General features: G+C 42.4%; 1 protein-coding gene across 2 annotated transcripts; it reads left to right on the top strand.

Moving 5' to 3' along the window:
* The first annotated feature begins 11315 nt into the window (after positions 1–11315).
* On the top strand, positions 11316–20536 carry LOC149305497 (tumor protein D52-like). 2 transcript variants are annotated; one of them, XM_089477257.1, is made up of 7 exons: positions 11316–11454; positions 14763–14869; positions 15559–15707; positions 16011–16112; positions 17559–17600; positions 18862–18910; positions 20423–20536. In XM_089477257.1, the coding sequence occupies exons 1-7, from the start codon at positions 11316–11318 to the stop codon at positions 20534–20536; spliced, it is 702 nt and encodes a 233-aa protein (XP_089333383.1). The 2 variants fall into 2 exon arrangements, with proteins under 2 accessions (XP_089333383.1, XP_089333384.1); XM_089477258.1 differs by lacking the exon at positions 17559–17600.
* The last annotated feature ends 48440 nt before the right edge of the window (positions 20537–68976 follow it).

The raw sequence follows: 68976 nt of genomic DNA, 5'->3' as shown, positions 1-68976 counted from the left end.
CAAATACATGGAGGGATTCTACAAACACATCTTCCGCCATGTCATCTACTTACAGCCCGTGTGCTCGAGGGACTGCTCAGCAAGTATTCTGATGGTGGTCTAACAAGACCTCCCTGTGCAAAAATAAAGCGCCCCCATTGATTTCAGCAGGAGAGGGATGTTGGACATTGGAGCTGCATCTTTTCTTAAAGATGAAGAAAGCAATGGTTTTGCTTTTTTTGCAGCTGTACAGAGCAGTAGCATCCATACGGCTCCGGCTCAACCTCCCGTGATGGTTTAGATTGTTTAGACTGCGGCATATATTCCGTGTCCCAACAATGTTCTTTAACCTAAGATGCTTTCCAGGCATGAGACTTCCAGTAGACCCTTCGCTTCTCTGAAATATCCAAGATATATCTAAATGATAGAACGTGTATTTTGGATAGGAGCTCTTAAGTATAATGAACCACGTCATTACGGAAGTGCTCTACATGGGTCGTCCTTAGTGCAGTAAAGTGCGCGGTGCTACATACGGGACAGAAGCTGCGGCGGCGGCTGCTCTACATATAGGATTTTACCCCAGAGCTGCGTTTTACAAGCATGACCCATTCTTTCTCTGGAACAATCTGGCGTTGGGTAAAAGGAACAAATGAACTGTATACGTCTTTTATTAATATAAACATCTCTAGCTTGACACTGGAGATTTGTGCAAAAGAATAATAAATGTATGCATGTCAAAGTAATTGTGTACTCGAGGCCGTTATCTTGTGTAGTGGAGCCTGCCCAGCTTCTACATAAAATAACTGAAATCATAAATAAACAGCATGAAGTTTATCTGCGTAGAGCCAACCAAGGCAGTCAAAGGAGGTCCACGGGAAATGTGGTCAGCTGTTTTAATGGATATAGAGCGAGTCCCCGAAAAAGAAAATGAGTGCAATTGAATCTGCAAGGGAACATTAGGTCAGGCGGTTCTTTTATGCATTGGTGTTTTGTTAAAGGAGCCTTTAGATAGAAGTGCAGAAGGATTCTAACCGTTCAAACTTTCGGCGCAGATGAGAGGCAGGCACCCTGTGATTCCAACTCCCATCACTCGAAGTTCCTCCTGGGGTGCTGCTGATTCCCCCCCCCCCGTCAGTCCATTTACCCGCACCGCATTTCTAGACGGCATTACAGGGCCATGGGCACCTTTACCTTGGGAGACCTTGCCAATGATGCTCCTATTCTTAAATACACCGCTGCTTAAAAAATATGAATAAAGAAATTTAAATGTAAAAGGTTGGGCAAGTATTTGTATTAGAAATGTTTAATGCAGCTTTAAGTTGTGTCAGTGTTACATTCAACAGAGTAGTTGGAACAGCACCTTTAATCATGTTATAGTAAAAGCAGCAGTGTGGCAGCCTGTGTTTGAAAATAGGAAAGTCTCCTACTTATTTTCCTTTAGCAAGCTCAAGACCCCTGTTTAATGTGGCATAAAGGATTACGATAAAATAACGTGACCCAGAACGGTGCCCAGCCTTGCATTAAGAAATGCTCTGGGCAGAAGGGGTTAATATCGCTGCTTCTGAAGTCACTGATCAGGCCTTGAGCGGGGAAATGGCATCATACGACTCTAATGTTTTATTCATGGAACTTGCAGTCTAATAAAATCATTGTCTCGTACCCACATTTTCCCCCTTAATGCATTGTGTCCTAAGCTGCCTTTAATTTTTAATAAGCTGGCTTCCCCGCTGGACGGCGATTGTTTTAATTTTGAAAAATGTCTGTAATACTGAATTGCTTGCATGCTGTGGTTTGGAGGAGTATTAGGGGCAGTCATGCCTCAAAATGAGGGGGATTTCTAAGCGATGACTGCTTCTTGTTAATAGCATCAGTTCTAATGCGCATGCACAGATATTAACGAGCATGCTGTTGCAATCCTCTTTTGGCGCAAGAGGTTGATCCCGGGTGCCATCTTGATTATTGGCGAGCCAGCCTTAGGCTGAAAAGCCATCACGCTACAAACAATACAAATTCAATATCAAAACCACACTACAAACAATACAAATTCAATATCCTTTATAGAATTTTGCGAGGGTTTCAGATTTTGTTAAAACAAAAGGGCATCAGAAGACTATATTTAATGTGAATATATACCGTATTTGCTCGATTATAAGACGACCCTGATTATAAGACGACCCCCCAAAATCTGAATATTAACTTAGGAAAAAAAGAAAAAGCCTGAATATAAGACGACCCTAAAGGAAAAAAGTTTTACCAGTAAATGTTAATTCATGTAAACTATTTTTTTAAATAAAAGCTATGATTGAGAAAAATATTTTTTTTGTTTTTATTTCCTTGTATTTTCCAGCCTGTCCCCCAGTTACGCACATCTGCCCCCAGGCTTGCCACACCAATATGGCACTGTGGCCCATGATATGCCTTTTAACCCTCTATATGCCACTGTGCCCCATGGTATGCCTTTTGACCCCCTATGTGCCACTCTGCCTCCAGAAATGCCTTATACCCCTATATCCCATTCTGGCATTTAGGGGGTTAAAATGCATATTATGGGGCAGAGTGGCATATAGGGAGGTATAAGGCATTCCAGGAGGCAGTGGCATTAAGGGAGTTAAAAGGCATTGTATAGAGCACTCTATAAGGCATTTCAGGAGGCAGAGTGCTCTATTAAATGCCCCCTTAACGCCACTCTGCTTCCTGAAATGCCTTATAACTCCCTATATGCCACTCTGCCCCATAATATGCCTTTTAACCCCCTAAGTGCCAGAGTGGCATATAGGGGTATAAGGCATTCCAGAAATGCCCTATGTCCCCCATTTAACACACACACGCACACACACTTACCGGTGCTTCCAAATTCCTGCTGTATTGCCGGGGCAGCGGGTTGACGTCTCCTTCCGCTGCAGCCGGAAGGAGGTGGAGTTGGCAGCGGGGGTTGTCTGCGTCCGTCGCGGATACCTTTCCCGGCTGTCAGAGATCAGAGTTCCGGCACCTGTGCGGGGAACTCTGATTTCTGACAGTCGGGGAAGGTATCCGCGACGGACGCAGACAACCCCCGCTGCTAGCCACACCTCCTTCCGGCTGCAGCGGACGTTGTCTACGCGGATCGCGTAGACGTCAACCCGCTGCCCCGGCAATACAGCAGGAAGCACCGGTAAGTGTGTATGATGGGGGGGGGGGGTGAGACAGGAGGATCCAGGTCCCCTGCAGCGGTGCGGGGGATCTGGATCTTAGTCTCCTAATCAGACCTCTATTTGAGGTCTGATTAGAAGACGACCCCGATTAGAAGACGAGGGGTATTTTTCAGAGCATTTGCTCTGAAAAAAACCTCGTCTTATAATCGAGCAAATACGGTATTTTATGATGGTGATGATGACTTCATGCAGACTTATTTCATTATTTATATTATTAGTGGGCATATATGGCTGGCTTATTATTGAAAGTGCACCCCAGCCGCTGCGCGCCACGACGATCCCCGCAGCTTATCTCCTGCTTTGTCGAGGATGTACTCGCGTCACCGTCTTCTCCTTCCTCCAATCAGAATCAGGATTGATAACAAAGCTGAGTCAGGAAACATATGAAAGGCAATGACTTTTACAACATGTTTTTAAATATGTCATGGAATTACTCCAGCAGATCTTCCAAATAACTAAAAATAAATCTTGGGACGGCTAGACAAATCCCTGGAGCCAGCATACCTCCCAAGTGTCCCAGTTTGGACACAGTCCCTCCCCCTTTTTATAAAAGCCTTACATGTTTACATAAATGGTGGCGCCGTAAAAAGTCTACATAGAGCCCTGTCCCCCGGCCACATCCCATAGAACGGAATCCTCCTTCGTTAGCCGGGTAGCTATGGATTCTAACGTGTTGCTGATGGTATTTATGTTTCGTCATATTGGTCTCCGTAGATCTATCCGACCCGGTTTCCTAAAATATTTTGTGCAGCTGCAGAGATGTGCCTTGGAGGCACAACCTGTATGAGGAGCGAGTGATAACGCGATAAGATTTGGAGGAATGTAACCTACCGTACCTTGAAATGTAGTATCTGCTCTATTGCGCTGCTTTAAGCCAAAGCCGTGAATGTTGTCAGACCCCACCGTACGAGGTGTATATAGAGACTATTAGTTGCCGTGTTACTACGTTCTGCTTTCAGCGCGTTGCTCTGTTTTATATGCCCGTCTTGGTTTCGGATCATTCCAGCAGGGGTTAAAAGGGGGTATCTTGTTTTCAATTATTTTGCTGCCTGAAGCTAAACTCCAAAGATCTCTGCAGCGCTGGAACAAACAGGGAAACTGCTCCCTGCGGCCTCGACGTGTAGTAGGTCAGATCTGTTTTCCTTGGCCGACTGTCAGGCGATGAGTTTGTCACATCGTATTGTTAGCAGCAGCAGCCCAACACGGTTGTTAAATAACAGACTTCAAGCAGCAGGACAGAGAGACGAAGCGGCCAGTGATGTATAGTTATTGCTTTGATATCCCATCACAGGGTTAATATGTGGCATACGCCATACAAATATGCGTACGTTTTAAAGCGGCACTTGTCCAGCTTGTAAATGAAAAATAAAACCCACAGGGTGCGTTGTAATGCCCCAGGAAGATGGGTGATGTATGGAAGCTGCAGCTTCTTAAGAGAGCCAAGAAGGGATGCTTCCTTTGCAGTCCATAAAACTTGGGTGCCATTGGTAAGCTTTTAGGAGCCGTGGCTCTGGGATTAGTCCAGCCATGGCTTTCTATATCTCTACTCTTCGCTTTAAACGCGTGTTTAAATCTATTTCTCGGCTTCCTATGATACAAAAACACAACAAAGATTGGGGATTTTGGGAAGATAAGATCATGGTTTTTGTTCCTGCCAAATTTGTTCCATAACAGGTTGGTTCTGGTAACCTCCCCGACACTCAGGAGGAAATATTTTGCTTGTAGGAAATCTGTTTCAAGTTACTGCTGAATATAATCGTAATGTCGCCGTTGTGATTATGTCTGCTGGATGACATTGTCTGGAGACAATGTAGGAGTGCTTTGTTTTTCTTTGTGAATCTTTTACTTTTTGTGTAGCTTTTACTCTGCGTTAGTATTGTGTGCTGTCACTAGAGGAGAATCTCTCTAACAAGCAAAAGACCGGTGGCACACAACTGTTTTCACATCACACATGTGCATGTTACGGCTTCATGAGTTTCTTCACCTGGAACATCTCTACTTTATTACCAGATGGTGATTTCCCAACTTCAACCAGGGGACCTTCTGCTTCCGAAGCATCTTCTGGGTTGCAGACTGAACTATGGACTAGTCAGTCTGTGCCATTGGCACAAGAGCCTGCTGTGCACATTTTCATTGCCCTTAAATTTATTGGCTGACTCGGCCTATAAAGAGCCCTCAAACTCTTGATTCCCAGGTATCGAATAACTACCCGTCCTCATGGTGTTGGGTGATGGCCTCCTTGTCCTCTATAAACTGGCTATGTCAACTTAAATAACTATCCAAGCATAAGGAACAGCAGCATGTTTTCCAACGTGTATTTCTTCCTTCCAGAACTTGTTGCCAGTATCCCGTTTTTAAGCTTTAGCTGCTTCAGAGAAATGCATGAAGTCGCCCAATGCTTAAGCTCACCGGCCAAGCATGATGGAGTTTTTAAAGGACATTTTTTGATGGTTGAAAATAATACAGCTCTCATCTTCACATGCAACCATTATTAGTTTGCTAGCATTTGGGCAGGAGGGATGTTCTATGGTGCATATTGTTTCTTTTATTGACAAGAATACACAGCTAGACGGTTGGATACATTAAAGGGGAACAGCCACGGTCTGAGCCTTTATCATAAAGCGTTTTTTCAAGCTGCTTAAAGTTTGGAATTGTTTTTAGTTATGTGGAAGCACAGATTCGTGGCAAAGGTTGACATGACCAACATATCTCCCCTTCTCGTCTCCTCACCCTTACAGAGGCTACCACTGGAGCTATCATTAACGCAACGAGGAGCAGAGATGCATCTTGGCTGGAAACTGCCCTAGGTCTGACCCAGTGCAGCACTCCAGCCTACCCTTGCCAATGGCCTCCACTGCCGCTACATGTGAGCAGGTTACAAGAGAGATCTCTGATCTACCCAACCGGCCGAAAGAAAAAGAGCCTTGTTGCCTGTTCACCCCATTAGGGGTTATGCCGCAGGGGGCTTCTGCGCCTTGGAAGCTATTTGGTTTAGGTGAGAATGGGCCACTTATGGATGGGTGTATTCCTGAGAAGATGAAGTTAAGATAGCTGATCAACCTGGGTTTGTTTTAAGTCTGTAAACACCATGATGTGGGTTTATTCAGCGTGCTGAACTGAAAAATGTAAGGTTGGGAAAAGTGACGTTGTATACAGGTGTGCCCTGTCATTGTGCAGGTGCAAGCCAAGAAAGTAATGTGTGCTCTTGTAACTCAAACAAGATCCAGGAGCTGCCCACATCCTGCATTATAACTAAACACATCCTGTCATTTTCCAGCAGGACAATGAAAGCTGTGGTTGGCAGATGTTGGTAGGTCTTCAAGTTCAGCCTGATGCTTTTAACATCCAGATCGAACAAAGCAAGATACTTGCTCTCGGACAGAAATAACCAACGTCTAGAGGAGCGCCTGCTTGGTCGTTGTTGTTATACAGCCAAAGGCAACTTTAGACATATTGTTTGTGGTGACCTTATATGCCCAAGCCCTTTCCAGAAATGATTCTTTAATCAAAAATCAATTCATATTTTTGGATGGGAACATGAAAAAAAAAGCAGTTTTAATAGACTGTGACTGTAAAGATTGAAACAGCTTAAAAGTATTTTATGTAAGAAAACTATCATGAAAGAGACTATAAGGGCATATTTGCTAATTATTAGTTTAACAAGTTAGAAGGTGCTGCCGATATCTTCTCAAGTGGAAGAGCACGTCTAAGGTTGTCTTCCTGTACTGATCTTGCTTTTTGGAGACATCATCTATTCTTTGGCCGGTTTCTGCTTTGCGTTGGAATAAAACGTCAAGCTGCTCAGTAAATACAGCCTAGCAAATTTACAGTTTGTTTTTCTGGTGCAAAAAGCCCCTGTCACGGCTTCTTTACTGACATGTAACCAGGAGTTTGTTTCATTTGAACTTTTCTGGAACGTAACACCAGGTATCAGGACTGCAAATTCTACCAGTCAAACCCCAGCAGGTCTTCATGGACAGTGTGGTGACTGTGATAAGACCTAAGATCTTTATTTTTGCCTTTTAGCCCTTGCCCTGGAGAAACTGACAGTGTACCCAATGCTTTGGAGAAGTTTTCCCTTGATGTGCTACAGAGCGTATCATCTCCATATGGTATTTCATATTGTTTAGTTATCTGTCTGTCCAGTTAGATGGGTAGCCTTTTCTTATTTTGTTTCTCTCCAGTGCAAATCTTAGGTTTAGATCTGATTCATATTTGCGGGTAACAAGGAGTAGAGCGAACTGCTTACATTTGAACATTGATTCCAGGAAAACATCTACTTAATTTATAGATTTCTTTAGACTTCTTTCTCCTATGCTTAGGGGGTTAACGGCATTTTGCCTCTCTTTACAAGTGCTTATCTCCTGTGCTGAGGTTGAGTTACCTGGTGTCAGGAGCAGACTTCTCCATGTGTCTCCTGTGGTCTGTTTGGCACATTGTTGTAATGCTTTTCTTACTTAGTTTGCCAAAATTGAAATGAGTTACGTCGTGTTGGAACCTAAGCTTGTGCCAGGATCAAGGTGACTTTATCCTTATATAACAACATCTCAGAGAGAGTACATAGACTGGAATATCTTCATTTGTATGAGTAGAGTAGGTTTGATCATGCTACAAATAACATTCTATTATATACAGGCCTCAAAAATATCCCTCAGAATTACCCGTAGGGGGGGGGGGGAATCATTTTCATATTTTATGCACCATTCAAACGATTTTGTGTGCAACTCAAACTTGTGTATTCCACTGCCTCCACCACAAGAGCCCAAAATCCTCAACATGTACCTTCAACTTTAATGAGCCAAACTGATGCACAAACCCACAGACCACTCTCAGCCAAAATGACACATGCCATGCATAAGGTAAGTCTGTATGTTATTTCGGCATGTATTTATTATACTTATTACCCCTTCGATCTCTTTACATACAGACAAATTATCCCATCCCCTAAAGACTCCAAACATTGCCGTCATTCGTATATAATTGAAATAAAAGGCTTATTAATAAGAGGTGAATCCAAATAGAAAGGTGCTTGCTGTTTAATGTCAGTGGCAGCCCAGGAGCTCTAAAATGCAAAAGTTCTCAAAAAGTTGCCAATTTAGTTACATTGAATCAGTTCCCCAGGCACTCAGCTAATTACCGTATTTGCTCGATTATAAGACGAGGTTTTTTTCAGAGCAAATGCTCTGAAAAATACCCCTCGTCTTCTAATCGGGGTCGTCTTCTAATCAGACCTCAAATAGAGGTCTGATTAGGAGACTAAGATCCAGATCCCCCGCACCGCTGCAGGGGACCTGGATCCTCCTGTCTCACCCGACTCCCCCCCCCCCCCATCATACACACACTTACCGGTGCTTCCTGCTGTGTTGCCGGGGCAGCGGGTTGACGTCTACGCGATTCGCGTAGACAACGTCCGCTGCAGCCGGAAGGAGGTGTGGCTAGCAGCGGGGGTTGTCTGCGTCCGTCGCATAGACCTTCCCCGACTGTCAGAGATCAGAGTTCCCCGCACCGGTGCGGGGAACTCTGATCTCTGACAGCCGGGGAAAGTATACGCGACGGACGCATACAAACCCCCGCTGCCAACTCCACCTCCTTCCGGCTGCAGCAGAAGGCGACGTCAACCCGCTGCCCCGGCTGGAAGCACCGGTAAGAGATGGGGGAGAGCGGGGGAAGGGGGGGGAGAGAGTGTGTGTGTGTGTGTTAGTTAGTTAAATGGGGGTATAGGGTGTGTGTGTGTGTTAAATGGGGGCATAGGGCATTTCTGGAGTGGCGTTAAGGGGGCATTTAATAGAGCACTCTGCCTCCTGAAATGCCTTATACCTCCCTATATGCCACTCTGCCCCATAATATGCCTTTTAACCCCCTAAATGGCAGAGTGGCATATAGTGGTATAAGGCATTTCTGGAGGCAGAGTGCTCTGTACAATGCCTTTTAACTCCCTTAATGCCACTCTGCCTCCTGAAATGCCTTATACCTCCCTATATGCCACTCTGCCCCATAATATGCATTTTAACCCCCTAAATGCCAGAATGGGATATAGGGATATAAGGCATTTCTGGACGCAGAGTGGCACATAGGAGGTCAAAAGGCATACCATGGGGCACAGTGGCATATAGAGGGTTAAAAGGCATATCATGGGCCACAGTGCCATATTGGAGTGGCAAGCCTGGGGGCAGATGTGCGTAACTGGGGGACAGGTTGGAAAATACAAGAAATAAAAACAAAAAAAATCTTTTTCTCAATCATAGCTTTTATTAAAAAAAATAGTTTACATGAATTAACATTTACTGGTAAAACTTTTTTCCTTTGGGGTCGTCTTATATTTAGGCTTTTCCTTTGTTTCCTAAGTTAATATTCAGATTTTGGGGGGTCGTCTTATAATCAGGGTCGTCTTATAATCGAGCAAATACGGTATGTTGGAAATCTGGCCAGAGCACAGCAGTAACAGTGAAACAATTAATTAGTAACTGCTTTACAGACTATTCAAAAGCAGCTCCAAAAAGAGATGTTTATTATAGTGTGTGTGATGTGGTATTTGGCACCAAGGTGTTAGCAGCAGAGCCTTTAAGTCCTGAAAGTTGCGAGGTGCGGCCTCCATGGATGCATGCTGGTGCCATGTGTTCTCCAGGTAAGCGACGCACCCGACCATCCAAGTGATGTAAAAGAAAACGTGATTCATCAGACCAGGCCACCTTCTTCCATTGCATCCTGGTCCAGTTCTTATGCTCACGTGCCCATTGTAGGCAGTGAACAGGGGTCAGCATGGGCACCCTGACTGGTCTGTGGCTACACAGCCCCATATGCAACAAACTGCAATGCCCTGTTCGATCAGAAACAGCATGGACTTATCAGAGCAGTTGCATCTGTTGCATTTGACCACACAGGCCTTCACCCCCACCTGTATCAATGAGCTTTGTCTCCCCATGACCCATATCACCAGTTCAACGCTTTTCCTTCCTTGGACCACTTTTGAGGAACACCCCACAAGAGATGCGGTTTTGGAGATGCTCTGATCCAGCTGTCTAGCCATCACAATTCGGCCCTTATCAAAGTTGCTCAGATCCTTACGCTTGCCCATTTTTCCAGCTTCTAACACGTCAACTTTGGGCTGCACCGTGATATCCCAGTATCCCAACAATAAATAGGTAAATGCAGAACCCAGTCTGTTAATCAGGGAGATACTGTTAGAACTGTTATATTATTAATTGCCAATATATCTTAATATTTGCCACTGAAGTCAGATGAGGTTCAGAACTGATTTGGTACGTAGGGTTTATTTGTGTGTCCAGAATGTACTCGGTGTATAGCCTGTCGCCCATTCTGCACACCGATCATAGTCTAGGCTGCAGTGCCCCCCAGTGGTCAGAAAATGGGGTCAATCCGTGTCACCTAACACTGCAGAGTACTGTCTTTGTAAACGAGATTATTCCCAAGGCTCGGAGGTTTGGAGCCCAGGATGCATTAAGCAATTGATTGAAATGCACTCTCCTGCAGGGAGTACTCGTCCTTGCAAGAGATGATGTATACTTGGATGGTTATTTATACTAGGCTTGTAACGCTTAAAGCAGACGACTGACTAAACGCAGTCTCTCTCTCCAACCAGAAGAGTACAAGCTCCTAGCATGCGCTGCACAGATGGTGTGCGCCACTCAGTACTCATCGCTAATCTGTCTGTGTCCTAGAAGATTAACAAGGCCCTGGTTTTGCATGTGAAATCATCTCATATTTTTCAAAGTAAGCTAAAACCTGCAGCGTCGGACGCGCGTTGAAGAACATACCTTAGGATTGTCGTTTTCTATACGGTGGCTGCGTTTTCAATAACCGTAAAGCCACAATAGCCGAACACGTTTTTGTTGGTTTGGAGACGTAAGCCTAGCCCTGTCTAAGGAGGACGATTGTGTTTATAGGACAGGGAGGTAAATTATTAAACGTCTGGGTGCTTGTGGTCATGTGAGCTCTGGAGGATCTTTTCAGCGGAGGGGAGTATGTATTGCGGCCTTGTCACACGGACAAACCCCATTCTGGACTTTCTTTGTTTCAATAACCGAAAAAGATGAAAACGTTGATTATTCAAGAAGTATAGGAAGTAGGGAGAGTGCGGATTGTGTTGAGGTTAACTAAATGATCTGCTGGGACACTTCTTCTGCAATGGATTCTAGAGAGTATGATCTGCAGGACGACTACAAGTCTCCCTTTAATTTTGATTCTGGTGTCAATAGAAATTATCTGTTCTTGTCGCCGCGACTAAGCAACACCCCGCCGGATTCGCCGACTCCGCTGAATTCAGGTAACTCCATCGTGTTAACTTTCTCTTTGTATTTTAATATGTGGCTTTCGTGCTTAGATATAGTTCTCTGCCCTGTGTTAGCAGAATGTGGTGAAAGTCTCTGTGGGAACGCGGAGCTCTGACATTTTGTTGTGATATGCTGACTGCCCTTACAATAGATCAGCAGACGAATCTGGTGTCTATAACGACTTCACGGGACTTTCATGGGGTGAAAATGTGTTTCCTGAGATAACAGGGTAGCTCCTGTGGTGTGCGTCCATACCATACCTGCCGGGTATTCATGTGTTAAATTTACTTCTAGAAAACACAAGTATCCCTAGGTATTTAAGAGTGTCACTCCTATTATCCTCCACAGCTGCAAGGATGCTGGTTGCCCGCTCTAGCCCCAGAGGTCTTCCATTGCCCAGGGAGGAGAATTTAATGTGTAATTTGGTTCCACGTATTTAGATGTTTGTGCCAACCAAGGTCATTATGGGGGTCACTGCATTAGAATTTTGAGATGAAGCTGTTGACAGTCTTAAGCATGTCTGGTGAATGATTGGAACAGAACCAAGGCCACGTAAGCAAGTAGAGCAAGGTTTTTGATGATTTATCCGCAGCATCTAAAAGGTCTGACTTCTCTGTGACCTCGGAGATCCGCACCTGTGAAGAAATCTCTTGGAGGATCTTTTTTTTTTTGGGGGGGGGGGAGGTTTTCTTCTTCTCTTGGAAGGGGGTAGAGAACGAGTACTTTCTATGAGAATATACTTATATCTAGTACCTTATTATATATATATATATATATATATATATATATATATATATATATATATATATATAGTAATATATTCTTAAATATGCATTAACACAAATGCACACACGCATGTTTTTATGTTGTGTATATGTGTGTCATGTTGTCTTTAATGCTTTTATCTCCCACTATAACTGGATGCATGTGTAGGATTACGTCATATATGTGCATAAAATTATATTGGATCGTTTTAACAATGAAACGCTTAAGGATCTCTGAATTCACTCCGACAGGCTGCCTTCGGCGGTTTATATTTGCTGTAAAATCCATGACAGTCTGCATCCACCACTAATGGGATCTCCCCTTCATTTGCTTCCATAACATTATGCTTCAGTACATTTAATGGCTAGTTTTCTTGTATTATGTCATACGTTCTCATTTCTCTCGTGTGTATATGTGTATATTTTGCTTATTACATTCCCCGTATCATTTCATGTAGCCAAAGGACATTTGTGTTTCAGTAATGGGGCTAGATGGCAGTGCTTTCCAGAGACGTTTTTAGATTACTGCATCCTATTGCTGCTCTGCCGTAGAATAAGTCATTTAAAAGAAAAATGTGTATCATTTCTAAAATGTAATTAATAAGTGCATGCAATGTGGCTTCCACACACATCATGGTGGATTGTAGTTCCATAGAACACTGCGATACACCCTTACACCCGCAGCCTTCTAAGCTCCTAGATATGAGGGACGTAGTCTGTTTGTCTCTAAGATGACTTCTTCTGATATTATTTGTGCTTATACACAAGTGATCATCTGGTATGTTATATGGAAATTATACTCCACTGAAGGATTAAATGGTGGCTGGCGACATATTCTGCTAGAAGACACTTAAAAGGTGAATAATCACAGAGGCTCCACCGGTATGCGCTGGACTATGCATGAATATTCTGTTTGCCAACGCTCTCTGCTTTGACTGCAGTTATCCGACCAGTTAATCCAAAGAGTAGATCTCTCCCGTGACCGCTGGATTCTGTTCTGTTTCAGCGAGCTCTCACATGTCTCCAGTTCCTCTGCAGCGAACGGTTTTATTAAAGGTTGAACCTCTGCTAGGACAATAGTGCTTTTAGCAGGGAACAAAAAAAACATTCACGTGAATCCAGACGGGCAAATATGTGTAGGCAACACAAGCTGTTTTGAAATGCCGTTCCCATCACGCTCAGTCATTCAAAGGCTCTCAGGACTATAAACGCATAGATTTCTCATTTTGAAACTGCTTTAGTGAATGTTGCTGCATTTTGGCAAATAATGTAAATATATAGAAATTGGAGTGGGACTAGTAGACTGGCAAAGTGATAGCGGTTATACTGTTGGCTTTACGTACACTTTATGTAGAGATTAATAGATAATGGACCAGCCTCCCAGCAGAAGTGGTAGAGGTTAATGCAGTAAATTTAAACATGTATGGCGTAGGCATAAAGCTTTATTGGAAAGAACTCCCATCAAGTAAAACCCATAACAAAGCCAACATGGGAGAACCATCACTCCAGGATTGCCCTGTATGCCAAGGTGCGTAGAGAAGAGGGGAGAGTAAGGAGGAAAGAAGTGTGTGTGTGTGTGTGTGTGTGTTGTGAGAATGTGTCGCCACAGAAGCTAAATTAGGTTCACATATAGGCTACCATGTGATCTGACTCCATTCCTCAATGGCAAAGACTTCCACCAGCTTTGATTTCTTACGCAGGGGAGCAACTGGGTTTTGTCAGTAAAGGGGATCACACTTTTCGCTGCATTGAGTAAGTGTTGGTGAGTAAGCTTTGTAAGTGGAAAATGCGTGGGGTGTTTGGTGAAGGAACATTTCATCTGGGGAGAAAAGCAGGAGGGTCGGCCATCCCTTTCTGACGTGTGCTATCTGCTAAAACTGCCATGTTGGTGACTTCCATGTGTATTAAATAATGATTGTTATAAAACTTATATTCCACGTAACTCACGCAAAACCAAACTGGGTGGTAACATACACGACTGCAAAATACTCCATTAGCGATGTTTTTGTTTGTGAATTTATCATTCAGTGTTTGAAGTTCAATTGGTATTTGTTACATGTTCACAGCGCCCCTCCAAACCGTGATGAGAATAATCACTCCTGTACTTCATGAAGGGTCAACCACGGTGAGCTTTAGCTGTAGGAGAAGCTTGGCCAACCCTGTATAATGTATTATAAAAACAGTGAGTTTTCTCCTCGCTAAATTATGCATTATTCAGGGTCAGCTCGGCCCTTCTTGCAGGAGACGCATACTGGTGTTGGCCCTTCATAATGAATATGTCAACTCTCCTTTTAGTGAATAGAGGTCAATTAGTATCACCAAGTGTGTTACCTATGAGTATGTCTTTATGGAGAGGAGTAGTGTCTTGGAATTGTGTGGGTTTTGCGTCTTTCATGCTGCGATCTGGGCAGCGTTTAGGTTTTTGTGTTGTCAGATTTACAGCATATTTTTTGTTATCCTTTGGGACATACTTTTCAAAATATCACTGCCAACGCTACAGAAACCTTTTCACATATATATTATTTCCATCCTTTTAGATTTGCTAAAGCAGGAATCGATCACTGAGGGAGAGGATGCGGCTGCGACGGTTCCAGAGGTGTTATCGGAGGAGGAACAGGAACATCTCAGGAAAGAGCTTGAAAAGGTACAGACGATACCTGCCTTGTTTCAGGTTTTAGGCGTCTGGCAGGAATGCGCAATGTCTTCTGTTGCCTGCTGAGCGGGTTTTACTGCTTGCACCTACTTCTCCTTGGTAGTAGGATAAATATATTCAAGTTTAATTAGAACCTGAACATTTGCTTAAACTTCAAAGATGAATTTATCCCTATGAGAATGTTTTCATTAAAGGGATAGTTTACTGCCCCAGACACCCCCTCTACAGAAAAATACAGAAAATGCATTCTTCCAGGACAATAAAATAAAGCACTGACACGGAAGAGGCAGCCCTGCTGTAGCAGCTGCCCTCCTCCTCCTCCGTGGATCGACTATTGCTGCCAGTGATTGGCTGCTTGAAGCAGCCAATCAGTTGCAGGAAAGCGCTGCCATTAAATCCAGTGCAGGTAGAGGAGTTCAGCCAGAGGTGGAGAAAGAGGCAAATGTCTTTAAAAGTGCATATGATGGCTGTAGTGTCTAATTGCCTCGACAACAACAAATTGTGAAACAGCTGGATCTATCCAAACATATGGATCGTCTAATTTGTTTAATCATCTTCTTTAGCTGACAGATTAACAAGGTGGAATGTGGTTGTTAATGGTTTGAGAGTCATTATTAGTATTATTATTTTGAGATTCATTTGTTAAATTTCCCCGCTCTATTGTTACTTTCTATTCCTAGGTAGAGGAGGAGATTCAAACACTGAGTCAAGTGCTGGCTGCAAAGGAGAGGCATCTAGCCGACATCAAACGGAAGCTGGGAATCACACCACTGGCCGAGCTGAAGCAAAACATTTCCAAAGGATTCCAGGACGTGGCCTCCACCACTGTGTAAGACAAATCACCGAGCTGGGGCATGCCGTAGAACGCAGGCGTGAAATGGTTATTAGTAGAAATGTATAGCTTGTATATAAAGCTCTGACATATTACGCAGGTACTGTTCATGCACCATAGAACTTGTTTCTTCCTCTTCTGACTCTGATCTCCTCTGCGGTAATCACGCTGTGATCAGGACTCACATTCTCTTTTAGAGCATGTTGTGAGATGTCACAAAAGATCGTACGTAATCTTGGAGAGAGAAAAATATTCTGTATGAATACGTGTGTTTTTACTTTTGTTTTTGTCCTTTTCTAGGTACAGGAAGACATCTGAAACTCTGTCACACGCTGGACAGAAGGCCTCTGCAGCCTTTTCATCTGTCGGTTCTGTCCTCACAAAGAAGCTTGAAGATGTTAAGTAAGTTATATGAGAGTTAAAAGAATTCCTCAATAGGTAAACTTATTAGGCGTATGATGTTACCACCAGCGCCTCCAGACACCCCTTCTGCGGAGTTCTGGAATATGATGTCATAGTGTAAATGGACTGACTGGACAGATCAGAGATCTCCCCTGTAACCAGCCCATTGAGCAGCGACACAGAGCAGGTCAGATCTCCCAAGTTGCCAATCTGCCACCCTGTTATGAGTCAAGGGAACTGCTTCTACCTTGGACTTGATGCTCTGTCGGCCTAGGCCAGAATACATCACTGCTTACCAGTAGAGAAAGTAAAAGGGCATCAACCTTATGTGAGTCTGAGTGACTCCATGTATAACCTGGTAGCGGTACTACATTATATTTTTTTATGTTAATGTGACGCTTGTGCACTTTTAATGGTTGTTACTTAAGGTGTTTAGAACTTCTCAAAATGCAGCATCCTTTGCAAGTAAAAGTTTGACAGCTTTTGGCTACTTAGACAGTAAATAATAATGAAATAGAATATAGAGACCATTCAAACATCAACATAAGAAATTAGTGTTTATCATACTGGTCTGAATAATAATTAAGAAGAAATAATACAATAAAAGTTAGGCTTCTATCCAATGCAGAGTAGATTGCGTTAGCTATGGGGACAATTTGAAAAAGACACAAAAGAAGACGGGAAAGAGCAAGAAAATCATTGAAAAAAGAGCTGTCATTTCCAACATCTGACTATAGTTTAATTTTCTGCATGGCCGATACAGTGCTGTTAATGCAGTATTCATTTTATATGCCAAGGTCTGTGGACTGGGCAGGAGCAGACATTCGGAATAAAGCATGCCTTACAAACCACAGAAAAGGGTCCGCCGGGGCGTTTAAGTAGAACTCTACCAAGGAAATGACATCAGGAGGGGGCAAATACTTGCCATTTATCCTAATCCCTTTTTTAGCTGGGTGAAACTTCTAACTTGTAAAGGCTGGAAAAACTGCCTAAGGTCAAAAAAGCAATTTCCACAGAAAGGCTAAAACGCCAGAAAAAACTCCAGAAAAAACGCCAAAACGCAGGAGAATGCAGTGGCAGTTTTCTTGGCGTTTTTCCTGGCGTTTTTCATCAAGAAAAAAATGCAGGACAAAAACCCAAGTGGAAACCTAGCCTAACGGTTACTGAGATCCTTGTTGGCCGTTCCTGCTCCGCTGGGTGGTTTTCTGTAACTTCCATTATATGTGAAACGTTATTATATTATCTTGGGATACCCAGAACATTTCTGAAGTATCTTTTGAGAGGAACCTTGAAGAACCGTTTTCGGTTGTACGGAACTCAACGTTTTTGCATCACAGATGTGTGAGTTGTATGTAATTCTTCCAGGGATCCTTGAGTATGTATGTAATGCTTTGCTTTTCCTTCATTAACTCTCGTTATCTTTTCCCTTTAATGCTGACCCATTAGTATACGTTCTCTACAGCATTCCATTAGCATGCCGGCAATGAGGTAATGTATGCCATGCGACAGACGTCTTCTATATAAAGCTTAGTTACTATAATTCAGAAATGAAGGCTCATTGTTTCACTTTGATTTTGGGTGGATGTAGTGTTGATTATATCGTGTCCTGCTGGGCACGTCAAACTCTTTCTTTGAGGGTCTTGTCTGGCAGAATTTGGGTAGTTTTGTAATTAGTATGTATTGGTGAATCTTAGTATCGTTAGACCCTCCAGGACTAGAGTTGAACATTTATTTTATATACAAAAGTGCATGGAAATGGCTGTATTTTGTCCTGAACTGAAAACATCAACTTTTTTTTTTTTTTGTAAACCAGTTATAAAATCTGTTTACTGAATGTAATTCATGTTTGTTTTGCATTATTTCACACAACACACCTTCAAATTTAAAAACACTTAATCTGCCTTTATCAACCCACTTAACCATAAACTGCCGGGGCAAATGAATTGCCCCGCTCCGGTAACGTAGTTGATGTTGCCGTGATTTGGCAACGTCCCATTGATTATAGCCTTCCCTAATAGTAAAGGATTGAATACATTTGCATTAACCCCTTCATGAGAGTGGATGTTTTCTTTCTGCAAACCTCAGAGACAAGGTGTTAGATGACTCTTCAACGACAATTTTCCCATTTCTCTTTTAGTGCTCCTACAATCTATATATTTTTTTTTAAGGGACAAATAGGACTTTCTTTTGAGGAAATATCTATGAATGTGTATGTGTATATAATATATGTGTGTGTGTGTGTATATATATATATATATATATATATATATATATATATATATATATATATATATATATATTAAAAAGGAAAGTGACAAAATAAATTTAAATTGGGGAAAATTCCCAAGAACCCAGTAGATCCTAATTGTTCAATCTTCCCCAATCATCAGAAACCTGTGCTTTTGGGGTATTACTTACTCAGTGAGGGTTTTTCCAGTGGTACTAGCTGTGAAAATGTTGCCGGGTGAAACTATTCATTTTTAATTGTTTAGTCCCTAGACATACTGAATTATATTAAATATGATTTCAAAAGAATGCACTCATTTCCCTGTGATTTGATTTAAGGAAGGTGAATTATGGTTTTTGTGCACCAAGTGGTTAAAGGGCAAATTAATCAAATGCTATTGAATGATTATTCTTACTTGCTTATTTCATCTGACATTATGCTACCATATGAACAAACTGAAGAGCTTTATGTAATTCTGGAAGTTTCAAAATCTCTCTTTTTTTTTTTCTTCTTTTTGCGCAGGAATTCTCCTACTTTTAAGTCTTTTGAAGAGAAGGTGGAAACATTAAAGGTATTTTTTTGTTTTTTTAAAAAATATTTCAGCATTTTCTAAATACATAAGTGTATGTCTGCAATTTTCAAACATTATTTTTATTGCCGTTAATGAATGTATCGGATATGGTTATATTAGCGTGTTTGCTTGATTATAAGACAATCACCAAACTTTGAATATTCATTTAGAAAAAAGGAAAAATCCTGAATATGTAAACTATTTTTTCTTAAAATGATTAAAAAAAAATTTTTTATTTGCCAATTGGCCCCACGGCTTGCTACTCTGCCCCCAGATATGCCTTATACCCCCCTGATATGCCACTCTGCCTCCCTGATATGCCTTATACCCCCTATTTGCCAATCTACTCCCCAGATATGCCTTGTACCCCCCCTATATGCCCCCCCCAACTGACCAATGCATCCCTAGACTTGCCCCCCATGCTCCAGACTCCCTGGTGTCAAGTGGGGGCAGCCGATGCGTGCAGACGAGGTTGTCAGATGTTCACAGGCTGTCAGAGAGGAGGATCCAGGTCTCCTGCAGCGCTGCAGGGGATCCTCCTCTCTGGCAGCCAGTGAACGTCTATGAAGGTCATGTGAAGCTGGCGCTCGGTCATAGAAGCACCGGCAGCAGCGGAGGTTGTCGGTGCAGACGTTCGCCCGGCTGCCACCGTGCAGACGTTCGCCCGGCTGCCACCGTGCAGACGTTCGCCCGGCTGCCACCGTGCAGACGTTCGCCCGGCTGCCAGAGAGGAGGAGCCAGGTTCCCTGCAGCGCTGCGGGGGATCTGGATCTTAGTCTTGTAGTCAGACCGCTATTTGAGGTCCGATTATAAGATGACCTCTAATATAAGATAAGGGGTATTTTTCAGAGCATTTGCTCTGAAAAAACCTTGTCTTATAATCGAGCAAATACGGTATGTTTCAGTTCCTCTGAACATTTATTTCATTAATTTTGCTTAAAGCCCCGTCAGATGCCTAGTCGTAATGACTACAGTAAACTCCTTATAATTAAAACAGCCACACAGTGCTAATTCTGCTAAGACATTGCACACAGGGCTTGAGAAGCGTATGCTGATGGTACAATTCCTACATTGCTAGATGTCCACGGAATGCCCTGTTTATGTACCTATTTCAATGTGATCTAAATGCCACCTGCTCTTGGGGCTGAGTGCCCATCAGCCGAGCTACAGGAAATTTAGCCCCTAAAGTATTATTATTTTGTTTGTTGAAGATGTTGGACCCTCTCAAAAGAAAGATGTGTCCATAATCTACCAGGGATCTGCCTTACACCGCCTTGCCTCACAGGCTGTGCTCAGACAGAATTACTGTGACAAAGTGTCTCAAGCACATGATGGGCACAAAACCTAATCATCTTGCAACATATTAGTATTTATAAACTGAGCTACATGTGTGCAATACTACCGCATAGCATGCAGTGGATCCAGTCTCCACCATTATACTGGAGAACCACAGCCTGGTTTCGCTTTTCTGGCTTTGATTTTAAAATCTCTCTATGGCTTCTCTGTTTTTAGTCTAAAGTAGGTGGCAACAGACAATCCACGGGGGATTTTGGAGAAGTGTTGAACTCCGCTGCCAATGCCAGTGCCACAGATCCTTTGACCGAGAAAGATGAGGAAACCCAGTGAGATCTCTTCATCTACAGCAACTAAAACTGCAAGATGCCACAAGAAACACACAGCACATCTACTGCATGGTCTCCTCTTCCCACCTGACCCATCCCTTGTCTTCTCTATCTGCTCCACTAAACCTAAACGCTAGCTCTTCTGTGCAATTGAGGGTTTGTATCACACTTCTCTCATCTTATCTGCACAGAAAAGGGTTAACCTCTTTAGTACTAGAGGACCAGGCATCCCGTGAATCTTTTGTGATGATCTTGGAAACACAGTAATCCTTTTTTGTGTTGCAGAGACTTTTTATGCTTAATTTTCTATATGTTGTTTTGTCATAGCTGCCAACACTTTGTTACACTGGAAACTTTGTATACTATGCGGACCTTTAAAGAAAGCAAAAAAGTGTCAGTAATAAATGTGCCGTGTATAAGATCTACCCTCCGTTGCTTACAGCTCAGTGATTCTGCTTATTAAAATTAAAAGATAAATTTTCTCTTGGGTGTGTGTCTGGGGGGAAAGATTAACAATTTACTTTCTTCCTAATACAACTGTAAATATCAGCATGTATGTAATAACAATTGACTTCATATTGTCCAACCATCTCATGACTGCTTTCAGCTAAGAGATATTGTCTTCATAATGATCACCGTTAAAGGATGGATAGGAGTTGGGCTGAAACTAGGTTTCTGCTCTTGAGTAGGATTATTTGTTCCAACACTTGCTCCTTTTTATTTTATATATGGCTGGACTTGACCTCTTCCAGATTCTTTTAGATCGTAGAAATACGGTAGGTGGTGATCCCAAAGACTATACTTGATTTTGTGTCACCAGCAAAATTAAGCCAGAAAACCAAAACCCCTTGGTCTGTTGATAATTATTAATGGACACAAAAATAATGGCGTATGACATCTGTTGTGTCTTCTTTTTTTAATGGATGAGCTTTGGGTTGTGTGTGTTTGGTGAAAATAAAACAAACTCTTAATGTCTTATTACTTACTAAATGCCAAATATTATGGGAAACCTATTACACTAACCATCCTGGGATGCTAATCAGCACCTCCTGTTTTTTTTGTATAATGTTTTAGAAATCTATTTCTAACAAATTATTAAAAAAAAAAATCATTTGGCTGTTCTCCTTCCTATTAAATTTTTTTACCAAAATGAACGACTCATTGAGGGTAATGGGGGTCTTCTTGATTGTTTTGGAGGATGACTAGTGGGAAGAACGGTCGGAGGGATATCTCCATGTGCCCAGAGACAATAGCCCCTAGTAATATGGATAATGGGTGACATTCCACACAATTTGTGGTAATGTCGTTTTCAAAATCATCTGCGACTGGATGCATCAGCAACTTTCTTAACTGAAATGCCCACCTGTGTAACTAGATGTTTGACCTTGTTGGCAGCTCATGTGGACTCTCTCTTTGAGACCCTATTGTAGTGAAGGCGCTATGTAAAATCTTCCCACGGTATAGAGTTAGCCATACAAAGAGAGAGAACGCATTTGGTGAAGCTGGTACTGTACTGCTGACGTATAGATCCAGATAGTCTTGAAAGCTTTCAATCTATTTTACGTCAGATAGCCAGTACGTTCAGCTTTACCAAATTTGCAGACTTTACCCCATTTACCCCACTTTACCCCATTGCCATTGTAATTTGTGCCATTGGATCACCAGTTAGTGGTTCCATCGATTTATACGCAGGACCTGCCTCTTTTGGCGTGTATTCCTTACCCAATATCTGTGAATTTGGCATGGGGTCTTGCTGGGTTTCTATATACGGGGTATATGACCCCTGTAGCTTATTACTGATGTGGTTTTTAATCTAAAATTCACCACTGTCTACAACATAGTTGGTCTGGGTAACGATTTTTTTCTGAATTATGATTTTTAATGGGGGTTTATGCTCTAAAGAGGGGTGCTGAAAATGTAATCTCCCTGATCTCTCTACATAATGAAGGACAAACACCAGTGATCATTTCCTGCAAGAAGGGCTGAGTTGGCCCTTCATACTGTATAGGTAATATAAAAGAAAGTTGAAATAACCGTGTAAGCCCAAGAGAGGATGCATCTATAGTCGATGTGCTGGTCCCGGGGCAGGATCCCTGCTTTAGTGATACGAGGGAGCTGACATTTTTTTTAAATCTCTGAAAACCCCCTCATTAGCGCATAGAGCCCAGCTAAAAAGGGTTAATGTATCTGCAAGCACCCAGCCTTACACATTCATGTGATTGTTACTGGGGTGAAATGTCTCGCCTTGTAAGGTTTTAATCTGTAAATTGGTTGGTTACCTGCAAAGCATTTGTGAGACGAGAAATACCGCAATAGCCTAATAACAATGCAAATGGGAAAAATGCATTCCTTTTTATATGATTGCTACTAGCTTACCAATAACGTACATTTACTGAGAAATTCAATTTAGATCTTATCTGTCAGATAAATAGATTAAGCTCTATATACAGTATATATATACGCAATCCCTCTAGGCTAGCAAAGTGCAGTGTTTCATTACTTTAAGGGCTACGCATATAATGTGTGTTTGGTGGGACCTGTTTTGTAAATTTATCTGTTTCTGTGCAAATGATTCATTCCCATGCCAAATATGTTCTTATAAAATGGGTTATTTTAAGGTGAATTATCTTGTTTTGTAGGGGAAATAGTATTACAAGGACATTGGTATTGGCCAAACCCTATTATGTTTCAGTTTTCTGGTTAATAAAATGTTCTGTGTTACCGGAAATTTCTCTGCTGTTTTTTTTTTCTCCTCCACCTATCCATCTGTATATGCAAATTCAGTATTTTATTGGTCGGGATTTATGTGTAATTATTTCAGAGGACTTAAAGGTCAATTCAGGTGTTTCAATCAGACCCATTGCCCCAGGTGTATAAAAACGAGCACCTAGCCCTGCACGCTGCATTTACAAACATTTGTGAGCAAAATGGGTGGTTCTGAAGAGCTCCGTGAATTCAGCGTGGTTCTGTTATGACGCCACCTTTACAATGAGTCAGTTTGTGAAATTTCATCCCTGCTAGATATTCTGCAGTAGTACCATTCCATTACTGGAAAGTGGAAGACCACGTAAGGTGAAAAAGCAGGGTCACCGGGTGCTAAGGTGCATGGTGCGTAAAAGTGGTGTATGAACGAGTATGCGTGATTGACATAATGAATGAGCAAATGAATGGTTCTCTGTAAATGAGTATATGAATGAGTAAATGCATGAATATGTGTACGATAGCATGGATGTGTAAGTGGGGGGCGGGAGGCTGTTTTGAGGCCAGGATGGCAAGTCCTATGCTTCCAATCTGGCTGTTGGGCAGGTCCTCCTTCCAATCTGGGTGCCATGGCTGACATGATACTAAAGGGGGGCAATATGCAAGGGTATGGGGGAATTAATTCACAAGGTGGTGCTGGCTGGGGGCATCACATAATATTAAAATGGGGCTGGGATAAATATACAATGTGGGGCTAGCTGGGGGAAATACACAAGGGTACATAACTCTTACATATTGCTACCAGCCCAGATAAAATGCTGCCCTGCAGTATGGGGGATGTATTGAAAAGAAACCAACTAGTCAGATATACAACCCCCATACGGCCGGGCAGTATTTTATCCGGGTATTGCATCAATACGCAAGGGGGGAGCTGGGGCCAACGACAAAGCAGTGTTGAAAAAAAAATTTTTTTGTAGCTTAACCTGTCCGGATGTGGGTGTCAGTGTGGCAGAGCCTGTCCTGGTGTGTGTTTATCTGTTTCATGGCAGTTTACATACTGTAGGAATAAATTGAACTATTTAATTTTTTCTTATCCAGAGATAAAACGCACTCCTGAATTAGTCATTTCAACTTTCTAAGACCAGAAATTAGTGACAGGAAAAGTGAAGGTTTTGTCTTATTTACTCTATTTCAATCTGTATATTTTATTAAAAAGGATTAGTGGCAGTAAATTCTGTCTTCAGGCACCCCGTGTATGATATACTCCCAATCCCATCACATAATCGGGCATTTAAGCCAGAGCAGCCCATTTTTATTTATTTATTGTTAAAGCCCACCCTTCATGTACCATTTTTGCATTTACTCACTCATTCACACAAATCATTAACACATTCATTAATGCAGTCTCACAAATCATTCAAGCAATTCATCCACACATGAATTCATTAATTGTCATACACATTCACACAATTCATCCACACATTTATTAATTCATTCATTCTCATACTCATTCACACTACCCCTTCTCCCCATCTTATCTGCCCATTATTCTATGTTCCCCCTTTTCACTATGTACCCCCTTCCCCACTTCTCAATATGTATCCCCTCTCCCCATTTCTCACTATCTAACCCCCTCTGCTCCTTCTCACTGCACCCCCCTCCCTCACCCTACTTACCTTGTTGCCGGAGCAAGCAGCAACTGCGACCGGGCCCGCGGCAGGGCCGGATTGACTTAGGGGCTGATGGAGCTGCAGCTCCAGGCCCCTACCTTAAAATAGGCCCAGTCAGGACTGGGCCTATGCGGCCTCTACGGTCGCATTAACGCAGGGCCCCTTATGCCCGCCGCAACTGCGACCGGGTCCGCCACTCTAAGGTGCCAGGAAGCCCCCACCAAGGCCGGCCTTAGGGGTCTGCGGCCGCACAGGGCTTAAACTTTATTTAACATGGAGGATGTTAAATGAAGTAAAAAAAAAACAAAAAAAAAACCCCGATGTTTTAATTTAAACCCTGTGCGGCCGCAGACCCCTAAGGCCGGCCTTGGTGGGGGCTTCCTGGCACCTTAGAGTGGCGGACCCGGTCGCAGTTGCGGCGGGCTTAAGGGGCAGGTGCCCCTTATGCCCTGTGTTAATGCGGCCGTAGAGGCTGCATAGGCCCAGTCAGTCTGGTCCTGACTGGGCCTATTTTAAGGTAGGAGCCTGGAGCTGCAGCCCCTTAGCCCCTTAGTCAATCCGGCCCTGCTGCGGCCCGGCCCACCGGGCAAATGCCCGATGGCCAGTCCGGGCCTGGCCCACCGGGCAAATGCCCGATGGCCAGTCCGGGCCTGGCTGCATATATAGTTTAAAGAAAGAATGCTTTGAAAGTTTTTTTTTAACCCTTTGCCAATTAAAAAAAAATCTCCCCGGATTTCATTTTAAAAATCTAGTCATTTTAATAAAGACATGGTTGGATGAGTTTGGTGTGGAAGAACTTGACCAATGTACAGAGGCCTGACCTCAGCCCCTGACCCCTAACCTCGAGCCGGGCCTTCTCGTCCAACATCAGTGCCTGACCTCGTAAATGCTCAAAATACTGGGTGAATGGGCAAAAATTCCACTGAAATGCCGAACTCTTGTGGAAACCGTTATAGCTGCAAAGGGGACCAACTTCATAATAATGTCTATTTAGAATGCAATGTCATAAAAATCCCTGTTGGAGTACTGTGCAGGTGTCCCAATACTTTTGTCCATATAGTGTATGTTGTATAGCCCCTTAATGACAATTGCCGGTCCTGGCACGGCACGGAAAAGCATGTGCTATCGCTTTCTGCACCCAAAAAGCGTTGCTGAATGCCTCGACCTCGAGGCATTCAGCAACGCCGCGATCGGCACGAAGGGGCCATCTCTGGCCCCTCCACGGGGCGTCAACATCCGCCATACTTTGTATGGCGGCGGACGCCCGTTTTAAAAGCGTTTAGGAGGCGATCGACGATCGCCTCCTAAACTTAAATGGTGTCGCTGGAATGCCTCGATCAGGAGGCATCCAGCGACACCAAACACTAACCTTTTGATGGGCTGTGACCGCTCCGGAGAGCGGTCACAGCCGCAGCTGCCGGCAATCTTCGCCATCAAGGAAGATGGCCGCCGTCCTGTAACAGGAACCACAAATTTTAAAAGTTCGCTAGATGGTCCAGACCATCTAGAGAACTTTGGCTCCACTTGCAGGTTGAATACAGGTACTGCATTCACCATGCAAGTCAATGGAGCCCAGCTTTCTAATCACAGTGTGATTAGTAAAAATAAATTAAAAAATAAAATAAAATTAATAATAATTAGAAAAAAATAGTAAAAAAACAGTAAAATGTAAAAATCATTTCCCACTGATGTCACTATCAGGGGAACCTCCAAGTTGAAAAAAAATGTTACATTTTTTTTTTAAAAAAATAATAAAAAAAAAATATATATATATAAAAAATATATTTTTGTGAGCAAGTCCTAAAATTAGCATATTAGCTTAAAACAATTCTCGCATGGAAAGAGTTAAAATACTGGCATATTAAATGCCCGTGGGGTGTCTACTTTTAAAAAATGTATGATTTGATGGGGTAAATTGAATTGGCCGGGTTCAACAACGTCCCAATTAACACGGGGGGAAGGATGGCCACACATCTAATTTCCAATTAGAAAAATGCACACGTACCAAATGTGGCCTTTTAGTTCCCCCAAAAAATGACACACCCATGCATGTGGGGTATCACTGCACTCAGGAGATGTTGCTGAACACATTATGGGGTGTCGTGTGACAGCGGCATATACCAGGAGCTGTAAATTCATACATAAAGTAGGTGTGTGTGGGAAAAATACACACACAAAAATATTACTGCAAACTTAGAAAAAATGCTGGTGGTAAAATATGTGCATGCAAAGAGTTAAAATACCAGCATTTAAAATACCCTGTGGTGTCTAGTTTTGAAAAATATATGGTTTTGTTGGGCACACTGAAATGGCCTGGCTCAAAGATGTACCAAATAGGGCATGGGCAGTGGATCCCAAATGCCAAAGTTCAACATTGAAAAAAGCGCATGCCCCAAATGTGGCCCTTTTGCCCCAAAACAGCCAGGCAAAATCATTCATGTGAGGTATCGCTGTACTCAGGAGATGTTGCTGAACACATATTGGGGTGTTTTGTGATAGTGACATATACGAGAACATTTTAATTCATACCTGAATTAAAATGTGTGTGGAAAACCAAATGCAAAAAAATGACTACCACAAAGTTTGACAAAGACTGGTGGTAGATATGGTGCATGGAAAGAGTTAAAATACTAGCATTTGAAATACCCTGGGGTGTCTAGTTTTCAAAAATATATGGGTTTATTGGGCACACTGAAATGGCCCGGCTCAAAGATGTACCAAATAGGGCATGGGCAGTGGATCCCCAAATGCCAAAGTTCAACATTGAAAAATGCGCATGCCCCAAATGTGGCCCTTTTGCCCCCAAACAGCCAGGCAAAATCATTCATGTGGGGTATCGCTGCGCTCAGGGGATGTTGCTGAACACATATTGGGGTGTTTTGTGATAGTGACATAAACTAGAACATTTTAATTCATACCTGAAGTAAAATGTGTATGACAAAACAAATGCAAAAAAATGACTACCATAAAGTTTGACAAAGACTGGTGGTAGATATGGTGCATGGAAAGAGTTAAAATACTAGCATTTGGAATACCCTGGGCTGTCTAGTTTTCAAAAATATATGACTTGATGGGGTAAATTGCATTGGCCGGGTTCAAAGATACCCGAAATGGCACATGGGGGGAAGAATTACCAGATTTGGAAAAAATGGCTTTGAAATAGCAAAACGCTACCTGTACTTATTGCCCCATAATGGGTAGAAAAAAGCAAAAAAACATAAAAACATTGGGTATTTCTAAACTCAGGACAAATAGTAGAATCTATTTAGCAGGTTTTTTCATTACCTTTTATAGATGAGTAAAAGATTTTTCAACTAAAAGTTAGAAACAGTCATTTTTTTCTAAATTTTTCACCATATTTTATAATTTTTTGAATAGTAAATAATATGATACAATCAAAACAATGTCATCTAAAGAAAGCCCTTCTTGTCCTGAAAAAAACAATATCTAATGTGTGTGGGTTCAGTAAACGGGAAAGAAGAAAATTACAGCTAAACACAAGCAGCGCAGAAATGTTAAAAAGGCCATTGTCACGAAGGGTACAAAAAGTAAAATCAGCCTTTGTCTCGAAGGGGTTAAAGACAGCATTTCTATGCTGAAAGGGGTGTGTGCCGGTAATTTATACATTACATCACAAAGACGGTGATTTGGTGTTTGTAAGGTGGTAGAACCTGTCTAACTATTATCTTCTATCCTTACGTTATAGCCCCTTAATCCGTCTGTAGGTGTTACGTTATTTGGCACACAGTGCAGAGAGACAGAGCTGCATGGAGATGTCAGGACATACATGTCACATATATGCAGTAGCTGTACAGTTGAGTTCAGTGTGCTGGCAGCAGGTTAACACGGTAGTTACACGTTTACGCCAGCAGAGGTCGCTATTCCCATCACACGTCCTTTCACCTCTCTATGGTACGGGTAAGGTCACGGGTTCTCTGTAAACATCATGGCGGCGCCCTGCGGGAGACATGCCGCTCTATGGTTGTACCGATTCCGGTCATTGGTGTCAGTTGCTTCCCGGTCCTGCAGCACAGCGGGATCCGCTGAGTATTTCCTTTCCGGAGGACATGATAAAGCAGCGGAAGACCAAAGCATCTCCCGAGCACCGGGGGGAAAGGTGAGTGCACGGTTTAACTGTATAAGTGCCGGGCGTGTGATCAAAGCTGTCATTACGCTGAAGGAGAGAATAAGCCTTAAGGGTGAATAGTGTTAACACTTCATCTTCCGCCCCGGTGCTAATCCGGGTCTTGGATGGTCAATGTCAGGTTTGTCTAATGGAGGAATAAAGGTTAAAGAACGCGGAGGTGACCCGCAGACCCCATCAGAGCAGCGCGGGAGACCCTACCGAACAGGGATGTTAAATTATGTTAATATTATGTAAATGAAACCTTCACGGGTGATTCTTGCTCTATTACATCAAACACGTTATAATGGTGGTAATAACATGCCTAAATATATAAAACATCCCTGTATACACAGCTACAATCAGTGCTTGGCCAAGTATGATGAGATTTGTAGTAGTTACCTATCCAGGAAACATTGATTTACTTATCGCTGGCCTGCCGACGAGGATCTAAACACACTTCTTTAGCAGCATCTTAAAATGTTTCAGAAACAAGAAAAGAAGTAAAGTAACATACAGAATACGTGTCATCGTTTCCATGGCAACTCTTTAGCTAGGGAATGTTATTGTAAAATTTTTTCTTTATACAGCGCCAACAAAATCCGCAGTGCATTGTACAGTCCATGCATTTAAAGGCTAGGACAGAACTAGAATTGACAGACAGAAGCAAACCCAAACCTTGGTTATGTGCCCCTGCTTGCAAGCTTACAATATAAAGATATATATACATACATGCCCATTCGGTTTGGAAGAAAATTCACTCACACTCTCATTCTCGTTCATTCTCTCGCACTTTCTAAATGTTCCTTACCTTCTCTGCCAACCACTTTAGCATCTTCTTGTTCTTCTGAATCACCTATCTTCTCTTCTATCTCCATCCACATCTCCATGGACATAAACCGGCAGAAACTTCCCCCAAAATGGTGTCCTGTCGGGAGTGAGGTCATCCCCGCAAGCGCTGTAATTCTGGCGGAAGTTCCCTCCGGGTTCTGTCTGTGGAGGAAGATACAAGATGTGAATAAGGTTCAATACAATCTGCCTAATGTCTACATGTCACTGGGCATGGTGGGTTTAGAGGACAGATTTCAGGCAGTTTTCTGTGTGAACCACAAGAGGGAGCCATTTAATCTGTTTTTCTATCAGTCCTGCCCTGTTACTATTATTACTTATTGTTTTATGTAACTCCAGCAAATTCCTTAGCGCTGTACAATGTATGATATATATATATATATACACACACACACATAGAAAGTACACTAGTCTTCTTTATGAAAGTAACATATTGGCCAACATCAACATAAATAAGTTGAATGACCCCATACTGTGTGAAAAATATGGTGGAAGATAATTTAGTGATTGAAGATGCTTTGTGATTTTTATAGGAAGGTTTATAATGGTATTAAACCAGCTAAGAAGAGATTTATAGCACTAATGTTTGGATCACATGAAGAAGAAGAAGAAGCACACTGGAACGGCATGGAGTTGCAGGGCATGGAGTTGCAGGGCATGGAGTTGCAGGGCATGGAGTTGCAGGGCATGGAGTTGCAGGGCATGGAGTTGCAGGGCATGGAGTTGCAGGGCATGGAGTTGCAGGGCATGGAGTGGGAAAAAGCTGTTATTGAAATTTTGAGCAAGCAATACTTGGCTCTGTAAATAAGCAAAATACATACCGACAGATTATGCTAAACTAAATTTCACATAATATACTCAGCCAGCATTGTTGCTGAAAGACTGAATTTTGCATTTTCATTACTACGATATTATTGTTTATTAATATAGCAACACTAATTTCCACAGCGCTCCTTACAGTATATACATTGAAGTGGTATGACAGAACTAGAATTGACAGACTGAGACAACCAGATCAGGTAAATTGGGCCCTGTCAGTCAATCACAGCCAGCCATCTCTAGTTCTTGTGCACGTACTCCAATGTACGTACGGGTAAGCTGTCCTCGTTTGGTCATCTTCGGGAAATGAGAAGACTGTGCTTTTTTTATACATTCATCATTTTTATCATATTTTGAAGTTTTTCCTGATGCATTAGCTTTGCAGCTACGACTCTTTTCTGATATTTCATTTTTATGTCCCCCCTGTAGGACCTCATCAAGGGTAAAGAGTCATTTGCTTCTTTGCTTCGCCGATCTCCGATTTTTCAGATGGGACCTGCCAAGGATAAGATAGCAGTGGGGAAAATCTTCCATATTGTTGGAGACGATCTATACATCGACTTTGGGGGCAAATTTCATTGTGTGTGCAAAAGACCTGAGCAGGATGCAGAGTAAGTCAAACTGTGGCAGTAACTGTATAGCGTGTATGTTCTCAAGACCGTGTTAACCTATGTAGAGTCTCAAATATCCCCAGAAGGTGATCTAGAAACACTAAAATTTGACAGCGGATAAGAACCATTCGGCCCGTCAAGCCTGTCACAGCAAAGGGCCCCATGTAGAGCAACTTTCATAGTTGTTGGAACACAGTATGTTAAAGCTCAAGTTAATGTAGTAACCATACCTGGGAACTTCTGGCCTCCGGCTACCCGAAGCCTTCCCTTGCGGGACGCGGCCAGGACTGCACACTGACGTCGGTGGGTGGTCCCGCTGACGCCAGATACAATATAGAGAAAATGACAAATCTGAAAAATCAGAGTGCTGAAAAGTAATAAACTAATTGGGAAATTCTGTCTCTTTCATACTTTTCTGTTAATGAAAACAAGATTCAGTTTCATGTTGAAGGGAGCGTAAGGATTCCACATAAATGCAGTTGCATACGAAATGTTTGTCTTGTCTGGAAGTAATAGAATATGCTGTTTTGGGATCTTTTGGGATTTAACTGGCAATTTCTTTGAGGCCACTTAGCGGCCATTCTTCATTATTGCACTAGAGATAAAAACTCAAAAAAAGGTACATCTCAAAACCTCAAAAGTATATGGTCAGTATTGTCTTCATATATACATTTGCTAGTGATCCTCTGTATGTGTGTATCTCTATTAATTTATATTTCATGCTTTCCCTAATTTTTCTGCACTGTTTTCTTCTGCGTATATGCTACTGTTCAAAACTTTGGGGTCCCTCAGAAATGTCCTTGTTTTTGAAAGAAAAGCAAACTTTGTCCATTGAAATAGCATGAAATGGATCAGAAACACAGCGCAAACGTTAATGTTGTAAATGACGTAGCTGAAAACAGCTGATTTTTAATGAATCTCGATAGGTGTACAGGGGCCCTTTAAACACTCCCATCACTCCTGTGTTCCAGTGGTGTGGCATGTTCGTGAACCCAAGTTTAAAAAAAAAAAAAAATTAATTAGAAAACTTCTGCAATTATGTTACAGCTAGAATGTTAAGTGCTAAGTGATTCCTCGGGTAATAGGTATCTAAATATTGTGTGTGTGTATATGTTTAATACAGTCATGAAAAGTTTGATCTTGTGGTAATTATACCCCAAAAGACTCCAAACTGAGTGGGTAAAAAAACATAACTTTATTGTGTAAAGCCATCTGTATATATTTATTAATCATAGGCAGAGATAGAGTACATAAGCATCAGTTACCCATCTGTGAACTGTATGGACTAACAGAAACTGTTGGCGCTCGAGAACCTCTTTTTGGTCGCCTACCCCTTGGCCAGATTGTTCCCGTGCTAGAGAGATCAGCACTAAGGTGGATAGACGTGCTGGATCATCAGCGGCGTCCCCGTTGCCATCTTTATTGAGTTAAAGTATTTACTGGTAAACACTTGTGCTGTGCAAATCCCCGCTGTTCCGTGCTGAAAGGCGTGCTGGTTTTGGGTTACAGCCGTTAGAATTCTCCGTGTATAACACGCTCTCTGTCATCTGCCGTTTGGGACTCCACACTGAAGTGCGTCTCAGCGGGTCATCGGGAGGCTAATGCTGCGGGCTAGGATTAAATGTATTAACCTCTTTAAATTCTTACCGTCCCCTCCTGTTATAGCCCAGACTTTGTAACATCCTTATGGTTATCTTGTAAATTCCTCCAAAATCTTCCACTGCGGACTATCCTACTAAAGCATTTTGATGCCCATCTGTGTATATGGTTGCCATGGCACCTGGTTAATCGTTATGTCAAGTTGTTCCCATTGTTGGTAAAATAAACTGAGAAATGCACCTCCAGCTGGGACATTAGGTTCTTTACCCCAACTTTTAAAACATTTTTGTGTTATCATTACAAAAAAGAGGCTGGAGATCCAAACTATTGTGGATAAACAAGGTCATCTATTCACTGCACCAGAATGGTCCTAAATCTTCTTTCTAGTGTTGGTATTATTTCCATCAAACCCACGTACAGAAGATGGGGGTCCCAGGAAAGCTGAACTAGCGACACCTGGCCTATCCAAGTCTTATTTGCCTTGGATGTGGCTTGGGTCTGAGACTTGGCATTCTTTGAACCCGTTGCTCAATCCGTTGGCCCCGCGCTCCTTGCTGATAGATGGGTGTCACCTTGGGTTATCGTATCACTAACACAGGCGCTCCGTGGCTCTCGAAATAGTGCCAGAGGATTACTTCTGTCAAGTGTTCTGACTCAAGAACAGTCAGCCATCCGTGCGCTCCAAGAAGGTGCTATTTATCTTAAATGTCAGGGCGGCTCCTGTTTCCGTCTTAATCTGGGCGTTAGAAACAGGCGAGCCGCTCACTAGCGTGCAGCCCACATGAATAGCTTCGGACTGTTTGCTCGTACGGCACATATGAACGTTTATGTTGTAAATCGTTATAGGTCTCTGTAGAAGGTCAAATCTGTATCCGAAAGTTAGTTTCGCTGGCACAATTATAGTCTTTACTTTTGGAAATGTCTTGTTGTTCAGAAATGAAAGAATTTCTATGAGATATGTATTTTTGTCGTATTAAAACACATTGAATGTCCAGAAATTGAAAATCACACCAAGGTTTTGTTTCCCGTTCTCTAAACCTGAGAGGAAAAAGAAACCTGTATGTGTGACCCAGGAGAAATAATGCTTGCATGTGGAGACTTAGTCAAAACTAATGGTCAGGTTCAAACTCAAAAGCAGCAGAAACTTTTTCTGATCCAGAGAGGGACTTATGATGTCATAATCCCAAAGTCTAACGCTTCATATTTTATGCTGTTTAGCGTGTCATCAGGTAGTTGCGCATGTACAAAAGGGACTCTGGCTGACCGGAGCCTGACCTTGTGAGCAGAGTATAATTGCGAGCATTAGATCAGCAGTACCAAGTATTGACGTTCAGATGTTAGGGGTAACTATGGACAGAATAAGAGACTCCTAGTCGTGCTTTATCATTATATTACTCAAACTCTTCGCATGGAGACTGTTTACAGCGTCACCTTGGTCGTTCCAGACGTTGGTGGACTGCTTTTCCAAAAACCCATATTATTAGCTTCTCAATTTATTGAATCTGCTTATGTGCGGATGCAGTTCCACTGTGCATTATTTCACACACAGACTGGACCTCGCATGCCAACTGAATAACGTTTCAGGATCTTTCAGCGCCAGCTATAAGGACAGGATCAAACAGGAAAAGGATTATGACAGCAGATAAGGAGCCCTTGGCCCATCAAGCATGGTTATTCAGCGCGTACGGCAGCTGCTACACGTTCCCAGTAAATCCTGTGGCGCTTTAACTTTGCACCCTTTGTGTCATGCGCCATACTCAAGCCAAAATAAAGAGAAACTCGTTCTGCAACAGGCAGCAGGGTTATCCTCCGGAGGTACAGTTGTGTTGAAATGCTTGACATATTTGTTCTTGAAATTAATTTCCGTAGCGCGGACTCCGGCAGTTTACTGAAAAGCATTTTCTTTTTATTACCGTTTTATTTAGCTCCTAATTCTCCCAGTAGTTGTATGACTTCACTCCTTTAATTAGACGTATATTATATATATTTACTTCTTTTTTTCTGAAGACCCGCTTTACCTTGTTCATGTTCTCAGTTCACGTTTTCCAGTTTTCGTCTGGCAGCTTTAACCAAAACATTTCCTTGTCTAGAACAATTATACAAATGTGGATCAGCCTTATGACAGCTGTATAAATAGAGTATATTCATTGTTGAAAAGGGATTACTAAATCATACTCGGTGGTGTTTTCTGAACGCCTGCAGTCTGAAAGTGTGAAGTTCTAACACGTAGAGCAGCCATCTAACATAGTAAAAAAGAAATAAAAAATGTGGGGTCTTGAGGACCATAGCTTTACCCCCCTTTTTTATACTCATTTTGGCGTGAATTTATCAGCATCTATCTATAAAGCTCTTCATGATTTACTCCAACTTTGATCTCTGTTGAGAACTTCCCTTGTGGTCAGTACTGGACAGGCTCCTGCTGGCCACCTCGTAAACTGGGCAGATGCCTGGTAGGATGGTGCCGATCGCTTACCCTTACTTTGGCTCACGTGGCAGATTCATCTATTACTGTGAGGACGCATGCTACTTGAGTTTGAGTACAGCTTCGGGTCACATATATCCAGTCGGCAGCCATACATACGTTTAAAGTGCTAGGGCCGATTCCCTACTCCGGCCCCTGGTTCTGAAGACATGATCTCCACGAAGATACTTGGAAGTGATGAATGCTTTACAGAATAGAAGATATCAGGAGGGGAATATATATTTCAAAGGGAATGGAAGAACCTGTAGTTAAGTCATAGAAGGTCAGAGACTTAGATGTCATGTACAAATATTTCTTCATTGAAGAGGTGGTGTTTGAGTGGAATAGCCTTCCATCTATAGTGGTAGTTGTTAATATAGTAAAGCTAGTATAGGAATAAGAAATAACCTCAGAGAAGGCTGACTGAGGTTTGAGGTCCTACCACAGGTATCAAAATTGGCAGACTAGACAAGCCAGTATGGGTCTGCCGTCAAATTTGATTTTCTATTCTAGAACGCTGTTCCTCGTGTTCCTAAGGTTTTCAAGGCCAACCCCAAGCTATATTTGGGAAGGTGTGGATTATCTAACCGCATTACAGTTGACCCAGAGAGTTAACGATCCACTGAGCTTTAAAAATCTTTGCTTCCTTTATGGTGGCAAATGTTATTTTTATGTAGGCAGTGGAACTTTCTGCACACGGTGAGCACTCTTACAGAACTACAACCTCGCACGGAAACACAACAACATTTGTGTCTCAAGTTAACTAGATCTAGACCCTACTCGTAGAGTCAGATGAGTTTTGTTGGATTAGCCAAGACCTTTGGAAGTTGTATTCCTCACCTCTATGGTAAAGTAGAGGTTTATCTGGCTCCTGGGGTTTGTCCATCAGTGGTGAAAGATACTCGTTATTACCGCTGTTTGGAGTAAGGCATACAATGGCGTGCTTTATACGTTGATTTGTTTTATGGATCACAAGGGTATTTTTCTTCTTTGTTCACAATACACAATGGGTTTCGCTATTTGAACCGGTAAACAAAATAAACGAGGATCAGAAATTTGGAAGGAAATCTGGCGCTGACCGCGGTGTCATAGTTTACTTGAGCTTTAGTTAAACAGACAGTAGAGCGGCCAGTTGATCCCGTTCCGCGGCGTTCTGTGTATGGGGCTGTTTGCTGCACCTTTGTGTGCAGTCTGTGGCCCGGGTTTCACAGTCTGCTGTGCTGTATAATTCATTCTCCCTCCCTTCTCGCCTAAACAATGTCCGTGGTGCCACAGTGTCTCCAACACAGCCTTGGCTTCTCTTATTTTACTTAAGTCCATTTAACCCTTTCATCCATGGACCTCTTTCTCTGCTGCATAGTTTCCACCTTTCCTTCTGTGAAAGGGGTTAAGTAGCAGTCATCTAGTCACGTCCAAGACCATTTATAGTACTGTCCCGCTTTCTAAAATTATCCCACGTTCCCACTATCGTCTTGCGTTTAACACTCAGTACTTTATAATTCACCCTCTTTAACCACCCGGTGCTTGCACTCTGGGTGAGATATTTGTAGCCGTGAAAGAAGAAATGACTGGTCTTTGCGGTGGGAAAAAATGTAGGGTCATTCCAGGGCGGGTAATAATGTCAACATTGAAATGTAAAATGACAGTCTGTGCATAAGGGCACCTCTGACCTGGAGCTCCAGCTGTTTTGGTGCCAAGGAGATCTTTAACTCACCGCTGATGTGAGTGGAAAACGCGAGAGTACATTCAGTTCTACTTCAACAGGTGATGGAGGCTTCTCTTTCTATTGTTTGAATGTTTGAGCAAGAATGTTAGCCTGCTTTGCCTCCCATACCCAGAACCACGCTATTCCCTTATACACTGTGAACTCGCCATGTCTTGGGCCACTTGATGGGTGCATTATATGCATATGTCAAAAATGGTGTTTAAATAACTGTTTTCTGAAATGTATCTGAATTATGTCTTCCTAAAACACAGGTTCAGAGCTGTCCCTCAGACCTACCCTGGAGCTACTGTCCTCTGTACTGCGTGCTGGGCTATGACATCATATTTCACTAATTCACTTTAGAAGGACACAGCTTTCTATGTGAAGTCGCTGTCTGCGTGGCACAGACCTCCATAGTGGGAAAAGGGCCACCTGGGGCCATGAGATATTAGAAGCCTAGAGTAGTATACACCGCTGGTCATATGCACGAGTGTGTATTAGACTTTTAATATTTCTCATTATTCACAGCCATCCATGTAAGGGGCCCTCCCCAGCCAACAGTAACCCCTGCATAGATTTATTGAAGCATTATAGTGCGGCCGCTAATATGCATGGAGTAATGATATACAAGAAGTCTGCTCCACATGTGAGATCCCGAGAATCTACCTTTTTAGGTGAAGCCCTCTCTGTAAGACGGTTGCTTCTCTTTGGAAACTTTTCATTCCCAGAGCAGTTGTTGCAACAATCCTGTCCGGTCTACATGACTGACTGTGAAAAGTCAACCGGAAAACTATTCGGCTCTGTGTGTCAACAGATGCCGCGGAGAACCGCGATAAGCCGGCCGCTACCTTTAGCAGAAAATCTCTGAGTTTAGGACAAGTTTTGGTATATATTGGTATATTTGATGCTAAATTACAAAACAATATTCTGAAATCCAATCCCTTTCCAGTGGAGGAAAACGTTATGTTATACCTTTTGGGGTCCAAAGTACCACTTAATATATTCAGCAATTGTTTTTTGTCCCCCAGAGGGAGCACTCCTACTGCGAATGTAATTGAGATGCCACCTTCATAGGTTTGGAGTCTGAATGGCCTTCAAATATCATCCTGCCTGCTGCTGACAGCAAACAGTGTTACAGATCCAATAGAATAGCCAAAGCTTGGATGAAAAGATCTCGTAATGGTAGTTAATGAGCCCATATTTTAAAAGGGAGGCAGATGTGCATTAGATCGTAAGCTTGTTGAGTAAGGAGCTCCTTCCCTTTTGTTTCTGTCCAAATGTTTGATGTGCACTGCTTCGGTAGTTTGCAGTTTGAGTTTACCTAGGTTTGAGTTTACCTATTGTACAGTGCCGTGGAATATGATGGTGCTATATAATAATCACAGCTCTTATAAATCTACACACAGAACTAGATGCTCCCGAGTATCCAGTAGGACGATTCGATTTAATAATAATATCCATTTATCAAACTGTAGCTTATTCCTCGGTGTAATTGCTTTTGGTGAAATAAGGTTTATATGGATCTGTGGCTCTGAGTGACAAAACTAGCATTTCCCTGTCCCAGCATTCCAATCAACAATCAGCAACTTAACAATTGGGCATGAATAACTTCATGGGGAGGGATAATTATATTGATACAGAGAACTGGAAGTTAAGGGGGCTGTTTTAGCAGTATACACTTACAGGGGCTCTCCAATGTCCTGTGCATCCCTGCACCCCCGCACACCCTGCACTTTAACATAGGTATAACATATGTAACATATGTATACATACATATGTGTGTGTATGTATATATGTATATATAAAGTGTGTGTGTGTGTGTGTAACTGAATCCAGATACAAAGCACCTGCGGCTCTCATGACCCCACAAGTAGATTGTTGCTGGCTGAGGCTGATGGGTGTAGTTCAATAACACCTGCAGGGTTGTAGCATGTCCTACTGATTAAAAGTGTAATGAGTCAGGAAACCGTAATGGGATTTAGCCTGAAACATAAGGTTCTTCTGCCCCCCCCCCCCCCCCCATTGACATACATACGGTAACACTGTATGGATTTTCTCATCTCTTACTTGTGAAGCTGGCTGCCAACAAGCTCGGATCGTTGACTCTAGAGGTTAAGCAGGTCTGTTTCTGATGGGCGTAACGCTGGGTACCGGACAGAGAGGAGGATCATTCTTCCGCCCTCACTTCCAGGGCTTTCATTTGCCCCTATTGAGTTGGAAACAGTGACTGAGGACAAAAGCCGCATACACTGTACAAACAGGGAACCAAAGCGGCAGTACACTGACTCATTCTTCACCCTGTGTGAGAATTGAGGGGGACTCTATTCACTCGCTTTGTGCTGGTGTCTGTCAACAGCACTGTTTGAGGCAAGGCCCATTGTGCCGGCCAGTGTTTCTTGTTGACCTAAGTCTGCGCCTGCAATGTTCCCAGGGTCGAGGTTGGGAGTAAGGGAATGTTTGCGATGGGAGTAGGAAGAAGCGCCGTAATCATTGGCTAAATGTTTCGGGGTTTAAAAAAAATAATGTATTTAATCTATTGTCATGTAGACTATTAGATATAAACTCTTACCCGCATTATCGCAGGTAATTTTACAGCGATGGCTCCTGTTGTTGGCGTCTGCGGCCCTTTCTGTAGCTGTGTTTGTGTGTTAGACGCTTTTCAGATCTGCTGTGAAAGCTAAACACGGTGCGTGGGTTTCCAAGAGCACTTGCGGGTAACCACTGTCTCTTGGATAATGAACGTGCAGTGGCTTTTTCTGTTAACCCCCTGATTTATACACTCACCAGGTTCATAATTTTAACCAAAATATGACTACTATGTGTTAATAATTTTTATTTTATATTTTTTTAAAGAATGCAAAGCCATGACCCTTCAGATGAATTCTCCAATAACGTAGACTTCGTGGCATTTTTCCAAGGTGTGTAATGTAGTGTATCAGGGTTCTCCTTCTGTTCGTCTCACACACTGCACAGGCTTCCATGATGATGATGATGATGATGATGATATGGACAGTAGCGGTCCTGAGATGCTGCATTTCAGATGCCAGGGCAATGCACTGTGGTTAATGTATGGTAGTGATTTCATAATATGGAATGTTCAGCTAATTTAATTCTCTGTATATTAATAAAAAATGAGGGATGAGATTGAATTTCTGTAAAATATATACATTTTTTTAAATGATTTATCGGTTTTGAGAGTACATCTTATGGTTCATTTTATAGCCAACATCTTAATAAATGTGGCACAAATAAAATAAGAAGATACAAGAATACCGTAGAATAGTAATAATGTAATAATCAAAATCCATGCATAGAATGGAACAGTACATATACAAAGCTCTTGCATTGATTTTGGTTATTGGTGATTTACTAAAGAGTTTTTTTGGTTACTTAGGAATATCAGGCGGCTTTTTCCATGGGTAGGAGTTTTATTTGTACCTCGTCCAGCTGTCCATAAGATTCTTACAAGAGTTCACATGTTCCAAAAACATTGGGACAAGTTATAGAAAAAAGATGGGAATGGGGTTCATTGGCTGTCAATATGTGGATTTATTTGAGACGTGATATATTATGAAGGCTGGGAAGGAAGCAAAATGAGAGCGTTCTTGGTTCTTCCGCTGCGTGTGATTAGGAGTCTAGACATGGCACAGAGAAGCCACGCATTCTGCCACATGCTTTCATTATTGATTTAGTGTTCTTTTGACTCGTCTCTTTACCGCTGTCTTAGGTTGGAGGCCTTTGGAGTAAAGCGCGGTGAGAACGCGCTGAGGCTTGTTTCTGGGAACCATGTCCTTGGGCATATCCGTAATGTGCGTTCACGGCTGTAATTACAATCCATTCGTAACCTGCCGCAGCCTACTGCTTTTATCACTGCCACGGCAGCTCCGTAGGGCTGGTTGGAGCTGGAAATTTCTTTGGTTTCGTGACATGGATTAAAATGTTGCATTTTATATAAAATGACTGTATTTACAAACATCAAGGATACCTTCACTGATGTAGCACAAAGGGACGTCCCAGATATTGTATGCACTTTAATGTATATGGTATTAGAGTGGTCCCGTTAGATTTTCATGGCATCCCCTTTGCACATGCGTGGGGAGATTCTGTAGAGTCATGGATATGAATTTGCCCCTTTCCTTGGCCGAACACATCTCCTGCCTCGTGGTGTATTTACTGCCAATCAGCTTCATTTTCTGTGTTGTGCAACATCCATTAAGGCTCGACTACTTCCTTTACCCTGCTAGGAGTCCAGCGCGCGGCCTTTCGGCCTGACTCCTGCATTTTGTGTCCCGCTCCTGCATGTTCATATTATTTGTTCAGGCCTGCAGAAAGTATGTTTAATGTTAGTGGTAATGCATGTGTACGGGAGGGTCTGAAGCTAATGCTCGTCATCTCATTGATTGGAAAAACACCTGTATATTGGCTGCCAGGGCCCACCTCATTCTGTGGCTCTCCATCCACTCAAAAGTAATGGTCACCAGTGGGTCTAGGGATTTCTCGGTTGAGCTCCTGTGATGGTAAAACCAGCACCGTACGGTGTAAATGTCGGGAGTTTGTGTCATTAAACCCGCAGTGTTTTATCACCTGATGAAATAGGCCAATAAATACAATGAAAGGCTTTGGGTGCAGAAGCAGATGTTCTGCTGATTTCCCAGTTTCCACTTGGAATTGTTTCTTATTTAGTTGCTTTAATTATAAGGTAGAGGTCCATGCTTGGAACTTGTTCACCAAACAGTTTGATGTGTACATTAGCTGTGTTATAACTCACACATATACACAAGGCTTTACAGTAACACAGGCTGATGGCACCAAGGTATGATGTCATAATTATGCCGCAGCGCAGTAGCATAGCCCACAGTGAGGTGGGATGTGAAGATGGTAGAAAGACTTGATGAGCTAACTGGTTTTCCAAAGCTATCCCTTTATATCGCTTAAAGAAAAATAACCGATACAATTGTATATATTAAATTCATAAAATTTCCTATATATTTAGTGGAAGATGTGTTTATACGGTATGGGAGACGACCTACACTGGCCCTCTTTATCACTCTAGGGATATCGATGTAATATATTTTAACGCAAGACGTATTTTTTTTACAAAAAGATAAACCTCCAGCATGGATCTACAGCAGACAGCCCTGATTTGTATCATCGGAGCACGCGGGTTTTAGATGGTGTATTCAGCGTGATATTTGGGGCTGGTGGCAAACTCTTTACGTTCTGTCTGCTGTATCCATGGTATCGGGTTTTCCATGTCAAGGCACGTATTGTCATCTTATACCCTTCTCCTCCTTTCGTTTGCATTGTTCTGGACGGACTTGGTGCCCGAGTACATATTTCCTCGTAAAAGCCGATTACTGCATACATACTGAAAGATCTGCAGTTGTGTGCCAGGAAACGTCACACAGAGAAACCTGGCTTTTCTAAGCGAATAGATAGCATCGCCGCTATCAACAGCACTTCAGGAAAAATATAATTATCCAGAATGTGGAAATTGTCTTCATGCTTTGAATTGGTTCGTATTTGATATGATTTTAAAATAGTAAAAATTATATATATATAACAAATAAACAAATAGAAATAAAGACTCCAGTGATGCCACTATAAAGGGTACCATCCAGTTTTAAGAGAGATCATTGAGGTCCTTAAATAAAGTTGCCTAAATCCCTCATGTCCCTGCCGCTACAAATATACATAAAAAAATCCTTTCTTGCCCCCAGTCCAAAGTTCAAAAATAATAATAAATAAAACCTATAGTAGGTGCGGGAACATTTTCCTCTCTAATAAAATTTATAAACCTAAAAACAGGAAAAAACAAAACCGGTTTCTTTAACCCCTTCAAACCCCTATAGACGTACCGGGACGTCCAAAAAACGCCCACAAAGAAACCCCTATGGACGTCCCGGTACGTCCAGCCCTTTGTGCAGCGTCAGGGACACATCCCTGCCGCTGCACGGAAGACCAGGACTCCCAGCCTGGACTCCCCCCCTGGCAGCAGAAGCCGGCATCGCCGGCTTTCTGCTGCCCGATCTCCCGTAACAGCTTCCGGCATGAAAGCCGGTAAGCTGTTACGGTTGAAAGTGCCCGATCGCGCAGTTATAATGTGAGCTGTGATGTCATTGTGACATCACTGGCATGTTCAGGAGGTCCCTAGGAGGACCTCTAACCATTTCTGTGTAAAAATAATATATAAAAAATAAAAAAAAAATGTAAAAAAAATTTAAAAAAAAGATATAAAAAAAGATAATAAAAAAATTATTAAAAAACCTTACTTCCCATTGCCCTAGCATAACATCTAGCCAGTATAACCCTTCTGACCCCGTTCACAACCCCCAAACCCGTTAAGCCATAGACATAAAAATTATACAAAATTGTACACCTTATAGTATGCTCCCTGGTGCTGGGAAAGTCTGGAAAATCTATATAAATTAGGTATTTCTGAAATCAGGACACCTGAATTGATAAACTTGGAGGGGATTTTCCATCACTTTACCTAATTTTGTGAGGATTCAGAGGGAAAGTGTAAAAAAAAATTAGTTTAATTTTCTAATCTTCGCTAGTTTTTACTAAATTTCTCATTCTAAATTTTCAGCTAATCATCCAACTATCGTATCAAACGAAAGCTCTATCTCTCCTTGAAAAAACGATATATAGTTTATATGGGTACACTATTCACAGGAAAAGAGAATCATCGCTAAACCGACATACCCCAAAAATGGCAAAATTGCTCTGGGCTTTGAGGTACCAAAACCCCCTGGGATTGAAGGGGTTAACTTTTTGCTACACAACGCAGCAGTTATCTGATGGAATAACACTTTGAATTACTGGTATTAAAGCTACTTTTGCATTGTGGCTTGTATCTTTCAGTATTATTGTTCAGGGGAGTTGTAGTTTAAACGTAGGGGACTGTTTTGTATTTAGAAAGCTGAGATCCCTAGGAAAGGGTGGATAAACCAACATATAAAAATCTAACTTATAAATAATGAGGATACTTACATCGGGCTGTTACAAGAACTGCTCCCATTGTGTACACATAAGATGTTTTGCGAATGCAGTTTGAATTAAGGAGAAGTGACAGATCTGTTTTAATACAGCAGTATTGCTTTTTTTTAAAAAAAAATTTTTAATTTATTTATTTTTTTGTATTTTCGTATTTTCATAATTTTGCTTTTAACGCCTGGATCGGAGTAGTACTTAGCTGTTAACGCTAGAGGGCAGTGTGGCATACATTGGCTCCCTGAATTTATTACGCTCATCATTTATTGTCATAACCTATGAAATGTCAGATTAATTAAACTCTCATAGTAGAGAGGCTGTTAGTCATTACAAACTATATCTTGCGTATAATAGCTCGCGCCTCGACAATTCTTGTGAAGATGTATTGGCCGACCATAAAACACAGGAGCTGCTGCCATGCTGCTGCAGGGTCACGCGACCTCCTCGTGAGACCCCGCTAAGCGCCCTCTGGCTTCGCATAGAAAGGAAAAGCCTGTCTATAGAACCGACTGTTGGACACGCAAACTGATTCTGTATAGAGAGCCTCTGCGTAGAGCCGGCTAGTGTGTCCAGCAGGTGAGACGCAAGGCACGAAGAATCAATTCCTGGATGCCCTCGATTAGCTGCTAGTATGTTGTATATAAGCACATTATTTGTAATGTATTCAATATTGCTGCTTCAAGTTTTAGATTCTGTGCAAAGGTTTTGTAATGATACCCGCAGCTATCATCTGAATGTAATTGTTAGGTTGCAGAGGTTGAAGACACCTTGGTTTAGATATGTCTCAAATTGGTACCTGTCAGCGACAAATAAATTATATTCTTTGTAAGTTTGGGCCATGACAAGACAAACATCTGGGCCAGCTGAGTGTGAAGATGGTGCCTTATGTTATCAGTCAATCACTCCTTCCCAAAACTGCATGGCAAATACCTCCTATAACCTCTCTATATGTAAGAATGCATCTCTCTATATATAATAATACCTCCTATAACCTCTCTATATGTAATAATACATCTCTCTGTATATAATAATACCTTCTATAACCTCTCTCTATATATAATATATCTCTGTCTATAATACCCCCTATAATCTTTCTCTGTATGTAATAATACCTCCTATAACCTCTCTATATGTAATAATACATCTCTCTGTATGTAATAATACCTTCTATAACCTCTATATATAATACATCTCTCTGTCTATAATACCCCCTATAATCTTTCTCTGTATGTAATACCTCCTATAACCTCTCTCTGTATGTAATAATACCTCCCTATAACCTCTCTCTGTATATAATACCTCTCTATAACCTCTCTATATATAATACCTCCTATAACTCATTTCAGCCATGCCAGGATGGAATCTTCCGTGCCAACTTACTAGCCAGGTGGATGTGAACGCGTTTAAAGCCATAATATATGTATCCTTTGGCACTTCGAGTGATCCCTTCATATAATATTTATGTGACAGTTGAGTTGTCTTTGAGCAGGTTTACTAGTCTTATACCTACTTTATGAAATCCGTTCTTAAACAGGGGATTTCACGTATAAATGATAGGGGTCTTTATGTAAATGCTCGGTGTGTTCGGCTCCCTGACTGCACTATACATTATGAAGGGCAGTTCCCAATAAGCGTATCAGGCAGGAAGGCTTTGACTGCTCCTGTAATATGCATGTTAAATACGTGAGATTTCCCCAAAGCCTGTCAGCGATTAAACGGAGAGATAGAAGTAACTGAGGCGCCCAAACTGCGGTGACTTCTCTGAGATGTTTGAACCTTCCTGCTGAGTTCCTCAAAGTGCGTGCGAGTGAACCTACAAGAACAGCTGCTGTTTTAAAGTCATCGTTATTTCACTCCTCACTAACTTTTGCTCGTTACTGTATTGCTTTCCACAGCCTCCTTCACAAGTCTCCCTGCTATTTCTAACGTATACATTCAGCCTCACTTTAATAAATACCGTATTGGCTCGGATATAGGCCGCACTTTTTCCCCCCACTTTAAGTGGCACCAGAAGTTGTATACGCGTATTGCGTAGATGTCCCCCGCCGGCCTCGCAAGACACCCGAGAGTCAGCTCCGGTAAGTCGGGGGGCAGAGGAGGACAGTGGCAGCGTATCTCGGGGGGGGGGGAACAGTGGTAGCATATCTCGGGGGGGGGGGAACAGTGGTAGCATATCTCGGGGAGGGAGGACAGTGGCAGCATATCTCGGGGGGGGGCAGAGTGGCAGCATGTTTTTTTGGTGCTTTTTTAAAGAAAAAAACTTTTTCTTTAAAAAAGCATCAAACTTTTAGGGTGCGGCCTATATACGGGGGCGGCCTATATCCGAGCCAATACGGTAACTTCAATATAAAAATGTTATTAAGGCCTTTTGCTTATATTGTTCCCCATTTAACACATTTCTGTGTCAGTGGTTTGTACAGAGTGCCACCAAGTCCTTTGTAGAGGTTCTTGGCTGTCTGATTAAACAGGACCTTTCCTTAAACGTGTGTGTATTTATATATATATGTGTGTGTGTGTGTGTATGTATGTATATGCATGCGTGTGTCTGTATGTATATATGTGTTTGTATGTATGTATGTATATGCGTGTGTATGTGTATGTATGTATATGCGTATGTGTATGTATGTATGTATGTATATGCATGTGTGTATGTGTATGTATGTATATGCGTGTGTGTATGTGTATGTATGTATATGTGTGTGTGTGTGTATGTATGTATATGCACGTGTGTGTGTGTATATAGATAAAGTAATATATAGATAAAGTTCCGTCTTCCACGAACTTGATTAATGTTAAAAACCCTTGTTTGTATGAGAACATGGATTTTTTGTCGTCGTGGTCACCGTTTGTTGCTCACAGCTGTCCCGCTGAACGTGTTAATGTCACCTGGCTGCCGTGTGGAATGAATGGGATTGTAACGTGTGGTTTACCATTACCTGGTTTATACGTCGTGTGCAATCAGGATGTATGACGGTATCTGTAGAGAGGTCTATGCTGTGTTCTGGGGTAATCCTCCGTTAACACGCATTCAGGCTTAAATAATAGCTGTACGTGGGACTGAAGGAATGCGGCGCAGGTACAATAGGTGAGCGGATAGCCACCTCTTTAGCGGACAGTTGGCTGGTTGAATGTCCCACGTGGTTTCAAGAGAAGCAGAACTAAAAATATCTTGTTTTATAATCATTGACTGGAAATCTGAGCCATTGCAACGTGGCAACCGGTCATGGAAAGAAAGCATCGAAATCCATGAGAGCACTTTCTGCGCATGTGTGTGTGTGGGGCTGTCACATCTGCCCCAGTGGAACCGTACAGCTGTTTTGCCTTAGCTCCAGTTTATCTAGATATCTGTTTGTCTAATGTATGGCACAACGTATTGATCTGTATCCTACCTGTAGAGGACATTGTACTCTATATCTCATAATATTTCTACAGAACGTGCTACAGTTTTTTGAATCGCACTGGGTAGGGATCATTTGTTTTTAACCTCAAGATTGTAAGCTTCCGAGCGGGGATCTCTCCACCTAATGTATCGCTTTGTCTTAGTCTGTCGATTCTCGTCTTGTCAGACCCCTTGAATTTATGTATTGTATTAAGCGCTGCGTAAACTGTTGGCGCTATATAAATAAAAGATAATAATAATAACAGCAGCTCGTAGGCTGAAGAAGTATGAGAATTCCAGTTCTGTTAAATGAATACAAGCTTCCAGATGTTTGAAGGCCGTCGGCCTGTAAACGTGTGCCTCGTCCTTCCGCCCGGCAGCAGCTCACAAACATCGCTGCAGGGATCAGGGGGCAAAAAAATGTGCCGTAACAAAAAAAAAAAAAAAAAAAAAAGGGAAGCCGTGCACACCAGCGGCAGCCGCTCGCTAAGCTCAAACAGCTGCTGCATGCTGCCTGGGATTGTGAGAGCACCTTCCCGACGAGTTCTCAGGCTCAGCTCGAAGGTCAGGGTAGGATTAGGTCAGGGAGCCCAGCTTACCCTGTCTGACAGCTGCAGTCCTCAGGCCCTTCGGCAGCACAGCCTCTGAGCAGTCTGCGTAGTTTACACACCACGCTGCTCTTTAATAACTTTAATTACCCCCTGCGACCCTGAAGGGAGAGCATCGATGCCGTCACGTCGGCTTTCTGATTCCTGTACGTTCTCATACATACTTAGCAGGGTTCCAGACTTTGGCTGTTGCAGGGTTAATGAGCAGGTGCAGCCAACCTTGGCACGCTAAATACCAGGGGCTACAACTCTCATCATGTTCAACCAGCCGTGGCAGCAACCAGAACCTTTTGTCAACATATCAATGCAAAATAAGTTGTAAGGCACCGGTCACTCTGGTTTAAAGCTGGCATTGTTCTCAGCCATTTTAAGACCGAGATGTTCTGACCTGAGCGCAGCTTACTTTGGATAAAGATGGACAGCCAACCATAGAGGACTACAGCTCCCATCATGCCATAGTGGCTTCTGGAGCATGATGTATCTGCTACATTGGGTAGGTTTGCTTTCCAAATTTAAAAGAAATAAAACTGTATTCTTCGTTCGGTGAAGCTGCATTGAAGTGAGGTATAGCTTGCCATAGGGGGTGCCTTATAGCTTCCAACCAACCAATATTTTTTTCCCCAGTTTTGTTTATTTAAAAGTCCAACAAACCAGTACCCTAATGTAAATTTACACATTGTACAAAAAGCGGCTATACATATTGACTATTTGCTCTCTGTGGATCATGGGCCTTGGTGTCCAGCAGCTATCGACTAGCTGCGGTGGATCAGATCTGGATTCAGACAGGGCTTGGTTACTGCTCAGTCGTATGTCCAAGTTTTCCCAGCTGCTGACACTAAGTAGCGAGTGATATATAGGATATATATGGCAGCCTGTGTCACTCTCATCCTGTCCGGCGTGGAATAGAATCTGCCGTGTGCAGTAATTATTGGGCTCCTGACTCTCCAGAAGTTGACTATATTATTTTCCCCATCCATCGCCCGTGTCCTCGTGTTGGCCGCGCTTGGGCCCGTATGTCGCATACAGTAAGGGTTGAGCGAACAGCTAGATCATTGTTCCTGGTAACTTCAGAAGGCTCCGGAGGAAGCTCTTCTCTATGGGTAATTGATAGCCGGCCTCCCTGATTTCCATTGTTGCAGGGAAAAAAGCCGCAGTTTACATCTTATTTTGTATTTCACACACGTGGAGGCTTCTAGCTTAACCTCTTAAATGGTTCAACAGCCATGCAGGGGCTGTAAGAGACTGTTCTCTAACTCTTCCATTGTATGGGAAGTGTGTGTATACCTACATACAAGGGTCGTCAAACTTGGTTGGGATTTGGGAGACATTTTTTTACAGTCATGTTTTTATTTTTTGTATTTATATATTTAAAGTTTGGCCATATCTCCCCTGTCCCCTCTGTCTAGGGTGATGCTCCACCACCTTATGTCCCTTTTTTATAAAATATATATATATATATATATATATATATATATATATATATATATATAAATATATCACACTCTAACACTATATGCTGACATACACACTCACGTTAATCCCATAAGGTAACAACTGTATCACTGTACATACATATAACTCTACAATACAGTAGACACACCGACTGTGACACTATACATTTACACCCACACTGACTGACTGTGACACTATACATTTACACACCCTGACTGTGACACTATACATTTACACACCCTGACTGTGACACTATACATTTACACCCACACACTGACTGACTGTGACACTATACGTTTACACCCACACTGACTGACTGACACTGAGTTAAGCATAATGAAATTGATCTCCACTCCGCTCTGGGAAAGGCAGCAGCAGCAACCATTCTGTACATTCAAGTACATTTTTTAAAGGTAAAGGCCTATAAACAATATATATATATATATATATATATGTTATGGCATTTTCTTCCTTCATTGGCTATCTGCTGTGAACTAATTGCCGACTAGACTTCCTGGTTTCTTTTAAAAATGCTATCTGTAGCCAGTTGTTTCTGTGAACCCAAACCCCCAGAGATATCCGTTTTTTGGCCAGAAGCATTTTCCCACCGCTAGATTAAAGTCTTAATGAGAATGATCTGAAATTCCAGGATCCCTTACTACTGCGGCCATTCTCCCATAACTGGAGTCCCATAAAGGCTTTACTTCATTTCTACAAACAAACATAATAAATACTTTGCAAGAGCCGTCTACATTAAATTAATGTTCTACACTTACACGTATGTGGACATTTGTGTCTATTACTACAGCGCACCCACCACGTACAAACTTTGGGGTTCTGAGCTAAAACTCAAGGACTTAAATAGCATATTTTTTTGTCAAAAGTGGTGCAGTCACCGTAACAACCAATGGATTGTTCCTGCTGTCCCACCGTGAGTTTCTTCTATGTATGCAGCCAATATTAACATCGGAAAAAATGTACATAGTGCATCAAATTTCTGCCGTAAAAGGTCCTGTGTGGGTCTGTTCTACCTATCCTGATGAAAAATGTGACCTATAAGTCTATACCAAGTCTTGGCAAAAGAGTTACACAAAGGATTGGTGCACGCAAATCATTCTTCCAATTGTTCCTTAAAAATGTTAGCATTGCATGGGCGCTGCATTGAACCCCAACACCCACAGCTGTGCCCTGTACTTGGAATTTCTTTGAGACTTATAATTTCAGGTGATTTCTTTATATATTATGACAGGGCTCGACAAATCCCAGGTCGCCATGGCGACAGAGAATTTTGTCCTGGCGCCTAGGTGTTTGTCAGCCTCTTACATCCAGAAAAAAATGGTGGGGGCGCTGCTGCTGCTGTCTGCCCAGGAGTCTGGGCAGACAGCACAGCCACTCCGAGCCCGCCCCCGAGCCTGAGATCACTCCCACGGAGTGAGCCTGTAGGCTGAAAACGCGGTTGCAGGAAAACCAGTAATCGTGTTTTCAGCTGCCACAGGCAGCTTCAGGGAAGGGGGTTGTGTGTTGATTGGGTCCCCACACAAGTGTGTGGACCTGACCCAACACCCCCAGCTGCCTGATCTCTCCATGAAAGCGAAAGTTCAGCGTTAACCCCTTCAATGCCACAATTGTGTATGACACATTCGTGGCATTGCAGGGGTTAATTCCCGTTTTGTACGGGGCTCTGCTGCTGGTGGTCTGCCTGGAAGCCCAGGCAGAACAGCAAAAACGAGCCTCCATAAGCCCTTTGATGACTTCTGTAGGCATGGAAGCCTACAGCAGTCATCAGAGACTCCCCCCTGCAATGGCTGGTCTATAGACCAGCAATTGCGTCCCAGCTGCCAGAGGCAGCTTCAGGGACAGGGGAGAAGGTTCTTCGGTCTCCACATGAGTGTGGACACCAGCCCCAACACCCAACTGCTGCTTGATCGCTCCCTGAGAGCGACAGTGCAGCGTTAACCCCTTCAATGCCACAATTGTGCATGACACATTCGTGGCATTGCAGGGGTTAACATTTGTCCCCACAAGCTTGTGGGGACTAAATATCAGTCAATGCTGTGCTCCAATGGAACATCAGCATCGAAAGAGTTAAAAATAAAAAATATTTTTTTTTTAAAAAAACAGCACTGACCTGAAAGTCCAGGGTGCTTCCAGGTCAAACGCTGTGAGTTCAGTAAGTGGGCTGATGATGATCCGATCACTCCTGACCAACTGTTAGTTTAAAAAAAAATCCTGGCTCCTAACTTTTTTACCTGGCGCCTAGATTCACAACAAATTTGTCAAGCCCTGTATTATGAAGGACTGGTCCTGATAAGATATCATTTCATTGGTGATATGGCGTTTGAGGAAAGCTCTGCATGTCCCCCATATGTTATACGTGGGTCAGCTCAGCTGTTGTTGCAGAATAACCAGGAATAGTTTTTCTGAAATGTTCAGATCTGCTGCAAACTCCCAATGTAGTGAGCAGACCGTTGTGCAGATGGGGAATTGTGCATTACTATACATGAAAGTCCCTTAAACCCAATGGAAACAAAGGTTATTGGCAAAAAGCACCCAAACAAGGTTTGAATATATTTGTTGGCTATCTATATATTTGTTGGCTCTGTGGAGTCTCAGTAGACTACATTAGCTGGTTGGGAAGTGAATGACCGTCTCTGCTCCGTATAAGAATGGATTAAAAAGAGCTTCAGCGCTTGTCAGTGTATGAATGACCTGAATCAGATGCATGACAAATTAACAGACCGAACTGAATGAATGCAGCTAAGGTCATGTGTGTGTGATTAAAAATCGCCACCAATGAATAAATGAATGAAGTCTCCACCATATGAATAGATGAAAGTTAGCTTTTAGCAGATCAGTAAGTATCTGTGCTGTCTAGGAATAAAAGCACACCTTGTCACATCTGTATCACTTGCAGCACATGTGCCCACTTTAATTATCTCAAAGGGCTAACAGATCATTTTAACGATTAGTAAGCAGGAGGCACAATAAGTACAGACTTTATAATCAGGGTACAGTAAGTGTAAATGCATTAGGAAAGGGGCTGTTTGGCCTGAAGAGCTTACAGTCGGTGTATTTACATTATGCTATAGACAGCCTGTCAATGATTTCACCCCCAAAGACGTGCTTCAGGATTGACTCTCACCGGCTCCCGGGCGAGCAGGCTTATATACTGTTAATGTGAACGTATCGCTCCACTTCCTTCCTATAATTATGTATACCTTGGAACCCTTTACATGCTCTTAACACCAGAGCTTTAGCTGTTAGTATTTTTGGTTAGTTCTAACACTCGTTCCACGCGATATCTTATTATTCTGTTAATTAGAGTCAGTTCTGCTCCATATGCAGAACATACAAAGATCCTCAGTGTGAGTCTTCATTTGCCTTCTATAACACAACAGGAACAAGCACCACTGCATTTATCTAATAGACACAAATCATTTATTGTATTTCCTTCAGCTAGCACAATCTTTTTTTATATTATTATATGCCTGCGCAGCCTCCTTACTGTTTCCCGGCCGAGTGATTCGTTCTTTTTATGAGTCTGGAAGCACTGAATTCAGTGCATTCTCTAATCAATAGTGATGATATGCAGGCACTCAGGACTCCTCGTGTATACGCGCCGCAGCGTCTTGTGTACAGCTGCTGTCTTCTGGTAACTACAAGATAATCTGTTGAAATGAGATCTGAGAGGAGAGACGGCCCTGAGACATTCTGCTCCGCAGCGTTAGCTGCTGCTTTCATATTGTGGCGTTCTTATGGTCTTATCACCAACTTGCTTCAGATGAAAATAGTTTGGGTTAGCGTTACAGCTTGCAGATTCGTGTTATTTCAGATATTTTAGAATATATTTTATATTAAGAATATATTATATGTAGAATATATGTGTATATATACATCTATAGGAACAGTATTGATAAATCAAAGTATTGTAGAATATAACATCTGAATAACGGGAGATCAGATACATAGATTTAACAAAGATTTTGTATCGTTAGACGGGTGCATGTTGTACGTTACGTAAAGAACGATGCCACATTGGAAGCCAAGTAACATCTTATTATCAAAGTAAAACATGGGCACTGTGTATAATATATAGCTGGTTCTCGTATTCCCTCGTATAATCTGACAGAGCTTTAGATTGTTTCGCAAGTTGGATATCTATAGTTAAATATTGGGGATTCCATCACACTATATGGCCATATATTGCTTAGCCTGCCCCAACGTCAAAGTACCCCAAGTTTTTCATGGCCATACTGCTTGCCAAGTAGCTGAATCAGGGACTGCACTGCATCTTCACACAAAAGACATTCTCAAGCAATTTAAAGCCTTCTCTGGACACCATTAATGAGCCAAGAAGGTCTGCTCAACCCTAAAGTTCAGAACCAGCACAGAATATATACAAACATAGAGGAGCGCACAACCCCAAAAGCATAAAGGCATAGACATTCAGATTTCAATATCCATGCCTTTTTTTTTATTATTCGCTGGGTATGCGCTGAATTCTTGCTTTGTTATATGAAAGCGATTGCTCCTTCCCAAGCCTTGCACATTTCTGTGATAAGACAGGAGTACTGCTTTTAAAATCTCATTGGTAATTCCAGCGCTGATGACCTGTGGCGGGGCAGGCTTGGCCATCCTCAGTTGGTGAGCACCAGAATACAGAGTGCAGCGTGTGTTCTCGGGTCCTGTATGAACTAATGTGGAAGAGAACCTTTAGATCTGGGTATAAATCACCGCCGATCTTTATAGACGCTGTTAAACGGCTATAATATTTGAGTTCTGGGGGCCTTGTTGTTGGCTCTGCGATTGTTTTAACAGCCTATGTCATAGACCAGAAGCCCCTGTGCACCACATTCCCTTCCGTTTTAGTTTTCTGTGAGAAAACTTTTCTAACAATCCCTTCCAGCCTCAAGAGGACTGCGGATTGCTTGCAGTGTCAATACATCTCAAGAAGCCTTTGTAGAATACAATAAACCTCCTTGTTCTTTTCTCAGGAAAGGCGGTAGAATTTCAGCCACTATTTCAAATGCAGATAATACCTTGTTTGGAGAAGTTTGTTTGGAGAAAAAAAAGAGAAAGAAAAGGGGAAAAAAAGGGAAAATGGTTTAAGTTGGAGTGAATTATCACCTAGGCTGGCTGACTGCGTGTGTGTGTTTTGTGCCAGCAACACGATACTGTGGGAAAGTCTGTAGCCACCTTAGGAGATGATGAGAGGGAGTCTCTTGCGTAGATACACAATGGGTTATGCTCTTGTGTTTGGTTTTTAATGGGCACCTTTGCTATGTCAGCCAGGTAGATCGCTGCCATTGTTGATGCGGCAAGTGAGCTGCCTGTGACTGTAGTTCACGGTTCTAGTCTTTACTCATCAGGCTCCCATATGAGACAAAGAAAAATGTCACAGTACCTTTTTCCAAGGAGATGTCTATACTCTCCAACCAGCCCAGTGTCTATAGAATGCTACAGGTGGTTTGTACATCCTCGACAGACGGAGCACTGAGATATGACATCATATTCTGGAGGGAGGACGGCTGGGGACGCCTTCCTGGGTCAATGCTCAACATAAATATGTCACTGCTGACAAGAATGCCTGAATTGGTCCTTTATAATGCATAATGATGACACTGAATGGAAACTTTCTGGAGAACTCCCTTTGTAGTGAATATACCCCTTCATTTGATCAATATGCCAAACTTGTATATGTTATGGTATGATTTGAAAAGAGAAATCCTCTGTGTTATATAATTATATATATATATATATATATATATATATATATAATTATATAACTGTGTCAGTATTTATACAATCTCCTACTCACATCTTAAAAAGTTTCCTTGGCTAAAAAATGTCTTCATGCTCATGGTATATAAAACAATAAATAAATAGTAATAATAATGAAGTGGTGGATTAAGAAATGCCTCCTTCAGCATCTGAGTTCCAGGATTTTCTATTAAATACTGCCACGTGTAGCATTATACTTTCAACTGAAGCTAGTTAGATAACGTATGTGAAGGCGGTTCTGTTATGTGCTACATGTGTTCAATAACTGTGTTCAGTACTATATGGCATTTTTCCTCGTTCTGGAGCCCGTCACAGTTCTACTCATATATACCCCTCTAGGGTGTAAGTTTTCTTCCCCTACGGTAGTAAGGTGTGCACAATTTTCTTAAGGTGGATATGTTCTGCTATCATCCTACTGAAATAAAGCAAACAGTCCTAAGTGTATATCTTGCCCCCAATTAGTCTCTAAGCCCCTATTTCATTGTCCGTAAGACCATGAAATGACCCATTGTTCTCGTTGCTTCTCGATGTGTGTATGCACAGGGCTTTCAGGCGTTCTGGCCGCGGTGACATTGCTGTGGATCAGTGACATGGGGTAACTGCATGGAGTAAAGCACACAACGTCAGCCTGCGGACTGCCTCCTCGAGGAAAGATCATAGCTCGGATACGTGTGTCTACATTAATGCCATTAGAAACCCATTTGGCGGCTAAACGAGTACACTCCTTGTTATGCTTTGTACCTCTTTATTTTAATTATTCCTTCTCCCTGATATGTATGGTTAATGTAATATTTGAAGGGACGCTCCAACGTGACGTCGTTGCTGATGCACAGTGGGATTCTGTAGATTAAAGTACTCGGTGGAACTGACTTGGCCCCTGCTATGGTTCTGTATCGGTTTCGGTAATGGTGGGTTATAGATACAACACGTCAGGTTCTTTTTTTCTCGGGTATGCATAGGTATTCGCCATTCAACCTGGAATGAGAAGGGTGTCCTTTTCCTCTGGTCTAAACCCCTAAAAAAGTTTAGTGGTTTTTTGGGTTTTTTTTTTATTATTATTTTAAGTTTATTTTTGGTGCTTTGTTGTGCAGCCGTTCTTGGGTGGTTAATTGGTGTCCTATTCACATCTGCTTAGCCAATAATTGACGGAAACAGCAGTACAAATTTATTTGTTGTGAGGCACCGTGCAATTATTCATGAAAACATCTCCAGGTTTAAAGCCTCCACCTTAAGCACGGTACAGGCTGCGGTGTCTTAAGGATTAGTGCTATGGTGCCATGGAATAATAAAAGGTTTATGTATGATTACCGTGCCTATAGCAGCCTGTCATTTGGGTTTCCTTGTGCAGTATGCTGCTGGGAACCTGTCTAAGAAGTCCGCACGTTCCCTCTTCACGCTTCCCCATTCATGTCTTCTCCACAAATGTTCTAGCTGCAGGGGACACATGTCAGATGCCTCTTAAACGTGACGGCGGTGGAGGATGTCTCTGGACGCAGGTGCGTTGGGGCTGTGGAAGAATTCCTTTAATAAATTGGATTAGGAGCGATTAAGGTATCTGGGAATTTGCGTTCAAGTTATCAGAAGCCACAGTTAGCTTGTGACATTGGTATCACAGCTTAATTGCCTGTTCTTTTCATCAGATATAAGCTTCCCCGGAGGCATGGGAAAGAACCGAGAACCTTCGCCTCTATTACACAATACATTTCTGCCGTTAAAGATCTTTTTTTTAAAAAAAAATACGGGGTGGGGGGATACTCACAGAACAGTACTTTGTTACCTTTCAGGTTATCAAAGGGTTAAGTATTCTGAAGGGTCTGTCGTGTTGGGTTTGCATTAAAGTGTTAAATGTTCTTGGCTTTGGAATATATACATATATGAATATGTATGAACGGGTGTACCATTGGGTACACCTGTTTTCAAGCAGATATATATTTTGTATTTGATCTGTTCCAGGCAAAAGGTTGACAAAAGGTATTTGTGCGTTTCAGCGGTTTTGTGTAATTTCTGCGCTGGGTGCAGTCCTCTCCTTCCTGCCACCCGAAACGTGAGCACAGGCTTGACTTAGAGGAGGGTGCCTTTCGGGTATGAAATTATCCCTCACTTTGAGATAAAATTTCCTGGAATCAGGAAATAAAAAAATGTAGTGGAAATACGAGGATGCTAAAAATAGTATTATTTGCTTATTGTACACTGAAGGGAGAGGCGGCAGGAGAGTTGTAGTTGTAATTCTCTCACTATCCATTATGAAGGGCCAACGCTGGCAGGTTGCTTCAGCAAGAAGGTCTGAGCTGACTCGTCATAACGTATAATTCAATGTGTTACGTAGACTTTGAAGAAATTACGGCCAACCAAGCTCTTCTTGTAGCCGGAGCTCACTGGGTTTGTTTTTCATAATGTACAGTATATTGAACTCTAGGAGTTTAAACCACAACTCTCCTGAAAACTCACCCAACTCTCCCTTTAGTGAATAGATCCCATTGCCATTATGCACCAGGGATGATTCTTGTGTGTTGTTCACCAATGGTGGTCATATGTATGCTCCATTTGTAATGCTTATATTTTTACAATGATACAGGTACATGTCTTGGCTAAGTGCTGTCCTGGGCCTGACCCGGGGCAGTGCTGCAGCTGCCCCCACCGCTTACCTCCATGGCCGCAGTCCACTATGCCGAGTCCTGGCATTTGTCATCATATCTCGGCATGTGCGTTGCAGAGTAGGGTTACTATGGAGGTGACAGGTGGCCTCTATTGAATATTTGAAGTAAAGTTTACTTTTTTGTGCAAAGTGGTTAAAGTGAAGAATCACCATAACGTTTCTGTTTCTATTTTACTGGTTTGCATCAGAACAGGACTTTAGACATAACCCGATCAGGTGTAGGAGGCAAGTACTCATATCCTCAAGCAAGAGTACTCTGATAATAGCAATATACGCAGCAGTTTAGTGCTCTGTGTCCTCCATGTTGGTCTTCCATTAACCATCATGGTGGTCCTCACAACATATTTACACTTCTATTCTCAACATCATCTTATTAGCCAAAGTCACTTGTTTTACCCACTGATGGTGCCTGAGGACCACCTTCCGCATATCATGTTTAGTAATATGTAAACAGTGTCTTTACTGCCTGGAAACTCGTCAGGCTTTTACCCCTTAATGTGCCTAGTGCTTTTAGACAATTATATTTATACAGCAGTAGAATGTGAGGCCTCATAACAGTCATGTGTAAGGCAGGTATAGTATAGTTTGTGTAAACGTTCATGAATTTAAAACTTATGGCCCAGGCACCCATGATGTTGAACTAAGCAAACTCAACTGTTTCCCTCAAAAGAACATGGACAAAAGATCAAGTGACCCACGTTGGATGGCATTTTACCCATCTGTGTTGAGTTTACCTCTAGTTTTTAAATATTGTCACCCAGGTTTAATAAGAAAGTAACAGTCACACTGAGCTGTGAACATTTAACCTCCTCATACCATTGTCTGTATAAAGTGACTCCAGCCCAAGCACTCTGTAGTGCCGTACTGTGTAGCTCAAGTGGTAGAGGGAACATGGCAGCTTTCTATTACCTGCACCATGTATATGGAGTTAAATTATGGTTGTCGTGATTAGGGCTGCAACTAACGATTATTTTAATAATCGATTAGTTGGCCGATTATTTTTTCGATTAATCGGATAAAAAAAAACAATATGCAAATTTTTTGTTTAAAATTTAATGAACTGAATGTTAAAAAACAACTTAAAATTTACATTAACATTTTTATTTTGTTATGATGTAATAAAAAAACAATATGTTCAAAGTACAAAAACCCAAACACAATATTTATGAAACAAAATAACCCCAAACATTCTGAAAAGAGGTGGACTATTACTGTTCAAGAAACTTTGCCCCAGCCCTGGCACTTTGCACCCAGCACTTTGCACCCAGCCCTGGCACTTTGCACCCTGCACTCAGCACTTTGCCCCAGCCCTGGCACTTTGCACCCAGAACTTTGCACCCAGCCCTGGCACTTTGCACCCAGAACTTTGCACCCAGCCCTGGCACTTTGCACCCAGCCCTGGCACTTTGCACCCAGCCCTGGCACTTTGCACCCAGCACTTTGCACCCAGCACTTTGCACTCAGCACTTTGCCCCAGCCCTGGCACTGTGCACCCAGCACTTTGCACCCAGCCCTGGCACTTTGCACCCAGAACTTTGCACCCTGGCACTTTGCACCCAGCCCTGGCACTTTGCACCCAGCCCTGGCACTTTGCACCCAGCCCTGGCACTTTGCACCCAGCACTTTGCACTGTGCCCCTGCACCCAGTCTCCAACTCTGCCCTGCACCCAGCCCTGCCCCCACATTCTGCCCTGCCCCCACACTCATACCCTGCACCCACTCTGCCCTGCACCCACACTCACACCCTGCACCCACTCTGCCCTGCACCCAGTCTCCAACTCTGCCCTGCACCCAGTCTCCAACTCTGCCCTGCACCCCCACCCCCACTCTGCCCTGCACCCAGTCTCCTGCCCTGCCCCCACACTCACACCCTGCCCTGCATCCCCACCCCCACTCTGCCCTGCACTCAGTCTCCTACCCTGGCCTGCCCCCCCACCCCCACTCTGCCCTGCATCCCCTGAAACCCCACCCCAGCGAACCGCTCTGTGCGAACGGAGCCACACGCAACTAAAAAGGCGGAGAGTGCAGCGGAAGCGGGGAACGCTCGCGGAGGTAAGTAAAAGGAGCCGAGTGCTCCAACAACGAATCGATCACTCGATTAATCGATAACGGAAATCGTCGACAACGATTTCCGTTATCGATTATTATCGATTTTATCGATTCGTTGTTTCAGCCCTAGTCGTGATCATAAAACAACATGTGGGATAATGGGGCAGACTGATGGCTATTGCCAAAAATCCTTCATCATTCTGGTTCCTGTAGAACCCTGGATCCTGTCAACACCGTTCCAAATGTTTCACACCTGCATATCAGCCTCTCGCTCTGTGAGTAGAGAAGGAAGCACCTTTTATATTTTTCAGCTGCAGATCAAAACATCAGTAACTCAATACTATAGCAGTGCTTCTTCTTTCTTATGTTCTCAAATGTGCATACCTTGAAGACAGTTTCAGTCGAGGTGCCAACTTTCTTCAATCCAAGTTCCCCCAAACAATAAAAACAAACTGCTAATTCATATACATAAGGTAGAGGAATGACCTGTAGTGATCAGTGTTTTGGTGAATTTGGAAATATCATACCATATTCAAATTGTCTAAATCTGGTCAAAATTCTGATACTCAAGTTTCTTCCCAGTGGCTTGGTAGACATCACTACTAAAATTTCAATGCCGGCTACCAATTCCTTCTTGCTATATTTTATAAATTTATACAGGATCATCCCTCAAATATCAAACTGGTTCCTAAGTTCTGCATGGAATCGTCCAGCTCTGATAAAAGAGTATTCTAAACATGAGCCGCTGGTGGTTGTTGCTCTGGAAGCACATGGAACGAGTGAAGATGCGGTTTGATGGAGTTGACTTTCGTAAATAACTGTACCAATGGAACCCTCTATCCTATGTTAGGATTTCAGTTCATGGCAGATAGAAGAAAAAAAAAAAGATCAAAAGTTCATTTTGTTCATATTTTGAAAGCAAAGTACATGTTTTGACCATCTTCTAAAAGCTACAAGACTCCAGGGTGTTGAGTAATCCTTTAATTTATACCCTATTGTGTGTTATTCCTTCCTTGTGGATCAAAAGGAAGTGGCTAAGCAGGACTTTGATCCTGTTAAAATGTACATTCTGATGGGAGATGTAAAAATAATTGACATTCATGCTCCTATGTTGTGTTTTGCTGCAAAACAACCATGTTTTGATCATCCAGTGCTGCGGCAAAATGTTACACAGTAGCTGTTGGGAGATGAAAGTCTGGAGAATGTAAGAATAAGCAGTTTTCTTAAATGAGCCAAATTGCAAAGCTCTGGTAAGGGACACTTACAGATTTGTACATCTCATTCACTCTGTTTATAGGCTAAACTCCTAATACGCCAGTTATATTTGGGCACGGCCGCGCATGTAGCATAAGGACTCGGATAGAACGCTCACCCAGAATAGTATTAGACATAATGGTTGGGCAGAGCTTTTACATATGCTTGTTTTTATTTTCCGTGGTTTTGGTTATGTTGCTTTAATTTATATAGCGCCTGCAGATTCTGTAGTGCTGTTGCAAAAGGGGATGGTGAAAATAATTAACAAATACAATTTAAAATGACAACCACAAGTTAAAACATACTGGTACAGATGGAGAAGGAAGGTCCTGCGTTTGTGTGCTTACAATCTATTGGGCGGTTGAGAGGTAAGCGAGACCAATGGAGAGGACTGTTGGGTGAGGATGAGTTGATTGTAGCAATGCTGAAATGACGAACTCCGTTGATGAGAGGGGGCAAAATGCATGAATTCTTTAGGAGGAACCCATACTCCTCGGACTAGGTGGCTGGGTCACCATTTTTGAGCTAAAGATTGCGTTTTGTCTTTTTTTCAGGATGCATGTAAGTGGCAATCTTTCTCAAGTTATTTACTAGTTTGGAAGGTCACTGAAGCAGTTGCATTAAAGAGCCTTTGCTATGGCACAAATTATGCCCTAAAGCCTCTTTTGCCCCTCTGAGCGTAGCCGAGGTGTCCCAGGCGCAGTGGCGACTCTAGAAACAGTATATAGGGGGGGCACACAAGATACCACAGTCAAACTGGGGGGGCATTAATAATTCCCACCATTAAATCATACCACTGAAAAAACTTTTGTTATTGGACAATACAATACTTGATCATTCAACATGGGAAGCCTGAAGCCACAATTTAGTACGACTAATCCTTGAAATCCTTTAAACAACACAATACCTTAACTTTTGCACTAAATGATTTCAGGGCCTAATATTAGATCCTGCTGCTGATATAAATATATTAGCCCCTGCTGCCCATATATATTAATATTAGCCCCAGTTGCCGATATATATTAATATTAGTCCCTGCTGCCGATATATGTAATATATATATGTAATAGACCCTGCTGCCGGTAGCAGGTATAGATCAACACATTAACACACAAACCCAGCTTTGCATGTATAGATCAATTGAAATTCACTTGTGATCTCAGCACTGAAGGTATATATCAAATAAATAGAATCAGACATACAAATCCTGTATTTGCAGGTATACAATAATAATATATGAAACGTAGCATCGCAGGTATAGATCAAATAAATACATGGAAATAGCATTGCAGGTATTAATCAACTGAACAAGACATACAAACCCTGTATTTGCAGGTATAGATAAATAATGTACGGAAACATAGCATAGCAGATATGGATCAACAGAATAACACAAAAACCCAGCTTTACAGGTGCAGATCAATTGGAATTCACATAAAAACACAGCATTAAAGTTATATTTAAAACCCCTTAAATTACAGGCATAGATCACAGGTTGCACACCCCAAAGCAAGCCCTGGCGTCAACACTGTCCACATAGAACCTGGCCAGCACCCAGATAACACACATACGATTTGCCATCTTTTTCCCATATACACCCGGCCTGTGCCATCTCGGTCCCCAAGGCTCAAACATCCTGCTAGTGCCATCTTTGCCCTTCCACAATTATACATCTATGATACACACAAACACATTAACTCATGCTCTCCCTCATTTAGACAATTCATCCACATATTAACTCATGTTCTCCCTCATTCAGGCAATTCATCCATTTCAAGAAACTACGCCCCTTGGAGCTTCAAATGAGGGGCTACATGTATTTCTAGGACAAAAGTTGAGTGCACAAATAATGATGGAATATGTCGCTTTGGCTAGAAAATGTTTTTTTCTAACCATAGCGACATGTTCATTTGTGTCTTGCGCACTCCAGGTTTGTACTAGAAACACATACAGCCCCTCATTTGATGCGCCAAGGGGTGTAGTTCTTGCAAATGTGTACTTTTTGTGCCATAATTTAACTTCCTACATGAGCAGTAATGCCACGTCAAGGCTTCAACCCCAATTACTGATCATTCACACGGCTTTCATATCTCCATTCACTCGCAGAAGCACACACACCATACTTTCCATACATTCACTCACAGAAGCACAGACACCATTCTTTCCCCTTACAATCCCAAAGAAATGATGGTAAAGGGAGAAAAAAATCACTTTTACAGCAAAAATAAGTTTTGCAGTAAAAATGCAAGGAGCTCCAGGGATGAGATGGTTACTCACGTACCGCACAGGCTAAATGGCGGATTTTAATAATATTTGCAGTTCATCAGGATTTCAAAAATTGCCTCCCTCTACCGTTGGCTAAATTTAACCCCATGATCAAAGGGATCATGGAATTAAAAATTAGTATCGGCCATTTTTAAAAAGGGAATGTGACTTTTTATAGCTATATGATCGCTGTGGTAACATTGGCTACCACAGTGATCATTTAGCTAGCTTACTTTTTTTTTTTTTTTTTTTTTACTTTAACTACTTTGTTTAAATCATTTTTTTTACATTTTTTTTTAACGTAATTTTTTTTAATTCTTTTTTTACAAGCTATATACCGTTGGAAAGGTGAGATAATTATCTTTCCAACGGTATATGTTGGGGGTCTGTAGCTGCTTAGATGCCTGATATACAGGCATCTAAGCAGCATGCCCCCATACCGCTTTAACTGACAATTGTCAGTTATTAATAAAGTTGCGCGGTGACGTCATCGCGTCATTGCGCGTGCCGTCACCGGCCGGATCGGGTGGCCCTGGTGATGCCCTTCAGTGTGAGGGGCAGATCGCCGGGGTAGGTGGTGATGGGGGTCCACAGACCTCCATCAAGGTAAGATAGTGCTAGCGACGGCATGGTGCCGTCGTTAGCACCTGACTGGGACTGCTTAGCAGTCAAGGGGACTGTCCTGGGTGGCTCCAAATTCGATGGGGGGGCAACATGGGGGGCAAGGAATATCCTAGGGGGGGCAATTGCCCCCCTGTAGCGACGCCACTGCCCAGGCGCCTGAGGCTGAAGGAAGCAAGATCATCGGGGTAGATCTGTGAATGATTTATGAAGGGTTTGCCACACAAGGCTCCAAGGTTTTTTGTTATGCTTATTGATCAGCATGCATAAAACATCTTCCTAATAGATCAGGGGTGTCCAAGTTTTTTCTGCAGTGGGCCACTTCATCAGAATTGTATACGTGCGCGGGCCGCACTCATTTTTCACTGTGAGAAAATATGGCCTTTAATAAAATATGCAGATTAAAATAAAGTTAATGACACAAAACCTTTACTTTTCCTCTCACTGATTTCTGGGCCTAGAAAGTGTTGTGACTACAAATTCAGGATAATTAAAAATGAAATAGTTCTATTTATTCTAGGGATACACCAAAATGAAACTTCTGGACCAAAACATTCACTTAGCCAAAATCGAAAATGACCCCCACCTTTAAAAATAATAAAAAAACTCACATATTTTTAATAAAAGTAGGTAACACACCACAATTGGACAAAAAAAATTTGCAATACGACTTGGCATAAGAGTGAGATTGCTAACAGCGATCACAGTCCCATCATGCCTAGGTTCCAGCACTTGCATATCCAACCAGTAAATGCTAGAACCTAGGCATGATGGGACTGTGATTGCTGTTAGCAATCACACTCCTATCATGCCAAGTCAGCCAGTACATGCTGGTACAGGGTGGCTGTAAGTGATGTGCAGACCCCATATTGCTGGCAGCATCAATACACAAGGGGGGCAGCTAGCTAGGTTTCAGCATGCACTGACTGACTTGGCATGATAGGAGTGTGATTGCTAACAGCAATCACAGTGCCATCATGCCTAGGTTCCAGCACTTACACATCCATGGTATCACACACTCATTCATTCATATAGTCATTCATTCACAGATTCATTTCCTCAATTACGCATACTCATTCAAACACCCTCCTTACCTGCACTGCAGCTCCTTGATGCCGCTCACAGGCTTCAGCAGCGGGCGCGGCCTCCCTCTACGTTCTCTCGTACTGCACAGAGGAAGCAGGACTGGAGCAGAGTCATGTGATGTCACGTGAACTCTGCTGGGTTCTGCTTCCTCTTTGCAGTGCAGAAGACCCTCCCACAGGTAAGTAGCAGGGCTCTTGTTGTAGCAGGGCTCAAGGTACGGCTTGTGTAAGATCGGTTGCCCTGGCTGCCGATCTTACGCGGGCCGCACCTCGAGGTCTCGCAGGCCGCATTTGGCCCTTGGGCCGCATGCTGGACGCCCCTGTAATAGATAGTAATCAGCGCTTGAAGCAGCCATTCAGTGGCAGCAAAGCGATCCATTTGAAATTAATAGAAGAGCTTTCAGCGCATGCACATGGGGTACAAATAGCGTTTGTTGGAGGTAAGTAAATCATGTGCTGGGAGGCGCGTTTAGCCGAACACACATCCTACATGCATGATAACTGGGGAAGAAGGGGCTTCTGCAGGGTCTCCACATGAATTTACCAAAATGTAAAGGGCCCACCCAACTAATATTTTTAAAAGAAAATTAGTGTGTATGTATGTGTGTGTATGTATATGTGTGTATATATATATATATATATATATATATGTGTGTGTATATATATATATATATATATATATAAAATAAATCAAATATTTACCTTTCAGTAGTTTGCATGAACGTTGTTAAGCAGCAAAGCAAATACTTGGAGTAAATTTGGGTTCATCAGAAGTATGTGCAGACACAAGGCGCTTGTTACAACAAAACCCAAAAGGAAATTCTCCCAGAGGCAGAGTTTATGTGTAAATAAATAATAATTATCCACTTTGACAGCTTTAGTGGTTTTGGGGCTTAGACAGCATTGTACCATAAATAAAAATGTAAAATCTACTTTTTTTTGTAGGTATGTCCCCCCCCCTTAAATAATCTTTATATTGCTCGACGCTGTTCATTAACTATTGTGATTCAGGTTGTGAGTGGAACGGTCTGTAATGGACTGGCGATGTATTTGGTTCTGTTTTATGACTAATTTGACTCTGTTTTTCTTGATCCCGTTTGAGTATGCGACTCCCCGTAATGTAAATCATGTATAGATAATGTCACAGACGGAGTGCGGTTCTTGGAGGTAAGGAGGCTGTGGTCACTGCAAAGTGCCGAACGTCCTGTCTCCAGTCTGTGAATTACTTGTTGCTATAGAGCAGAGTTCTCGGTGTCATTCCTCAGGTACCCCCTGCTGGGGCAGGTTTCCGGTTACTCCTCTGATAAGCCCAGGTTGCTCTTCGGTCAGCACAGGTCAGATAATCAACTGATTGATCCACCCGTGAATGCATGCACTCTTACGGGCACTTAAGGGCCACTACCGAGGAGCTCGGCCCCTAGAGAAAGCTTGTTGACACGTGGTGTAGTAGCCAGGTGTTGTTCACCCGGACAGGATAATGTTCTACGTAGGCAGCTGCTGAGTCCAGGGGGATTGTAGACGGATAATCTAAGCCTCGTGCTCATTTTCAAGCATCTGAAGGAATTTCAACCTTTAAGTATTTTTAAAGTAATTTAATGATTTGAATGTTTTTCCAATGAGGTTCAGGATGATCACTTGTAGGCAGCCTACTGTTATGGTGATCGCACAGCTAATCTTAATGGGGCGAATATATATTTGGCCTCTTATCCTTGGCTGTGACTGACTGTCGTAATGCCCACCAGCAGAGCCATTATGGGGTCTGCGGGATTCCTGATCAGTGAACTAGTTTTCTGTATTGCTGGACTATGTGCGAGCAAGTGTAAGTGCGTGTGTATATTATAATAGGTATATAATGGGAAGAAGAGACCTCTGAGGTCCCAAGAGCTTATGTAGGTTTTCTCTGTGTTGACCTAGTAACATTTCAGCTGAAACCCTATATATCTGTATGAGAGTCTATGTGATTGTAATCCCACGATGATTCTGGAATGTTTAAATTCTAATATGATTTAGATTTGTTCTTGCAAGTATTTATATGCCATTCAAAAAACATACTTTATGCACATCATTTTCAGTCAGCAGTGGTCACACTGATGATTAGAACCACGGCTCTGGATTCCCTCTGTTCTTATACAGTAAAGTATGAAACTGCGTTTTTTTGTTCTTAAAGTTCCTTATTTTTCTTTTCTTGCAGGAAATACCAGAAGGGGAGCCGAGTGCGCCTGAGACTGGTGGATCTGGAGCTGACCTCGAGGTTTTTAGGAGGCAGCACGGACACGACGCTCCTTGAGGCTGATGCTGTGTTACTGGGGCTGGTGGAGAGCAGAGATCCAAAATGAGAATGAACCGGAATAAAGAACATGAACGAGAACACTGTACATTGGGAGCAATTTGAATTCCTGGGGCTGAAAATGACATAAGTAGTCTCTTCAAACACTGTGTCTGTATAAAAATGGGGTCCCACGGTTAATGAAGGCAGTTTGTACGCTTTCCAGCAGCGTGGAATAAAGTATGAAATGTGTCCTGATGTGTTCATTGCTATTCTGAGATATATATATTTGTTTTTATGTCCTCTGGTCACAGAATAAGGGCATTAAAGGTCTTTGTGAAATTGTGGTCACCTGCTTACTTCTGCAACTTTACGGTAAGCAACAATTCCAACGGGTAAGTTGCAGCGGCTGGGTCTACCTGGTGGGCACTGACCATCCAGGACAGGATCTTGAAACAGTGATGGAATTGCTAATGTTTAACGTCATCTAAAGTGCATTTTCCAATAATTTCATTATTTATATAAAAGGGGGGCTACTTACCGTCAATGAACATGATGAACAAACTACACAAGTGCTATAGAATACTGTTTTGCTACTTATTTTCCTTAAATTTTGAAACTGCTGAATATGTCTTCATGTCTGATTCAATAGGTCTTTGGAATCAGTCCATCCTCATGGGACAGTTTTTCGTGTCCAGGATTGGAATCCTACCTCGTGGCTGATCAGGTCTTTTCAAACAAACCAACTTTAATACATCCCATAAAAAAACAGACACTGCAGAATTGTGGTAATTGCACGAGTCCTTTAAATGAGTGCTCGTGATGTTATGTTCGTTTATCTTAACACCTTGACGTATAAAGAGCGTCTGCTGCTATTAAACAGAGCGACCACCAATTCGGGGTCTGGAACACCTGGTGGTTTGAGTAGGGACTCTGTTTACAGTACTAGGAGATGGGGATTACCAGGGAAGGTAATCAGAAGAGGAAATTCCAGGTGGATTATAGTCGGGACGGTAGTTAAGTGGTGCTAAACCTTACAGCACTTTGAATCACAAACTGCCTGAGGGTTTTAAACTGTTTAATAAATCATGAGATCACTGTGAATAACGCTACATGAAAACCGTAACTTGAAAGGGAAGTATGCACTGTGCAGTATAATTAAACCAAACTGCTAATAAATTCACATTATAGGGCCGCACGGTGATCACTTAGGGGGTGTAAGAACATGTAAGGCAAGGATTTGCTTCTCACTGGGGTAACCGTGATCACTGCGAAAGAACACTGGATGCACCGGTCACCAGTCTATGATCAGGATTATAACGTCTACTTTAACCCGTGGGGTGCCTACCTGTACACAATCATACACTCATATTGGATTCCAGATTTTGAATATACAGAGATCACGCAGCACCACATGCATATACCACATTTTAAAGAAGAATACATCTCTCTGGACAGCCGCTGAAGAGTTTTGGGTTTTTTTTGTCTTTTTATT

Source organism: Sceloporus occidentalis, unplaced genomic scaffold (assembly GCF_023333645.1).
Source record: "Sceloporus occidentalis isolate IW3139 unplaced genomic scaffold, rSceOcc1.0.p SCAF_11, whole genome shotgun sequence".
NCBI classification, from domain to species: Eukaryota; Metazoa; Chordata; class Lepidosauria; order Squamata; family Phrynosomatidae; genus Sceloporus; species Sceloporus occidentalis.
The sequence above is the reverse complement of the archived record's forward strand: the minus strand, read 5'-3'. Positions and strand labels throughout refer to the sequence as shown.

Coding starts and splice junctions, on each gene's coding strand:
- LOC149305497 (XM_089477257.1), top strand. CDS start 11,316: ATGGATTCTAGAGAGTATGATCTGCAGGACGACTACAAGTCTCCCTTT. Junction 16,113..17,558: donor AAGAAGCTTGAAGATGTTAA/GTAAGTTATATG, acceptor CTGACCCATTAG/TATACGTTCTCTACAGCATT. Junction 17,601..18,861: donor ATTAGCATGCCGGCAATGAG/GTAATGTATGCC, acceptor CTTTTTGCGCAG/GAATTCTCCTACTTTTAAGT.